The sequence below is a fragment of the Delphinus delphis genome, chromosome 8 (assembly GCF_949987515.2).
Source record: "Delphinus delphis chromosome 8, mDelDel1.2, whole genome shotgun sequence".
Taxonomy (NCBI): Eukaryota; Metazoa; Chordata; class Mammalia; order Artiodactyla; family Delphinidae; genus Delphinus; species Delphinus delphis.
In genome coordinates this window covers 33,463,227-33,535,315 of record NC_082690.1, presented here as the reverse complement: position 1 = coordinate 33,535,315, position 72,089 = coordinate 33,463,227, and positions in this window count along the sequence as shown.

Genomic DNA, 72,089 nt, shown 5'->3' with positions numbered 1-72,089 from the left:
TTCTAAAGCCACAAGATAGTAAAGCTGATTTCTAGTCCATTTGTGTGTGGAACAAAGTCAGGGCTCTTTCCAGTGCCTAACACTGCCTCCATCAATGTCTGAGCCCCCATTGCTCTGGGCATGTATGTGAAGTTTTCCTCTACTGCCTTAGCAGTGGACCTATATCCTTCCAGGGTGAGTTATGTTGGGATAATCATAACTGCCCACAGCTCCTGTTAATTCAGAGGTAAGAAGCTTCAGTATGAATTCTTGAGAAAATTCCCAAATACTTGCTGAGAGTATTAAACATTCTGTCACATGATACAATTAACTTCTACTGCCATGTCATGTCTCTACTGGCAAACTACTTTGTAAAGTGCCTTTACGTCCCAAGTTACTCTACCACTTAATAGCTCTGTTACCTTGAGAAAGTGATTTAAACTCGCTAAGCTTTAATTTCTTCATCTGTAAATACTGGATAATAAAGGTCATTATATCAAAGGTTTTGTGAGCTTTAAATGAAATCATGTGGAGAAAGCTCTTGGCATGGTTATAGAAATATGAGTACTAGGTATAGAAGGAGTGGTAGAAGTTATGGTAATATTAGTGGAAAACACTAAAATATTATTATTGCAAATACTCTTATACAAGTCATCTCATTGTATCTTTATAATAGCTACATTATCTCCATCTTACAACTAAGGAAGCAGAAACTTGCAGAACTTAAATGACCTGCTCAAGACCAGGTTAATAAGTGCCAGAGATATTTGATTTTCCTGCAATAGATACATACAGAAGTTATACTGTAAATAATTTAACATAATAATATATATCTGTGTAGTAATACCTATGATCCTAGCACTGTGCTAAGTGCTTTATATGTTACCTTAACTCTCAAAATCATGCTCTAAGAGAGATATTTATTATCATTATTTACATGTTAAAAAACTGAGGATTGGAGAGAGTAAATAGTTTGCCTCAGATAATATCTGAGAAATGGTTAAGACCAATGCTTGAACTCAAAGCTTGTGCCCTTTTCAGGGTGTCTCACTATTTCTAATTAATGTAGGTAGCCCCCATTTTCCATGTCTATAAATTTTAGGGAATGCCTACATTGTAGTACTATGTGAGGATGAGATGAGATGAGATAACATAAAATAAATTAGAAGAAGGTCAGGTACATAATAGACAACAAAATGTTAGTTCTCTTCCCCTTTATTTGAGAGAACAGTTGTCCAGAGAGAGGAGAGTAAGACAGGTGCAGAGCCATTGGTCTTATCTCTGAGTGACATCTGCAGGCAGCTCAGTGACATTAGAATCAGATTGTTCTTTTGTCAAAAGGACCACCACCCTGTGAGCTCTGTACCTAGATTAGTTATGGAGCAAGGCAGTGACGTATCAGGTGAGAACTGCAACATAAACTTCCAGATTTAAATGATGCAATTCTAAACTTCTTCAAACTTTTGTACTACGTTGTTACTCCTATACTCTTACTTATTCTTAAAAATGCTAAACAACTCTTCAATAGGTGAAACTTAACTTTTAAAGACCAACTATTTATCACCATTTCTAAATAGCAAAATGCTCTATCAATGGTGAAAACAATGTTTCATCTCCATTGAGGATAGATGTGAGAGCAACACCAAGAGAGAAGAAATGCAGAGAGTGAGGCTGAGCCCTGTTGGATTTCACAGATAATTTCTCTGTAATTGCAAAACTTAGCACAAAGCTTTGGAATTTAAAGATAATTCCCTTTTAAAAAACTCTTTCCAAGCTTCCAGGTTGGTGAACCAGTGGAGGTGCTGGGAGAGTGGCATATTAGGGAAAGGCATGGAAGCTCCACACACTTTCCCCATACCTTGTCCTAATGCATCTCTTCCACATGGCTGTTCCTGAGTTATATTTGTTTATAATGGACCCGTAATCTAGTTTCTGTATATGGTACTCCACACAAGGTAAATCAGGCAGACTATGCACTGGATACCCAGTGCGTAAAACAAAACAAAACAAAAACAAAAACAAAATAAAACTTTCCTTGAAGTATAATAACTTTGTCAGTCCAGTGCTATCATCACTGATGTTAATATTGAGATACTTTCTCAGGAATTGCATGTGATGTATCACTGTTTAAGAAATCACAAATAAAAGGATTAACACAGCATCAAGAGTCTGAATACTGGTATAGGTTACTAAAAATTGGTATATTAATCAGTTTTATTAAATTCTTACAAAAAGAATGGGTGTCTGGGGCTTCCCTGGTGGTGCAGTGGTTGAGAGTCCGCCTGCCGATGCAGGGGACACGGGTTCGTGCCCTGGTCTGGGAGGATCCCACATGCCACAGAGAGACTAGGCCCATGAGCCATGGCCGCTGAGCCTGTGCATCCGGAGCCTGTGCTCCGCAACGGGAGAGGCCACAACAGTGAGAAGCCCGCATACCGCAAAAAAAAAAAAAAAAAAAAAAGAAAAGAAAAAGAAACTGATTATATCTTTCAAGTGTTTATTAAGGAATTACTTAATAAACTATAAGTCACTATGCAAGGTTACATGCATACAGACATTAAACAAAAATACAATCCCAGGCTTCAAGAGCCTGATCATTTAGTTGTATGGGAGACCAGAAAATAAACTAATCATCACTTTGCAGGATGTGAGGAGTTGTGCAGAGCTGGGAAGGAGCACAGGGGGAGACACATAATTAAAAAATAAACTTAGGGATGAGGGGACTTGGAGGGCTTCCTGGAAAAGCTGATATGGAACAGCTTTTGTCAGGCAAAAAAATATATATAGAAAAAAGTATATACTAGACAGAGGGAGGAGCATGTGCAAGGAGGTAGGAGGCAGTAGCTTGGAAGGGCATCAATGAATTAATAAAATGATTAAACCTGGGAACAGAATGAGATAAGAAGAATCATATAGCTTGGGGGAAGATAGGGAATTTAAGTTATTGGAAGTAATGAGGTGCCAGTAGATATATTGTGTGAATAAGCTTCATAATAAACTTCATGAAACGTCCATGGGGTGCGTGGATGAAATGAAGTGGCCAGGAATGCAATTGGAATAGAGAGGGTCAAGGAACGTTGATGATGGAGTATTCTATGGGCTAGCATGTGCACACTGATGTCCTCCACGATGTTACAAGTTCTTAGTGGTGCAGATAAAGACTGTGATCCTGGTGTCAATGCTAAATGTTCACCTCCTCGGCTTCTAGGAGCCAATGTTTCACAGCTAAATTAATTGCAAATAGTGAAAATCTGTGATCTTGAACCTCAGCTATTTCTGCTCAGGGAGCTTCCTGTGATTTCTAGGTAGAGCTCACTCTCAGCCCCTTCACAACTATTTCCAACCTTCAAAATCCAACTCCAGTCTTTTACTGTGTAAGCTTCCTCCTCATTCTCAGCAGATTTCCTTGGCTTCTGCTTTCTAGGACCAAAGTGAGGTCTACAAGCAATAAATACCTTGATATCTTTCGCCCAACTAAAAACTCATCTGCATCTACACTCTCCTCTTTGTGTCTCACTTTCCTCAGCTATAAAAATGGAGTAATAATTATACACATCTGACAATGCTTTGAGGGAAAGAGTAAATAATATGTAATACTGAGGCAGGTGTGTCATGCAGTGATCGATACTTAATAGTCACCATCATTGTTATTATTACCGTTGTTGTCCAAACCTGATCCCAACACTTGTCCTCAAAGTCCTATCCCAGGTGGCCTCCTGGGGGATCTCACTTCATCATTTATCTTGTCTCTCTCCTGTATTTTCCAAATTTTCCTCTCTAATAGCTCTTTCCTCTCAGCATAGATCAGTTCTCTCACATCTGAAAAAATCTTCTTCCTCTACATTGATTCCTCTCCCCAAGTCACCCCCAGCATTTTCCTTTGCTTTACACCAAGTTCTCTGAAAGCTATTCAGAACCTGCTATGTTCACTTTCTTCCTTAATATGAAACCACTACACTCTGGCCTCTTCACTGCAGAAACCAATTTTCAAAAGTTACTTATAATGAGCCAGGTATCAAATCTAATGGGTGCTTTTTGGTTCTTACTGTATTTGAACCCTCAGAAACATTGAAACTGTCAAAAATTACTTCTTTTTAGACATTCTCTCTTTTTTCCTCCTTCCTCATCTCCTTCCTCCTCCCTCTCTTCTTAGCTTATTTTATTCTTTCATAAACTTAAATCCCCCTGTTTAGCATGGTATTTGGTACATGTTTAGTATTCAGTAAATATTTTTGAAATTAATAAACATGGCCTTGATGATAACATCTTGAGCAAAAATGAATTTCTTTTGGGTATTAAGTATATTTTAAGAACTATTATGTCTGAGGTATGGACATACTCAGGGTAGAAAGCTGCCTCTACCAGTGTAGAAATTATGCTATCCTCTGAACTATCTTTCCTTAATAGGATAAAAAGCCAGTTAGCTGGTGCCCAACTAAAATATTTAAAATTAGTCAGGTTTTATTTACTCTCGACCTTTAGTAGGAAGAAACACATTACAACAGAACAAGCTCATTTACTGTAAATTCTGTTTATCATCTTGCTTTATTTTTAACTAGATCATAAAATAAAAGTGTTGATTTAAAAAAAAAAATCCTGGATGCTTCACACTTACAAATATTTGGATCTGGTTAGGTGATGCTTCAGTGTACCTTTTTATAAAGCTTGTGACTTAATTGGGAAAAAAGGCCATTTCAGGTTTCCCAGCTGGCAGTGGACTGTGATAAGATGCACCTATTTAGGGTATCTCAAATCCCTGATTAGTATTCATGGGACTTGCAATTGTAGCATAGTAAATATCTCATTGAAAATGTTCTGCACTGCTTTACTCATCACAGTTTTTGTATATACAAGTACAGCAGGATCAGATTCGAGAACAAAGACAGCCAGTCAGCTTCTCTGTGTCTTAGTACTATAGCCCTCCAAACAGTAGAATCTGTATTTCTGGTCCCACTCTATCCATGGAACTATAAATGAACTTGCCACATCTGTTTCACATGTTGATTTATTCACTCATTATGTTTTTACATATACTTTGGATGGACTAGGCTGAATCATTTTTGCAGTCACATATATTTGGTCCTAGTGAATCCTAATTACAGAATCCCCAGTGATGTCTACATGATAGCAAAACCATTCAATGGATGAGCTGACTTCTTTATGTCTGACCTTTCTATTCCAAATGACACTAATTTATGTCTTTATTGCCTGTCATCTAGACTAGTAGTGTAATCATATCCTGAGTAATGTCACAGATTGTTTTCCCTGGACAACAGGCTCTGAGATGGAGTTTAGGATACAGGATATTTATTAAGAATTTTCCTTGGGATCAATACCTGTGGAAGGGACAAGAAGGAAGCAGGAGTGGACAGAGAGAGAAGTAAAGCAACAGTCAGGTCCAAGAACAGCCTGAGCTCAGCACCTACCCCTTGGGAAGCTCAGAAGCCAAGATGACTCTTCTGAGTTGTACCAAGTTGGGACAAGATATGCAAGCCTTTATAGTCCTGCATAAGTAGTTATTGGATAGGAGTTGATCCTGCTAGCGGCCTGACCTTGGCCAAGGTAGCTGAGCCAATCCATGGCAAGCTGGACAACTGAAGGCTGTCTATGAACAACACTCCCAGCAGCATTTCCCCAATTTTGGGGCACATCCCATTGTTTACCATGACTAGCTTCCCCCTTCACCCTCTCCACATTGTAGTTCACCACACATATTATCCCAGATTCCCCAGATTAATCTCCGGACAGGCCAGGCTTAGTCATGACACTCCACTGTTCAAAAAAACCTTCATCTAGCTAACAAATACAATAAAATTAAATTTGGCTAGTTCTCCTTTATTTTCCCCCAAACTACCTTGCCCAAGTTTCATCCACAGTATTCATACATGCATCCTCAATTTAGCCAAACCACTATGCCTAAGCCAGTGAAAACCTCTTTTGTGGCCAGATTAAGAGCGTATGTGAAGGAATAGTGGTGGACAATCCGGAAAGGTGTTTTCATGAAAGATCATTTTTCATGTCCCACTCCCTATTCTTACCTTTGTTTCTAGCATTTCCTCTAGAGAAGGGAATGCCCTTCTCCCCAGTTTTTAAATGTATAAATCCTATTGTTCTTCAAGTACTAGCTCATTACACTATTTTTTCCACATGATTCCTCACATAGGGAATGCCCGAGTGACTTTTATGAACCATAATGTTAAATATTAAATTTTATGTGATTTGGTATGCTGCAGTGTGCCACTCCCTTACACTCAAAACTGCTGACAACCTTGTGTGGGTGATGCTTCAGAAACATCAAAGACGAGGAACTATGCTCCATCTCTTGAACATCTCAGAGACAGAGGACTGAATGATTGCAGAAAGAAAGACTTGAATAAGACCAAGCATTCTTAAAAACATAGGAGTGGAATGGACCCATAAAAATTTAAATCCCTGACAAATTGTATACATTTGGCAAGACACACTAGTCCTTCAATACAAGGAATGAGGACTTGTAGCCATTTAAATTTTAACATTAAACTAAAGAGCCCATGAATTCAGAAGACATGGGAACTGCAGACATCATTTAGAGTTGGGTTTAATGTATAAAATGAGCAGGATGGACTAGGTGGTTTCCAAGGGTCCTTCAGGAGCTACAGTTGACCTAGCTCATGTGAATAACACTTCATATTCACATGGTCACTTTGTTGCTATTCACATTTGTGAACTCTTTGAGGGCTTGGCCTTGTTCATCTTTCTATCACTGAAAGAACAGTATCTGACACATAGAGGATATTCAGTGAATGTTCAGTAAATGTTAATTGAAAGCAAACCCTCATCACAAGTCAGTTCACTGTGAAGAAAATTCAACTAGGGATACTGTTTCAGGGATGAATTTAATTAGAGAAATAAAATATTTCCAGTGAGTAAGCTTTAGAGACATCTTGGGATATCTCAGTATGTACCTTTTCATATTCTTAACCTCTTGACAGTTGTCAACTGAAAGGGCCAAACATTACAGCATAGAGTTATATACTCATATTCAGTAAAATCCCCACAGTCTGGAGTGAGCTTTCTTTACTTTTTTTGTTCAGAGGGTGTGTGGGGGGGGGAAATGTAGTCATAATTAAATGGCATAATGAATGTAAAGCAGTTATCCCAATATATGGTAATCATTAGATAATCCTAGATATTATTTACTATTTCCATGATATTTGTGTTCAGGGATTTGACCTTAAATGACATATTTCAAACCCAACTACTTATAAAAGCTCAAGCTGCAAGACAGACAAAAGGGGAGCTGCTCATGCAAATTTCAACATTGCAAGGGATGTTGAAATCTTATATGCTCAGCTCCTCCATTAGTTCCACAGCCTAGGATCTGACCTGCTTCCAATTAATATAGTTGAAAAATCGTATTTTATTAGATGATAGCTGAAGTCCCTTCTGGTTCTGATTTCATGGCTCTGTGATTCAAATCTCCAGTGAACCTGGAGCCCAAAGCTGCAAGCTAGGTAAATCTCATTTTTAAAAAAAGGCTAGGGCTTCCCTGGTGGCTCAGTGGTTGAGAGTCCGCCTGCCGATGCAGGGGATGCAGGTTCGTGCCCCTGTCCGGATCCCACATGCCGCAGAGCCATGGCCGCTGAGCCTGTGCGTCCGGAGCCTGTGCTCCGCAACGGGGGAAAAAAAAAAAAAAGGCTAGACAGAGTTCCATGAGGCTGCCAGGCTGCTGCTGCACTCTATACACATCTTCTAGAAATGCAATAGAGATAAATTATTTTAAAACTTAGGAAAACAACTCATGTTTTCTGAGATGGTCACATATTCAAGTCTCATTTTCTTTTGTTTTACATTAAACAGATTAATCACGGTCTTGGGAGATAGCACACCAAAAGAAAGGAAAGAGACTTTTATGAAAAAATGATTTAAGAGTCTTAGGCAAGTCCTGGAACTCATAAGGAGTGGTGAAGAATCCTGGGACTAGAAATCACAGGATGCTTCTACCCTCCTTTGGCTTGAAGGGGTAAGGAGAGGTAGCTTTTAAAAGAACTCAGCAAAATTTATAGTTGTGGGAGAGGCGTCATATGACAATAACCATGGCCTTAGATAAAGGAATGCAGTCACTATAATACCCCCAGAACAAATACCCCCATTTCTCTCTATTCCTGTTTACTAATATATGGCCAAAAAAAGTCACCTGCAAAATCCAACCAGAATCTAGAGAGTTGAAGGAATATGAGTGATACAGTTAAAGTAGTCAGTCTCCTAAGGCACAGAGCCCAGTGGCAAAGCTGGAGAGCAGACATGGAAAAGCAAACAGAAATATCCAGAACATTAGGTAACCCTGTATTTATACCATATCTTAAGACAGTAGGTACATATTAAACACAGAATACTATACAAATCCAGAAAGGCTGAGTGAAAGACACCAGTAAAAAATGCAGTAGGAAGTTATTATCTTGAATTGTAAAGGGGATTATGAGAAAAATGATGGAGAAAAGAGTTGGGACAAAAATATTATGAAGGCTTAAAGGAGGACACCTGATGAAGATGGAGAATAAAGTGGGAAATTGGTTTAAATATCATGGGTCATAATATGCTTAGTTGGGCCCGGCAGAAACCCCTGAATCTGTGGATGCCATTATTAAAAGTAAAATCAAATAATAATTGGAGAAAGTGTCATCATGCTTCTTTATTATATCATCTTCACTCTCCCTGAGAAATGTTCAAGGTCTTGAATGATGGTGTAACTCTTAAGAATTAAAAAGTAGGGTGTCAGTATGAGAGGTACAGAGAGAAGGAAAATGACAGAATTTGAAAACCATAAAAGGAAATATGTGAAATGTACAAAACATGGTTTATAAATATATCCCATTTTTGCTGCTAAGTATTTGTGTAACTTATTAGGATGTTAAGCTGTTTATCTCATAGAACCAGAGGGAAGGTCACCTTGCTGTTATTATAGGTTCATAACTGCTGTCCACAGTATGGTGTAGTCTATTTGCAACAGTCTGACATTAGGACAATTTCTGTTGTTTGTAGGGTAGAAATCATGGCTTCCTTCAGTTAAAAAGAGTTTAAAATTTTGGCTCAAAATTCTGAATATAAATGATGTTGCTTTAGCATATGTCATTACTTTAAAGCAACATGCAGCAATAATAAGTGCTTAAAATCAACTGAGATGTGGTTCCAAAGGAAAAATATATTACAGCCTTTGTTGAGCACTTTTTATGTAGTAAACAATTTCCTTTTTCTCAATTCAATACATATTTTCTCTTTTTTATTTAGTCTAATTATTAATGAACTATAATTTACATGCAGTAAAACGCACAACTCTTAATTGTATAGTTCAATGAATTTTTCTTATGTAGGCATTCATGTAACCACCACTCCAATTTAAAAATATATATATATATGTAGAACATTTTCATCACTGCCTATGTACCTTCCCAATCAATCCTAACAGATCATTTTTGTCTGTTCTTGACTCTCGTACAAAAGAAATCACATACTATGTACTCTTTTGACTTCTTTCACTCAACAAAATGTTTTAACATTCTTCTATGATGTGGCATATGTCAACTGTTTATAGTGTATTCACACCATTATCCATTCTCCATTTCGGATTGTTTCCAGTTTGGGCTATTATTTTTTTAAAAAGCTTTCTATCTGCTCAAAATTCTTGGAAGTACACTTGGTATTGTCAGCCATTTAAATTTTAGTCCTTTGGGAGAATGTGTGGTGGTATATTACAGTTTTAATTTACATTTCCCTGATGATGAGTTATGCTGATCACCTTTTTATACATTTACCAGCTTTGGAGATATTTTATTTTGCTTGTGTTTAAAAAATAGGGTTGTCTTTATTTTTCCTTATATAGTCTTGATACAAGATCTTGTCAGATTTATGAATTATGAATATCTACTCCCAGCCTATGTCTTGCCTTTTCACTTTCTTTCTTTTTTTTTTAATTAATTAATTTATTTATGGCTGCATTGGGTCTTCGTTGCTGTGCATGGGCTTTCTCTAGTTGCAGCGAGTGGGGGCTGCTCTTCAAGGCAGTGTGTAGGTTTCTCATTCCAGTGGCTTCTCTTGTTGCTGTGCATGGGCTCTAGGCATGCAGGCTTCAGTAGTTGTGGCGCATGGGCTTAGTTGCTCCGCGGCATGTGCAATCTTCCCGGACCAGTGCTTGAACACGTGTCCCCAGAATTGGCAGGCGGATTCTTAACCACTGTGCCACCAGGGAAGTACGCCTTTTCACTTTCTTAATGATGTTTTTTGATTAGCAGATTTTTAATTTTGATAGTGTCTAATTTATTATTTTTCTCTTATGCCTAGTGTCTTAGTTTTCTGTTTAGGAAATCTTTGTATACCCCAAGTCTTAAAGCTATTCTCTTGTTTTCCTCAAGGAATTCTACAGCTTGTTTTCACATTAAAGTTTATGTCCCATCTAAAATAAATTTTTATGTATGGTGTAAGTTAGAGGGTAAAGGATCACTTTTTTCCATATGAATTTACCATTTCTCCAGTACCATTAATTGACAAAACATTCATTTTGTTTCTCATTACATAAAAATTTTTGAAATTGTCTGCATTCTTGTGCTCTATATTTCTGTTTACCTATCCTTGCATGAATACTATACCATCTTAATTAATGAATCTTTAAAATAATTTTATTCAAAAAATATGTATTAAGCACCTAGCATCTGTTATAAGAAACCAGTGTAAGCCACTGAGCCCCTATAGGAGCAGAACAAACGAGACCTGGGGGACAAGATCTATAACCTATGATCAGCATGAAGACACTCCTACCACCTGTATTCATTACACAAATATATATGAAGTGCCAAACCACGTTCCAGGTTTAAACTCAGTGAATATAGCAGTGAAAAATAAGGCAAGGACGCTGCCTTCTTGGGATAAGAGTGGCAGCATGCAACTACACATTCTATAAAGTAAATGAATAAATAACATTATTTCAGGTAATGATAAAATTCTGTGCTCAAGCATGGTAGAGAGCAATTTTAGACAGGGTGATTCATGATGGATGTACAACGCTGCACCAGCCTGTGCACTGCTCAACTCCAGTGCCATTGCGCAGACCATGATGTGAATAATGTCCCCTTGAACTGTACTGTATAGCCCTGGCTGGTCAAGGAAGGGACTTTTTGATGAGATGACATTTGAGTGGAGTCCTGGATAACAGGAGGTATCATCCGTGTGACCCTCTTGAGTAGAAGTGTTCAGGCAAAAAGAACAAAAGACGCAGGAGGGAAGAGATATGGGAACATATGTATATGTATAACTGATTCACTTTGTTATAAAGCAGAAACTAACACACCATTGTAGAGCAATTATACCCCAATAAAGATGTTAAAAAAAAAAAAGAACAAAAAATTCCAAGACAGGTAGGAGTTTGGTGTGTTTGAGAACAGAAAGATGACCATGATAGGTGGGACACAGTAAAAGATGAAGACAGTGTTAGAAGAGAATACATGGTATGTAGGGGCCAGATCATGTGAGGCCTTGTTGATTACGGTAAGGTGTTTGAGTTTTATTCTAAGTGCCCTGAAAAGCTTTCAAAAGGCTTTAATTAGAAAAGTGATCTGATCTGATCCATGATTTGAAAACATTATTTTGGCTGTTCTGCAGAAGACTGGTAGAGAATCCTGCTTTGGCATATGGTAGATTATCAGACTAATCTTAAAGATAAGAACAACTAACAAAGGTGGATAAAATATATGTTTGAGGGCATAAGAATGCTAATAAAACAATCAACACTGAGTGGCCGAGGTATCAAAGACCAATGTAGCAAGGAGAGGTAAACCAAACCTTCATACTGATGGTCTCCTCTAGGTATTTTGCCAGTTCTCAAGTGGCAGCATAGAGATAAACAAGCATTGCTTAAGCTCTCAATGGTCTGACTGTGAAGGGAAAAAAAATCAATGGAGTTCAGGGCTTGTCAAGGTAGGGAGTTGCTGCTGAACACTTTTGGCTTAGAGGAGACACATAAAGAACTATGTACCACAGGAGTAAGAGTACACTGGATATAATCTGAGCCTTCACGGAGCCAAAATTCTAGCCTCAAATCAGCTTAATCCCTGATTGAATTAAAGTGGTCTGCCATTAATGTAACAGACTGCTAGAAGAAAAAGTAAATCCTTTCTGGGTGAATACACCATTACCAGAGCCGCAAATGTTTTCTTGATATTTTTACACACAGAGGCTGTCATTCAATCAAAACCATACAGGCGTTAAAAGATAAGAATGGACTGACATTCGAGAAAAACATAGATAATAAGAAAAACTCATGACTTAAGCTACAGCTGTGCTTAGAGGAAATTTTATAGCCTTAAGTGCAACTTATCAGACAAGAAGAAACTCTTAGCATGCATGATCTAAATATTCATCTCATGAAGATAGAAGGAAAACTATAACATTCAAAGAAATTAGAAAGAAGAAAATGATAAAATAAGAATTGAATGAAATAGAAGACAAATGAACATCAATAAAGCCAAAAGTTTTTTCCTTTAAGAAGACTAGTAAAATTTATAAAGCCCTAAGGGACAAAAAAGAATGTTTTTATGACCTTGGGGATAGGCAAATATTTCTTAGAGATGACAGAAAAAGAATTAACTTTAAAAGAAATTTTGATATATTCTATTAAGTTAAATTTTAATAGCTTGAGCTCATGAAAAGACAATATTAAGAAAGTGAAGATACATATATAGTCAAGAGTGATCTTATTTGTGCAAGGGATGATCATCCCTCACCCAACATCACTGAAGACCAACCCAGGAACACACAGATTCCCCATGTTAATCAGAGGCTAGAGAGAACACAGCCCTGAAGCATTACAGTTGTGTTTAAGCCAAAGAGAAGGGGCCAGCAAATAAGTCTGAGAAAGATTCATTACAGAAGGTATAGGACACCAAGGCTAGACCTTGTCTATTCTCACTCACTGGTCTCCTCCACTGAATGACCCAACTTGCTATCTGGCAATGACATGTGCAGTACTCCACACATACTTCTAATGCCATAACTTGCCCCATTCAGCACCCCAGGCTTGGATGTCCATGACCAATCAAGAAATAAGTTGAATTTGTGATGACTTATTTGAGCTTGATTTCTTTCTTTCTTTTTTTTTTAAAAACATCTTTATTGGAGTATAATTTCTTTACAATGGTGTGTTAGTTTCTGCTGTATAACAAAGTGAATCAACTATACATATATCCCCATATTCCCTCCCTCTTGTGTCTCCCTCCTACCCTCCTTATCCCACCGCACCAGGTGGACACAAATGGGCTTGATTTCTGATTGTTCCCGCCCTGTCGACTTCTCCTTATTTACTCCAAATTTTATCATTGTACTGTGAACTTCTAGCATATCTCATTGCTTATGTAATCTAATCCTTCACTAAAAGTATTCCCAGACATTGAATATGAAATTAATAGGACATGAGTATTTATTTTAGTGGCTTTATTTAAGACCTAAGATGCTGACACTGAATATCTATTAAGTACTGACTAAGCTGATACTAGCTTAGAAAGTTGATTTCTTTGAGAAAAAAATTGAATTAGCATTTTCTTTATTAATATCTAATATTAGGATAAGGAATGTGAGTTATGTACATATTCAAAATATTCTACTTTAATTTGTTTATTTTCCAAGAAGTATTTTCACAGCTCCTGTTTGTAAACATATAGTCAGGCGATTTTTAAAAATAATCCCTGTATGCATTCTAAAGCCTTTGAAGATCTATTTCAGTATAAGAATTTAGATAGTACAAGTTAGTTTTGGGCTCAAATTTGATTATGCCCATGATTTAAATGTGTTTCCAAATTTATAATAACACTTGAACTGTAATGACTCTATAGTGATGTATATTATAAGGTTTGTTTCAGAGGTGGCACTTAATCAGCATTACTGACATCTTTAACGACGACACAAATTTGTGTGCATTATTCGCCTCACTGCCCAGAACTCAGGGCTACCTGCCACCTAAAGATTAAGGCCGACTACTGAGTGAAATGATGAGTATTGTGGGCAACTTCTAAAATGGCCTCTAATTATCCCCACCTCTTGGTATTCATGCCCTTGTGTGATCCCCTCCCCTTATGTTTGGGCAGGGCTTTGTGAATTGTTTCTAATGAATAGAATATAACAGAAGTGATGGTATATCAGTTCTGGGATTCGGTTACAAAAAGCCTCTGACTCTCATCTTGGGAATTCTTTTGTGCACTCTTGCTGTCTCTTGGATTGCTCGCTCTGGGGGAAGCTAGGTAACACTTGTGAGGACACTCAAGCAGCCTGAGAGGTTCATGTGACAAGGAACTTGCCAACAGCCGATGAGGAACTGAGGCTTATCAACAACCCCATCAGTGATTTAGAGGTGAATCCTTCAGCTCCAGTCAAGTCCTGAAATGACTGTAACCCTGGTCAACAGCCTAACTATAACTTCATGACAGAACTTGAGCCAGAGACATCCAGTTAAGTCATACCAATATTTCTGCCAACAGAAACTATGAGATAACCTAATATCTATCTGATGCTGAATGTTTTTTAATCAAAATTCCCAACAAAGAAAAAAACTATAGGCCTAGATGTTTCAAATGTATCAAACACCTAAGAAAGAGTATTAATATTATACAAATTATTTCAGACAACAGGATGAGGCCACATTGTTCAACTGGTTTTAGGGTGCTAGTATGACACTGATAACAAAACTTGCCAGATACATGACAACAGAAGAAAAGTACAGAACAATATCTACCATGAACAATGAATACGGATGCAAAAATCCTTAACCAAACATTATCAAATAAAACCCATTAATATTTAAAAAAAAAGCCATTGTGACTGAGTATGGTTATTCCCTAGGAATGCAAGTTGGCTTAACATTAAAATCTTAATAAATGTTATTAACCACATGAAACAATACAAAGGAGAATTATTTTGATGATCTTGTCAATAGATTCAGAAAAGGCATTAAACAAAATTCAGCACTATCCTCTCCTTGTTTTTATGATTTTATACTCTAGGTTTTCTTCATATCTGCTGATTATTTTTTCTTTATCTCTTTTATAGACTCCTCCCCTGTTATCTCTAAGCGTTGTTCACAGGTCTCCAGCCTAAGCCATCTTCTCTATTCCACTACCTCTTTAGGTAATATATTGTTTCCGTGGCTTTAATTTCCACTCATGTTTACAATTCTCACTCAACCCTCTCCTCTGTATTCCAAACTTATATATACAATTGCCTATTTGTATATTTTTTGGGAAATCTCACACTTAATATGTTCAAAGCTGAACTCATATCATACATGCTCCTACTTCCCTAGAAAATCAATTTCTCCTCTAGTCTCTTCCTTCACAATAAATGTCATTATAATCTACACAACTGCTTGAGTCAATGGCTCTGGTATCCTGTTTGATTCCTCCTTCTTACTCACTACTCTCTCCTTCCAATTTGTCAAGTACCATAATTTATACCTCCACAATATAGTTCATATTTTCTGTTTCATATTGTGTCTATTTTGAAAAGTTTTTTTTCCCAAGAAATTCTTCTAATTCAATAAAGTATCCAATTTATTGTCAAAGTTATAGTGATTTATGCTAGTCTCTCCATTACCTTTTTAGGTCTGTGACATTGGTAGTTAAGTTGTTAATACCAGGAATTAAAGAGGAGATATATGTTTTTCTCTCTCTTTTCTTTCTTTCTTGATATAACTAAACTAGGTTTTTAAAATATGTATTAATCCCTTCAAAGAATGGACATTAGGTTTTGCTAATTTTATGTATGTGTGTATCTGTTTTCTACTGATTGATTGGTTTTTAATTTGCACATCTTTTGAAGCTTTTCAATTTGGAAGGCTAAAAAAGCAAGTTTAAAATGACTGATATAAGCATTTAAAGTTATAAAATTCACTCAATGCAATTTTAGCTGCATCTAACAATTTTTATATATTGCTTTTATTATCTTTAAGTTGGAATATTTTTAATTTCTCCTAGTGTTTCTTTTTCTTTGACCCATAGGATATTTCAAAATTTATTGCTAATTTCTCCATAATTGACCTTTTCCATAATTTAATTTTTATTGATTTCTAATTTAATTTTACTTTTCTCAAAGAACATCCTCTGTAAGATTCAATAAATTTTAGCTAATTGAGAACTTTTTTATGGTCCAACATATAATCTATCCTGATGTACATTTTATGTGTACCTGAAAGTATGTGTATTGTTCAGTTATTCTATAACTATCAGTTGGTCTAAAAATGTCAGTTGGTCAAGATGGTTGATTATGTTGTTAAATACATTCTACATTCTTACTGTTCTATTATCCAGTTCTCTTATTAATTAGAGGGGGGTGGTACAATACCCCACTTTGATTTTGGATTTGTCTATACCCCCTTTTAGTTCTGTCAGTTTTGCTTCATGTATTTTGAAACTCTTCTTTTTATATGTGTGTTTCTGTGTGTGTTTATGTATATGATGTCTGCCTGTTGACATCATATATGTAATCATATATGTTTTTCTTTTATAATTATGAAATGCACTTTGTTAATATTCCTTGTGTTAAAGTCTGCTTTGCTGATATTTAGATAGTCACACCAGCTTTCATATACTTACTTTTTGAATGGTATATTTTCCCAACCCATTTAGTCTACATGCTTGTGTCTTTACATTTACTACAAGTCAGATATTACTTTTTTTTGAAGATAAGCAACCTGCAGTCTGATAACTTCTGCCTTTTAACTGGAGTGCTTAGTTAATTTACAGTTAATATAATTGTTTACATGGTTGTGCTTGTCTACCTTTTTACAATATTTGCCTCTCTGCTTTCTCCCCTTCCATTCCTTATTTAAGATTAATTTACTAGTTGTATTATTGCATTTTAATTCCTTCTGACTATTTAGGTATACCTCTCTCTTCTTTTAAAATTGTACCTCTAGGGATTACACTAGGCAATTTTAACTTGTCACATTAACTTAGAATTAAAATTGTACTGCTTTTTTTTAAATGTAAGAATGTTGAAACATTGTAATTCTGTTCACTATCTCCTTTGTGTTATTGTTTTCATATATCTTATATCTGCATGTATTATAAATTTTGTTTTATTTTACTTGATTGTATGTACTTTACAAAAATTAAGAGAAAAATCAGTTTCTATTGCATTTACCCACATATTTAAAATTTCTAGTGCTCTTCATTCCCAACTGTAAACATGATTTTCCATGCAGCATAACTTTCTTCTAAAGAAATTTCTTTAGTACTCCTTGTAGTGCTGGGCTGCTGGTGAAGAATTTTCAGTTTTGTTTTGTTTTTTTCCTAAGAAAATTCTTATCTGTTTCGACTTATCTTTATATATTTTTGAAGTATATTTTACTGAAGGAATTCAGAGCTGACTTTTTTTTCTTCTTTCAGTACTTTAAAGATGTTTCCTGTGTTCTGGTCTTCATTAGTTCTGATGAGAGGACAGCAGCCATTCACATTACTGGTACTCTTTATATAATTATCATTTTTCTTTGTCTGATTTCAAGAGCTTCTATAATTAAATTTCAGCAATTTGACAATGATATGCTTAAGAATGATATCATATATATTTAACTACTTTAGAGTTTGCTGAACTCCTTGAATCTATAGATTTATATGCTTTCCCAAATTGGGAACTTTTCAGCCATTATTTTTTTTTAATATTTTTCTGTCCAATTTTCCCTTTCTCCTCTCTTTCTGAGACTACAATTATATGTATATTATATTTTTGTGACAGTATTCCACAGGTCCCTAAAGCTCTGTCACTTTTTTTTTCATTCTCTGTTTTTTAAGTACATCAGAGAAATATATAGACATTATTCAATTTTTAAATTCAGACATTATTTTGTCATGTTCAATCTGTTAATAAGTCCATGCCATAAATTTTTATTATAGATATTTTATACATTAATTATTTATTATAGCTATTTTATATTTTAGTCAGTTAATTTTTTTAGTTCTAGAAACTCTACTGAGATATCCTATTCATTTTGAACATATTTTTAGGCAATTTTGTGTGGACTTTGAATATATTTTGTAGTTCAGGGTCCAGTCGGGAGGTAGAAAACACACCAATAATTTGAATAGGAAAAATATAATAAAAAGAATTATTAACTAGTTCCAGGGAATTAACTACTGAGAGATAAAGAGAATTCTAAAGAATATATAAATAACCTACATAGGGAGCAGCCACTGCCGCTAAGGCTGAGGCACAAATAGGGAATAAGTCACTTTCATCTACAAAACCGAGATTCATACATCATTAGATTGAGTGTGTCTTTGGACCACTGAATGGTAGGAAAGTTCATGATGTATTTCAGGCAAGCAAGAAATTACCTGCTGGGATGCCGGCCCAGTGGAGAGACAAGTGGGAAGCTCCCTGCTGAGGTGCTGCTAAAACTCATGGGAAAGCCACCTTCTGGGTGTCACACATTCTACTGGCTGCCTCATGCAGCAGGAACCAGAATTTTAAAAAAGTTAAAAGCATACCATAACCAGGAAAAGAAGCCTCTACCTCCTGCAGTGACCCATTCAGTACCTTTTCTTAACAAAGCTTTTCATTGTGCCAGCTGGCAAAAGAGAAATGTTTACAGACTCTAGCTCCAATATCACAAAGCAGGGCAAAGAAAGGTAGAATTGGGACTGAGAAACAATAAATAGATAACTTCTAGTTTGCATAGTTATAAGAGCCACTTTAAAATTCTTGTCTGCTAGTTTAAACATCTATGTCATCGGGTTGGTTTCTTTTGGCTCATTTTCCTCTTGACCAATGCATCACATTTTCCTGTTTCTTTGCATACCTACTAATTTTTAATATGTACTAGGCATTGTGGGTGATACAGACTCTAGATTCTGTTATCATCCTCTGGATGGTGTTTATTTTTGTTCTAACAGGCAGTTACATTACTGGCTGATTACATCAAGCTTGTGGAGGCTTTGTTTTATACTTTTGGGAGTGGGTCTCATGGTTTATGCTCAGACCTAGGGTGAACTCTTTAGATCTGGCACATAGTCTTTACTCCAATGTCATGAAACTTGTGGGGTTTCCATGAATAGCCTGAGTTTACCAAGCCCTCCAACATGGCCAGACTCAAATTCTAAACTCTGTTTCCACAGTGGAGGGCAGCAACTGACATTTCTTTCAACCTTTCCACTGTTGCTTTTTGTAGGGCACCTGAGCATCTCCCCTATGTTAGGGGATTTGAGGGGAATTTATACACAGATTTTGAGGCTCTTCCTTCTGTGGTTTGTTTCTTACCAGGATTCCCTCACTCAGTTCCCAGCCCCTCTGTCAGCCCTCAACTCTATCCTCGGGTATCTCTAGTCAGTAACAAAATAGCCTTCTGCTTATTTCCAGCTGCTTTGTGCCTTTCAGACTAGAGACTTCGCTCAGAGAAAAAGCCTTATTAAAGTACATCCCATCCAGTGAAGTTTTCCTGCTTTAAGAATTATATACTTTACAGGGTTTTTTTCCTGCTTTTTGATATTCTCAAATTCCCGAGATAAGCGCCTCTGTCACTACTGGAACAAGATGATTTCTAAGGTACATTCTTACTCTAAGGGCTTTGGATCCAACTTCAAGAAGTAAGTAGCTTGTAACACATATAGAAATGAATCTCTCTGTTTATTGAAAAAATTATAAATTGTTATTTTAGTACAATGTGTATTGTATTTCAGTACATACTGACTGCAGTTCTAGGAAGAATATTAATTATCCAGAAGTATAATAAAATGGAAAAATGTGATAAATGTACTCATATAATAATTTGCCTGGTTCCCTCTTTCAGAATCAGCAAGGAGTATTATGTCTTCATAATAAATAACTATTTAGTAAATTGAGCATACTTATAATATATGCATGTATATAAAAAAGAGATCAGCACAATATAAGAATTCATTTTTCTCTTGAACTTGCATAATCCTCCTTTTTGGAAACATACAACTGCTTTTTGCATGGGTGAATTGTTGTTCCACCACAATCCATTGAACATGGAAAGTCTCATGAGCAAAGCACTGGGTCACCTAGCACAGCTGGCAAAAGAGAAGTAACTGGGGAAGGAATTTTTATCTCAGTGACAAGCAGACATCTTCAGTGGCCTGTTACTTTCTTCTCACATTAGCTGGTCTGAAGTGTCTTTTTCCTGAAACTATAAACTGCACATGGCTCCATCTTGTTCAGATGGACTGCTAATAAATCTAGTCTTAGGTAGTACTTAATCTAGATGCCTCAAAATAAGTGTAAGAGCAGCTCCTCCCTGTGATGGTGAAGGTCATCAGAATTTATCTGCAGAAAGGAAATGCTTAGAAGCAGCCTGTCTGTATTCCTTTTTCTCTATTTTATGATGTACTTGTATTGCTTTTATTTTCTTATTGTAGGAAACATCTTACACAGTGCAAGAAAAAAGCCAGAAAACACATGAAGAGCAAATTTTTAAAGATGACCCTTAACCTCACCACCTAGAGGCTGTGATTATAAACATTTTGCTGTATAAACTTGTACGTACATTCAAACACACATACAGTTTTCTCTTTGTCTTAAAATCTTATAATTTATTCATTTTATAAATGAAAGTTTATAAACTGTGACCAGCCTCTCCCTATTTCAACCACACCCTCAAACCCTAGCAACCTCCATTCTGTTCTGTTTCTATGAGTTTGACTTTTTTAAAAGATAAATTCCACATATACATGAAACCATACAGTATTTGTCTTTCTCTGTCTGCTCATTTCACTTAGCATAATGCCCTCCAGTTTCTTCCATGTTGTTAAAATGGGCAAGATTTCTTTCTTTTTAAGCCTGAATATTATTTCATTGTATATATACCACATTTTTTTAATCCATTCATCTGTTAACAGACAGATTGTTTCTATATCTTCTCTATTGTAAATAATTACTGGTATATATTTTATTTTCTTTTACATCTTTATTGGAGTATAATTACTTTACAATGGTGTGTTAGTTTCTGATTTATAACAAAGTGAATCAACTATACATATTATATCCCCATATCTCCTCCCTATTGTTTCTCCCTCCGAACCTCCCTAAACCACCCCTCTAAGTGGTCACAAATCACCGAGCTGATCTCCCTGGGCAATGTGGCTGCTTCCCACTAGCTATCTATTTTATATTTGGTAGTGTATATATGTCCATGCCACTCTCACTTCATCTCAGCTTCCCCTTCCCCTTCCCCATGTCCTCAAGTCCATTCTCTACGTCTGCATCTTTATTCCTGTCCAGCCCCTACGTTCTTCAGAACGATTTTTTTTTTTTAGATTCCATATATATGTGTTAGCATACAGTATTTGTTTTTCTCTTTCTGACTTACTTCACTCTGTATGACAGACTCTAGATCCATCCACCTCACTACAAAAAACTCAATTTCATTTCTTTTTATGGCTGAGTAATATTCCATTGTATATATGTGCCACATCTTCTTTATCCATTCATCTGTTGATGGACACTTAGGTTGCTTCCATGTCCTGGCTATTGTAAATACTGCTGCAATGAACATTGTGGTACATGACTCTTTTTGAATTATGGTTTTCTCAGGATATATGCCCAGTAGTGGGATTGCTGGGTTGTATGGTAGTTCTATTGTAAATTTTTTAAGGAAACTCCATATTGTTCTCCAGAGTGGCTGTATCAATTTATATTCCCACCAACGGTGCAAGAGGGTTTCCTTTTCTCCACACCCTCTCCAGCATTTATTGTTTGTAGAATTTTTGATGATGACCATTCTGACTGGTGTGAGGTGACACCTTGTTGCAGTTTTGAGTTGCATTTCTCTAATGATTAGTGATGTTGTGCATCCTTTCATGTGTTTGTTGGGAATCTGTGTATCTTCTTTGGAGAAATGTCAATTTAGGTCTTCTGCCCATTTTTGGATTGGGTTGTTTGTTTTTTTGATATTGAGCTGCTTGTATATTTTGGAGATTAATCCTTTGTCAGTTGTTTCACTTGCAGATATTTTCTCCCATTCTGAGGGTTGTCTTTTCATCTTGTTTATGGTTTCCTTTACTGTGCAAAAGCTTTGAAGTTTCATTAGGTCCATGTCATAGGGTGTTCTGCTTATGTTTTCCTCTAAGAGTTTTATAGTGTCTGGCCTTACATTTAGGTCTTTAATCCATTTTGAGTTTCTTTTTGTATATGATGTTAGGGAATGTTCTAACTTCATTCTTTTACATGTAGTTGTCTAATTTTCCCAGCCCCACTTATTGAAGAAGCTGTCTTTTCCCCATTGTATATTCTTGCCTCCTTTATCAAAAATAAGGTGACCATATGTGCATGGATTTATCTCTGGGCTTTCTATCCTGTTCCATTCATCTATATTTCTGTTTTTGTGCCAGTACCATACTGTCTTGATTACTACAGCTTTGTAGTATAGCCTGATGTCCAGGAGCCTGATTCCTCCAGCTCCATTTTCCATTCTCAAGATTTTTTTAGCTCTTCAGGATCTTTTGTGTTTCCATACAAATTATGAAATATTTTGTTCTAGCTCTGTGGAAAATGCCATTGGTAGTTTGATAGAGATGGCACTGAATCAGTAGATTGCTTTGGGTAGTATAGTCATTTTCACAATGTTGATTCTTCCAATCCAAGAACATGGTATATCTCTCCATCTATTTGTATCATCTTTAATTTCTTTCATCAGTGTCTTATAATTTTCTGCATACAGGTCATTTGTCACCTTAGGTAGGTTTATTCCTAGATATTATATTCTTTTTCTTGCAATGATAAATGGGAGTATTTCCTTAATTTCTCTTTCAGATTTTTCATCCTTAGTGTATAGGAATGCAAGAGATTTCTGTGCATTAATTTTGTATCCTGCTACTTTAACAAATTCATTGATTAGCTCTAGTAGTTTTCTGGTAGCACCTTAAGGATTCTCTATGTATAGTATCATATCATCTGCAAAAAGTGACAGCTTTACTTCTTCTTTTCTGATTCGGATTCCTTTTATTTTTTTTTCTTCTCTGATTGCTGTGGCTAAAACTTCCAAAACTATGTTGAATAAGAGTGGTGAGAGTGGGCAACCTTGTCTTGTTACTAATCTTGGAGGAAATGGTTTCAGTTTTTAACCATTGAAAACGATGTTGGCTGTAGGTTTGTCATATATGGCCTTTATCATGTTGAGGAAAGTTCCTTCTATGCCTATTTGTGGAGGGTTTTTATCATAAATGGGTTTTGAATGTTCTCAAAAGCTTTTCTGCATCTATTGAGATAATCATATGGATTTTCTCCTTCAATTTGTTAATATGATTTATCACATTGATTGATTTGTGTACATTGAAGAATCCTTGCATTCCTGGGATAAACCTCACTTGATCATGGTGTATGATCCTTTTAATGTGCTGTTGGATTCTGTTTGTTAGCATTTTGTTGAGGAACTTTGCATCTATGTTCATCAGTGATATTGGCCTATAGATTTATTTCTTTGTGACATCTTTGTCTGTTTTGGTATCAAGGTGATGGTGGCCTCATAGAATGAGTTTGGGAGTGTCCCTCCCTCTGCTATATTTTGGAATAGTTTGAGAAGGTTACGTGTTAACTCTTCTCTAAACGTTTGATAGAATTTGCCTGTGAAGCCATCTGGTCCTGGGATTTTGTTTGTTGGAAGATTTTTAATCACAGTTTCAATTTCAGTGCTTCTGATTGGTCTGTTTATATTTTCTATTTCTTCCTGGTTCAGTCTTGGAAGATTGTGCTTTTCTAAGAATTTGTGCATTTCTTCCAGGTTGTCCATTTTACTGGCATATAGTTGCTTGTGGTAATCTCTCCTGATCCTCTGTATTTCTGCCTTGTCAGTTGTTACTTCTCCTTTTTCATTTCTAAATCTATTAATTTGATGAGTCTAGCTAATTCTTTTTTCTTGATGAGTCTGGCTAATGGTTTATGAATTTTATTTATCTTCTCAAAGAACCAGCTTTTTGTTTTATTGAACTTTGCTATCGTTTCCTTCATTTCTTTTTCATTTATTTCTGATCTGATCTTTATTATTTCTTTCCTTCTGCTAACTTTTGGGGGTCTTTTTGTTGTTCTTCTTTCTCTAATTGCTTTAGGTGTAAGGTTAGGTTGCTTTTCCGAGGTGTTTCTTGAGGTAGGATTATTTTGCTATAATCTTCTCTCTTAGAAATGCTTTTGCTGCATCCCATAGGTTTTGGGTTGTCATGTTGTCATTGTCGTTTGTTTCTAGGCATTTTTTGATTTCCTCTTTCATTTCTTCAGTGACCTCTTTGTTATTTAGTAGTGTATTGTTTAGCCTCCATGTGTTTGTATTTTTTACAGATTTTTTTCCTGTAATTGATATCTAGTCTCACAGCATTGTGATCGGAAAAGAGACTTGATACAATTTCAGTTTTCTTAAATTTACCAAGGCTTGATTTGTGACTCAAGGTGTGATCTATCCAGCAGAATGTTCCATGAGCACTTGTGAAGAAATTGTATTCTGTTGTTTTTTGATGGAATGTCCTATAAATATCAATTAACTCCATCTTGTTTAATGTATCACTTAAAGCTTGTGTTTCCTTATTTTTTCTCATTCTGGATGATCTCTCCATTGGTGAAAGTGGGGTGTTAAAGTCCCCAACTATGTTAGTAATACTGTTGATTTCCCCTTTTATGGATGTTAGCATTTGCCTTATGAATTGAGGTGTTCCTATGTGGGATGCATAAATATTTACAACTGTTATATCTTCTTGGATTGATCCCTTGATCATTATGTAGCGTACTTCTTTGTCTCTTGTAATAGTCTTTATTTTAAAGTCTTTTTTGTCTGATATGAGAATTGCTACTCCAGTTTTCTTTTGATTTCCATTTGCATGGAGTATCTTTTTCCATCCCCTCACTTTCAGTCTGTATGCGTCCCTAGGTCTGAAGTGGGTCTCTTGTAGACCACATATATACAGTCTTATTTTTGTATCCATTTAGCCAGTCTATGTCTTTTGGTGGGAGCATTTAATCCATTTACATTTAAGGTAGTTATCAATATGTATGTTCCTATTACCATTTTCTTAATTGTTTTGGGTTTGTTATTGGAAGTCTTTTCCTTTTCTTGTGTTTCCTTTCTAGAGAAGTTCCTTTAGCATTTGTTGTAAAGCTGGTTTGGTAGTGCTGTATTCTCTTAGCTTTTGCTTGCCTGTAAATCTTTTAATTTCTCTGTCTAATCTGAATGAGATCCTTGCTGGGTAGTGTAATGTTGATTGTAGGTTTTTCCCTTTCATCACTTTAAATATGTCCTGCCAGTCCCTTCTGGCTTGCAGAGTTTCTGCTGAAAGATCAGCTGTTGACCTTATGGGGATTCCCTTGTATGTTATTTGTTGCTTTTCCCTTGCTGCTTTTAATATTTTTTTCTTTGTGATTAATTGTTGATGGTTTGATTGAAATGTGTCTTGGCTTATTTCTCCTTGGATTTATCCTGTGTGGAACTCTCTGCTCTTCCTGGACTTGATTGACTATTTCCTTTCCCATATTTGGGAAGTTTTCAACTATAATCTCTTCAAAGTATTTCTCAGTCACTTTCTTTTTCTCTTCTTCTTCTGGGACCCCTTTAATTCGAATGTTGGTGCATTTAATGTTGTCCCAGAGGTCTCTGAGACTGTCCTCAGTTCATTCTTTTTTCTTTATTCTCCTCTACAGTAATTATTTCCACTATTTTATCTTCCAGGTCACTTATACATTCTTTTTCCTCAGTTATTCTGCTATTGATTCCTTCTAGAGAATTTTTAACTTCATTTATTGTGTTGTTTATCATAGTTTGTTTGCTCTTTAGTTCTTCTAGGTCCTTGTTAAATGTTTTTTTTATATTTTCTCCATTCTATTTCCAAGATTTTGGATCATCTTTACTTTCATTACTCTGAATTCTTTTTCAGGTAGACTGCCTATTTCCTCCTCATTTGTTTGGTCTGGTGGGTTTTTACCTTGCTTCTTCATCTGCTGTCTGTTTCTCTTTCTTCTCATTTTGCTTAACATACTGTGTTTGTGGTCTCCTTTTTGCAGGCTGCATGTTTGTAGTTCTCGTTGTTTTTGGTGTCTGCCCCCAGTGGCTAAGTTTGATTCAGTGGGTTGTGTAGGCTTCCTGGTAGAGGGGACTGGTGCCTGTGTTGTGTTGGATTAGGCTGGATCTAGTCTTTCTGGTGGGCAGAACTGCGTCCAGTGGTGTGTTTTGGGGTGTCTGTGACCTTATTAAGATTATAGGCAGCCTCTCTGCTAATGGGTGGGGTTGTGTTCCTGTCTTGTTAGCTGTTTGGCATGGGGTGTCCAGCACTGTAGCTTGCTGGTCGTTGAGTGGGGCTGGGTCTTAGCATTGAGATGGAGATCTCTGGGAGAGCTTTTGCCTTTCTATATTACATGGAGCCAGGAGGTCTCTGGTGGACCAATGTCCCTAACTCAGCTCTCCCACCTCAGAGGCACAGGTCTGACACCCGGCCTGAGCACCAAGATCCTGTCAGCCAGATGGCTCAGAAGAAAAGGGAGAAAGAAAAAGAAAGAAAGAAAGAAAGAAAGAAAGAAAGAAAAAAGAAAGTTATTAAAGTAAGAAAAAATTATTAAAAATTAAAAAGTTATTAAAAAAAAAAGGAAAATAAAGGGCTTCCCTGGTGGCGCAGTGGTTGAGAGTCCGCCTGCTGATGCAGAGGACACGGGTTCGTGCCCTGATCTGGGAAGATGCCACATGCTGCGGAGTGGCTGGGTCCGTGAGCCATGGCCGCTGAGCCTGCACGTCCAGAACCTGTACTCCACAACAGCAGAGGCCACAAAAGTGAGAGGTCTGTGTACTGCAAAAAAAAAAAAAAAAGGAAAAAAATAAGACAGAAAGAAAGAAGAGAGCAACAAAACCAAAAAACAAATCCACCAATGATAACAAGCACTAAAAACTATACTATAAAAAAAAAAAGACAGACAGAATCCTAGGACAAATGGTAAAAGCAAAGCTATACAGGCAAAATCACCCAAAGAAGCACACACTCACAAAAAGAGCAAAAGGAAAAAAATATATATATATTTTGGGAAGTCTGAGGTCTTCTGCCAGTGTTCAGTAGGTGTTCTGTAGGAGTTGTTCCTCATGTAGATGTATTTCTGATTTATTTGTGGGGAGGAAGGTGATCTCCCCATCTTACTCCTCTGTCATCTTGAAGGTCTCTCCCAACATACATTTTAATTTTTCAGAGGTCTTTCTTAACTATTTAAACCTAAGTCACTCACAAATACAATAGCTTATTTTAATTCCCTGCAATGCATTTATCATTACGTGATGTTTTCCTGTCTGTCCATTCATTTCCCTGTTCATTGTTTCTGTCTTTCTCTAGATCATAAATGACTTGAGATTAAGACATTCTTTCATTCAGCCTTGTCTCCCAAACCCCAAGAACCGTGTCCTATACAAGGCAAGGTTTCATAAATATTTGTAGTGTGAATTAAAACTGAGACTGTGATGTCCTAACTGTTTTGAGTGGAGAGGGTGAGATTTTTTGCCACTATACTTGCAATTTCATACTAGAAACCTATGGGTCAATGTGGGTCAGACATTGGGGCAGGGAGATGAACTTGGAGAGTGGGATAAACTAAGGCAATCATATAACAGAGTGAAATTCGACGGGAGTAAAACATTTGTAGGATCTCCAGTAACAGTGGTAGAAGAGTAAGAAGAAAGGAGATTTGAGGCGACAATGGGAAATGAAAAGGTTGGGCAGCAGACCCAGGCAGCTCAACAGAATTCTGATTTCCCTTCCCTTTGTCCTGACAATCACAACCTCAGCAGCCATATTCCTGGGGACTCAAAGCGCTAAACACTACCACCTCCAATACTTCACCACTCATTGAGATTCCCACCCAAATTATTTGGGGAATTGACAAAGTTAGGTCCCAAGACCATTGACTGAGACCTAAATGGTTTTAGACTTGTACTGGAATATTCTTGGAGAAGAAAAAAGCATAACCTGAGTTTGTGAGGGAAGCTGGCATTAGTAAGATCAAAGAATCTTCTCCTAAAATGTAGTACTCATTAAACCCATTTCAAATATTTACCAAGTACCTACCGCACACCTAGGCTAGTACTGCCAGCTGTTCAACCTCTGGCATGGCATGGATTATTGCTGTAGGAGTGGCAGGCTGAGGCTGCAGGTAGATAAACTGTGAACTATACCCAGACAATGAGACATGGCAGACACTCGGGTGAGTCCCAGCTGTAGCTGACAGAATAGCATGGTAACCAAGAGCATGGGAATGGAGAACATGACTCACCCAAACAAGGACCTGGCACAAAAGGAAGTGATCTGTGTCCTGAAATGAAGCCAGTGCACAGTGATGCAGATTCCAGAGCAGACAATAAATCACACAGTAGAAAGGAGGCAGGCAGTAGGCCAGGATTCCAACTCAAGAGCTTTGGGATCCAAGGGTTGAAGATGAAGGATGGAATTAGTCAAAACAAAGCACAGCCCAAGCACTATTGATTGATTCACTGCACATGCTACCAATGCAGGAACTCTGGCAAGGATGGGAGAGTCAATGTATGGAACATTCCATGGTGAAGACACCTGGACTAGCACAGGAAGAGATCAACATAGTTTCTCTGCCTAGTGGCGGCTGAATGCAGACCCAGGTGCATGGTTTCCATAACAGGTTAGTACTGGACAGTGAGGTTCAACATTTTGTCAGGGCAAGCTTATAAGGAGCTTTCAATGCCAGCATGGCAGAAATAGCAAGTTACTACCTGATAACTATGCTTATTTTATTCTTTAGTAAAAGAACCCTGATTTAATTGGGGCAACAGTAGCTTCATTTAAAGACTACATTTTTCAACCTCCCTTTCGGCTTTGTGTAACTAAGCTATATGTAACCCTCAGCTATATGTAAGGTTTGTCCAAATTGATGAACTATTTTGTGGACTATACAGGAAGGCTATGGGAATTGTTTCAGCTGGTTGAACATTTTTTCCATCTACTTTTACTCCTTTATGCTGGTGATGACTATAAGTATCAATAACCATACTGAACCATGAGGTGACCTTAAGACTAGAAGCTGTGACTGAAAGATATATTAAAAATTGTACAGGACAAAGAGAGAGTATAGGCCCGAGATGAACAGGAGGGACTGCCATATCAGTCATGACATGCCTTCTTCTGGATTTATCTTCCTCTTTTTACACATGAGAGAAAAATAAAGTTCTATTTTGCTTTAGTAACTATTAACTTAGCTTTCCCACTATCTGCAGCTTTCCCTAATCTCAGTCAATATAGGCAGGTTAAAGAGTAGTGTGAGCAGACTCTACAGTGGTCCTTATAATCCCCACCTCCTCATGCTCATGGCCTTGTGCAATTGTCTTCCATTGAGTGTGAGAAAAGCCTTTCACTTGCTTCTACCTAGTAGAAAATGACAAAGGTGAAGGGATGTCACTCCTATGTTTGTATTACATTTATAAGACTGTGCCTTGTTAGTAGATTCACTCCAGAGTCTGTTTCCTAGCTAACTTTGAAGAAGTGGCCATATTGGAAGGCCCACCTGGCAAGGAGCTGAGAGTGGTCTCTAGGTTCTGGAAGTGATCTCCATCCAACAGCCAGCAACTAGCCAGGGTCCTCAGTCCTACAACCAAAAGGAAATGAAATCTTTTGACAACATGAGTAAGCTTGGAAGTGAATTTATCCCCCGTCAGCCTCCAGATGTGAACATAGCCCAGCTAACACTTTGGTTGAAGTTTTTTGAGATACTAAGCAGAGAACTCAGTTAAGTTGTCCCAAAACTTTGTACCCACAGATGTTATAAGATAATAAATGTGTGTTGTTTGAAGCCTCTGCATTTGTGGTAATTTTTTATGCAACAATAGGTTGCTAACACAAGGAATCTAGCCTTAATCTGTAGTTCTCAAAGTTCTGCATGACTGTAGTTCATCTTAGCCTACAAATTTATCATTCCATTATCCTGTAGAATGTGTATATTTGGAGTTCACAGTGACTTTGGTTATACCTATGATGTGAAAAATAAAAGAAGGTAAAAGCATGATCTTTACCTCCAAGAAGCCTATGAAATGCTTTTGCATGCTTACTAATGACTCCAGTTGCACCTTCACCAAATACAAGCAGGATAGTAATTAGGGCCCATTCAGGCTCCCTGAGAACAACAGCTGAGTGAGATCCTCTTTTTATTTGCACAATGTACCACACAAATGAATTACTGGACAAAATGTGGGGACTTTGAATTAATGCACTATTTGTATTTAAAAAGAAAAAAGTAGAAAAGAAAACATCACAGAATCACATCTCCCCAAAGATATGATGAACATTAAGTAAACACTGAGATTCTCAGACAAAAAGGTGCCACAGAACTGCAAAACATTGTTATTAATTAACATAGTTGTAAAATTTCAGCTTCCAAAGAGAGAAAAATCTTGGAAGCAATTATGAAAGTCATTGGATAACATTTAGATTAAATAAACATGTCTCTTAAGAAAAATTAAACATTAAATATATCCTTTGATTCTCCAAATATGAGTAATCCAATTTGCTAGCCCTCACCTATCACTTAGTGGTATTGAAAAAATTGCAGATGACTTAATAAACATAGATAGCACCTAACAATGTCACCCCAATCAAATGCATTATATAATATGAACATAGTTGCTTTTTATGTCATAATAACTAGATAACATAAATGTCATAGAAAAAGTCAGAGGCAATGGGGATGCACTCACTTCCTTTTGAGTTAATAAACAGTGAGTAAATTCTAGATAATAAAGCAGCTTGTGAGTCAATGTTTTCCCACAAGTTATATTTGGGGGGGGCATGAATGATAACAATGAGCATTATGTCTCTAATTTTTTAAGAAGTACAAGTTCTAAGTATATCAATTACCCCCACTATGTCCCAGACGAAGACAAAATATGTGAACTAGTTGTCATTTTAATATTTACAACTAAAATAAACTTTTTGACATGAAACTTAATTATCTGAATTTAAAATATTTTTTTCAACTAGAAATTGTGTCAACTACAAGCTTGTCTCAAACACATTGTAACGTGGCAGTCTTTGCCTCTTCCTCCATCTTTCCACCCTACCAAAAGCAACAAATAACTAGAAAAACTGGTATGTTAATCCTTAAATATTCTGTATGTGATTCTTTGGAAATAAACTATTTGAAAGGAAAAATACTTTGGTCAGCAATCGTAACTCTTAATTCTGACCTCTAAGCCTTGTGGTTAGTAGGAAATTGCTCCATATTTTGGAACTGGGTTAACCATCAATCTTAGTTGTAAGTGATGGTATGAATTGTTAATGTTTTGTGTCTTTGAAGTACATTATGTAGTGAGGAGTGGAGGGGGAATAGCTTGGCAGACTGAATCAGATATTGTTTGCCTTGTACCAACATTCCAATGGGATACAAGATTTAATATTACAAAAATTAAATCTCCACATGCTTCTGAATTTCTAACAAATTAGAATCCCATATATTTTGTGAGAGATTACTTCTATTTCCTGAGCTTAAGTATGTGATCACTTTTGAGTATGATTTTTTTATATTAAATAATTGTCTATATTAATGATAATAGTTAATTGTTAAGTCTTAATTGATAAAGGGTTTTTTTAAAAGAAGATCTTACTGACTCTTCCAGGAGAAGTAGAATGGCTCAGGAGTTCTAAAGTGGAAAAAACAAAAACAGAAGTAAAAACACCTCAGAAAAGAACCCAGGAATGTAGTTTAAAAAATGTGTCCTTATGGGCTTCCCTGGTGGCGCAGTGGTTGAGAGTCCACCTGACAATGCAGGGGACACAGGTTCGTGCCCCGGTCTGGGAAGATCCCACATGCCACGGAGCGGCTAGGCCCGTGAGCCATGGCCGCTGAGCCTGCGCGTCCAGAGCCTGTGCTCTGCAACAGGAGAGGTGCCGACAGAGGCCTGCGTACTGCAAAAAAAAAATAATGTGTCCTTATGAGAGAGAGAGAAAGTTTAGCTAAGTAGAAGCCAGGGACCAAAAGAGATATTCAGATTGCTTGCCTATTACACAGATTATCGTGAAAGTTTTGCTGAAAATACAGATAACTTTGATGTGTGTATTACTTGGTAATTTATAAAGGGTTTCACATGCATTATCTTCAATTTAACCTTATTATGAGCCTGTAAAGCTGATATTAATCATTGTCATCAGAGAGGTATTTGTGCTCACTTATAAGTGGCTCCAAAAGGACTTAAATCCAAGTGTTCTTTTTTAAAAATGGTTGCATTTTATTGTATATAAATGGTATCTTAGTAGAATTGATTTTAAAATGCAAGATCCATGGAGTATTTTTAATGTCATCTTTTTTATTGTTCCTCTAACATTGCATTTATTTATTTATTCATATGTCTGGTAGATCTTTTCTCCACAAGACTTCTTCCCTGGGTCAAGAGACTATGTTATTTACCTTTTCATCTCCCATAACATCTAATGCAAAAAACATGGTAATTATGGATACTGCATACTACTGCTTTTAGCAGTGGGCCTAAGAGCCCAGAAAAAATATATATCTCTGTGTGTGTGTATGTGCACATGCTTGCATACACATAATAAAGTCATTGTGAAAGCAAAATATAGTGTAAACAAAATTCAACAAAGCCACCCCTGCATTACTACCAACCTCTTTAGTATGTCGATACTCATGATCATTTGGAAACATGCACCCCTATGTTCATAGCAGCACTATTCACAATATCCAAGACATGGAAATAACCTAAATGTCTATCAACAGATGAATGGATAAAGAAGATGTGGTACATATATATTGTACCATGGAATACTACTCAGCTATAAAAAAGAATGAAATAATGCCATTTGCAGCAACATGGATACAACTAGAGATTATCATATTAAGGGAAGTAAGTCAGAAAGAGAAAGACAAATACCATATGATATCACTTATATGTGGAATCTAAAAAATGACACAAATGAACCTATCTATGAAACAGAAACAGACTCACAGACATATGGTTGCCAACAAGGAGGGGGTTGGGGGAGGGATGGAGTGGGAGATTGGGGTTAGCAGATGTAAACTATTATATATAGAAAGGATAAACAACAAGGTCCTATTGTGTAGCACAGGGAACTATATTCAATATCCTGTGATAAACCATAATGGAAAAGAATATTAAAAAAAGAATGTATATATAGATATAACTGAATCACTTTACTATACATCAGAAATTAACACAACATTGTAAATCAACTATACTTGAGTAAAAATTTTAAAAAATTAAAAATTAAAAAAAAGAAAATTCAGGGTTTCACAGTTTGGAAGAAAATATATTATAGACTAAACATGTAAGTAATAATCCAATTGTTCTTGAGCAGTGCTTTTCCAAGCTTAATTGAAGATTTGTTAAGATGCAGATTCTAATTTGGTAAGTATAGGTTGGGTTCTGAGAGTCTGCATTTCTAACAAGCTCCTGGTAGCACTGGCATTGCTGATCCATGTGGATCATTCTTTCATTAACAAAGTTTTAGGCTAGATAGTGTGCTCTTTCCGTTACATTACACTCTTCTCACTCATCTTCCATAGCCACTGACAAGAGTACCAAATATTTTATGACTTAAATTATGTCATATTTTGTGTTTTCTCATATAAATATATTACTCTTCAATAAAACATCTGGCAAAGTTGTGTTGAATAAATAGACAAACTACATTGTAAGAATCTGAAGGGCATAGTCCGTGTCTTAAGAGACTTTGATTTCCCAAACAGCTAGGAACATAGAATATATTGAATCTGAAAATTGAAAGAAAAAATTTTAATACAATAAAATAAAAATTGAGTCAATTGTTTTGGCTATCCAGAGAATACAACTGGTACCTGCCCTGCACCACAGTGGAAAAGTAAAATGGAATTCAGGGAAATAGGAAGAGAGTCATGGACTGAGAAGAAGCTGGGGTTTGAAGCAGAGTCAAAAAGAACCTCTAAGTCAAACTCAAGATTCAAGGAGCACATGAAGCTGAAACTCTCTACCTCTCATTACCCACCTGCTCTAGTTTGTCACCTTTATCAGTCCTGACAGCTGTGGTGAAGCAGTGAAACAGGATGTTAACATTAACGTTTTCACCAAGACACAACAGCACAAAAGAAGCTGCATGCCCATGTGAGGTGCCAGAGAATAACACACAGTTTTCTGACGCCAGAACTCTTCACCCAGGGTTACTGACACTACCTCAAGGTTCCAGAAGAGTATTGGGCCTGCCTGAGACAAAGATTTCATCCAGGCACAAGGACAAAATTTACCCGCTGTTTATTCAGCAGATTAAATTGTTTAAGATGCAAGATACACTTTATGTAGTCTGGTAGTTTGGGTTGAATTTAAGAGAGCTGTCTTGAAAGCATGTTGAACTAATCACAATGAGAACAAACAAGAGATGAAGGATGGAACTGTGAGGTCATGGTCACAGGTACAGGAAGAGGCTTCATGTCTTAGTGAAATCAGGTAACCAGGTCACACTGTCATCATGTCACACCACAGGGTGTGGAGAACAGAAGCCCATAGCTCTTACCTCTTGGTCCACTGAACTAATGCTAAACAGAAGTTTGATTTTTAAAAATGTTCTGTTAGCTAATAATTTTTAAATTTATGATCCAGTATTTCTACCTAGAGTGGAAACCTTACTGGGTTAAAATGAATGTACTCTTCAGCTTATAAGATAAATTAGCCTTAGAAAGATAGGTTGCCTAAAATGGAAAAATGCTAAAAATGTTTACATTGTATGCTTGTGTAATGTATTAGGTGCATTGTACAGAATGATGTTTTCTTTCTCTTAGGACAGAAAAAGAAACATCTTGAAAGCAAAGCAATGATAAATAATTTTGGACAAGACAATGTTGAAAAAATAAATAACTAAGTTAATTATTTCAGATGTTTTTGGACAAACGCAACTATTCCTTTCAGTGGTTCCAAGTTACACCTGAAATATGTGTCTGTTTATCAACTTGGATCTAGAATTAAATCCAAGTTGATAAATTTCCTTTTAAGCTTCTATTTTCATAAAAATATATGAAAAATGTAAATGTTCAAAGTATTGCTTTCCTACAGTGGACATTTCCCATACATTTACGGTATCAGCAAGATGATTAAATATTACTTGACTAAATTTTCTCATTTTAAGAGGAAGTATGGCCATTCAAGTCACTAGTTTCTTTATCACTATGAAGTACAATAACTATTCCGCACATTGTAACTTATTATGAAGAGAATATACCACTTTGGAGGAAAAGAACATTTTGCTTAAGTTTCTTAGCCTGACAGCAATGCTGACCATATCCAAAACATATTTCAAGAAAATATATTGATGAAAATTCAAGAAAAAATAATACAAAATTAGACTTAAGTAGATTTAAATTATCAATATTTTTATGGGGAAAAGAAATCTGAAAAAGAATGGCTATATGTATATGTATAACTGATTCACTTTGCTGTATACCTGAAACTAATACAACATTGTAAATCAACTATACTTCAATAAAATATTTTTAAAAATAGATTCATAAAAGGTATTTGATAAAGTCCAATACCTTATCATGATAAAAAAAAACTCTTAGCAGCTAGGAATAGAAGGAAACTTCCTCAATTTGATAAAAGATACCAACAAAACCCCTAGCAAACATCCCATTTAATGGTTAACTATTGAAAGCTGCCCTCTGAGATGAATGAGATAAGAATATCACTATCACCACCACTATTCATCATTTTTCTGGGGATCTTGGCCAGTGCATTGGGGTTAAATAAATAAATAGGAAAAGTATTGGAATAGAAGGAAAAAATTGTCATTGTTTGTGTATGATATAATTTAGGAAAATTAGTAAAATTAATTGGTAATTTCAGCAATGTTTGTGTACACAATATTAAAATAAACATCAAATTTATTTCTAAATATAAGCAAAATTTGGAAAATAAAAACTGTATACTTATAACTTTTAAATTGCTTTAAAATACATCAAATACCCAGAATAAATTTAACACGAGATATGCAAACTCTCTACAAACAAAACTACTAGACATGAGAGAAATTAGAGAAGACTTAATAAATGGAAAGAGGTACCATATCCAAGGTTTGTAAGATTCAGTATTGTAACAATATGAAATATACCTTCCTTGATCTATACATTTTAAAAAAATATTTTTATTAAAGAACTGTGGGGAAAATTAACTAAGAATCACACCTTTTCTAAGTTCTAATTATTTGAAATAGCAATATTAGTTTAAAGAGATTTCACTGTATGCAGCATTCTATGAAGAAGATGAGATGGTTGAAGACAACTCTTGTGGATAGCTTTATTTGAAATCATCTCCTTATATAAGAAAGAGAATAAAGTAGGAGATTTTATTTGATTTTTTCTTAAAGAAAGTTATCCGTTTGATAAAATTTTCAAGGTATTTTAATTAAAATGGGTACTTCTGAATTTCTTTATGCAATTATTCTGCTAAATACTATCAGGAATTCATTTTAAAAAGTATTTGACATGTCACTGATAGCAAGATAAATATCCAGAAGGGAAATAAGATTACCACAGTAAACTACAAGCAAAATGATGAAATCTATAAAGTAGATTCAATAATTAATATGGAAAACAAGAAAGGAGAGATACTAGTGGGGGCTGGTTTAATCAAAAATAGCTTCCTTATAGATTAGTACCCAAATCACTAAATTTTTCTACCTCTGATCTGTTCTTTTTATAGATATGAATAATATATTAAGCCTACTTTAAGTTAATTTTATCTTTCAGAACTAAAGCTGTTCTACCTTAATCAAAGATCATCAAACAGCAGAGAGGTAATCTTTTATAAAGTCTCTACTTAGCTAATCATCTGATAAATATGCCGTACTGCTTTAGAGATCTTAAACTTATGAAACTACAGATGCCTCTACAGCTGTTACTTTTCTAATTTATTAACTCAAGCTTCAATATGACAAAGGAAATTCTGTACTTAGCCAACTATTTTAACTTAGTGAATTCTCTTACTTTTGACTTGCTGCTGGGAAAAGCAATAAAAGAAGAGTCTATGGAAAAAACTTACATCCTCTTGGGTACCACACTTGACATAGGGCATCTTCAGTTGGCTGACTCAACTCCCACCTGTACCTTAATTGATATTCTTACATTATATTACCTTCTTTCCTTCCTTTTTTCTTCCTTCATTTCCCTCTCTTCTTCTTTCCTTCCTTCCTTTCTTCACTCTTTCCTTTCTTCTTTTCTCTCCTTCCTCCCTTCACTCTTCTTTTCACTCCTTCCCTACCTTACTTTCTTTCTTTCTTCCTTCCTTCCTTTCACTCAAGTCAAATACTAGCACTTTCAGAAACCTGGCCTTTGGAATTGGAGAAGCAGTAAAAATCTTGGAAAAAGCACTAGATTTGAAAATTGCAAGTAGATGTGGTTGAAATTCTATTATTTACTAGCTGTGTGACTCTGGCCTGGTCCTTTGTTTCCTCATCTATAAATTATAATGAATTAGTTTTTATAAGCTTGATATAAATATCAAATGATAAATCATACCTGAAAACATTCATGAAACTTCAAAATCTTATATAAGTTAAGAAATTATTATAAATTGTATATTCCCCCAAAGCAGATATTAATTGGCCCTAGATGACTATGATTTTTTTTAGGGTGTCACATTTGCCTAGTAAAATATCTGGAGTTGTCACTCAAAGTTTATTTTTAAGTGAAAGTTGGAGAAGAAAATACCTCTTTAGAATCATAACTAAACTTAAAATTTTTAGCAATGTTGTGTAAGAAGGGCAGCCTATTCATTTACTCACATATTAGGAATAGTTTGTTATCAATTAAGAATAAATATGGAAACAGGTAAGTGTAGATGGAAGGGTGGTAAGGATGGAAAATATAAGAGAAAGAAAGTAAACCAAGGAGAGAAGTCTGAGCACCATGAAGAGACTTAAGATTAAGAAAAGCTAGGAAGGAAAGGAAGGATCCCAAAGTCTCAGGCTTTGATTACATTCTACCTCCCACAATATGTGGGCATTTCTTGTCCATTTATCTGTCTCTCTAATTAAAATGTAAGCAGCTTGCTTGCAAAAATTATATTTTCTAACCTTGTGTTACTGTATATAATTGGTAAGGAACAATAGAGTAGATCAATGAAAAGTCTGATTCAATTTTCTTGAGACCAGGTCCAGATCAAGGTGGCACAGTAAGAAGATCCTGAGCTCACTTCTTCCCGTGGACACATCAAAACTACAACTACATATAGATCAAATATCTCTGAGAATGACTTGAAGATTAGCAGAACAGATTTTATACAACTAAAGATATAAAGAGAAGGCCAGATCAAGAGATGTAAGAGGGGCAAAGATGTGGTCTAGTCAGAACCCACACCCTTGATGCAGCAACTCACAAGTGGGAATGATTTCACAACCATGGAGGTCCCCCCAGAGGAGTTAATGGTTCAAGTCCCACATTGGGTTCCCAAGACAAGGGAATTTATACTAGGAAAATGAACTCCTGTAATGTCTGGCTCTGAAAACCAGCAGACTTACATCCAGGAGACCCAGAAGGCTGTGGGAAACCAAGATTCCCACTCTTGAAGGGAGTGAGTCTGTACAAACTCACTCACTCTGAGTCCCAGAAAAGAGGCAGCAGCTTGAAAAGCACCTGGGCCATTCAAAAAGAAGATTCATTGACTAATATTAGGGCATGAGCCAGAGAGACAGGGATCTGTTGGAATTTTTCTCCAGGGTAGGAAATGCTGGTGGGCACCAATTTTCTTAAATTTTCCTTCCACCTAGCTGGCCCAGTGCAGATACTATTTCTGTCACTCTCAATCAACCTACCTAACACCATGTGACCTGCCCAGCCAGCTCTTCCAAAATAGTTTCCACCCCACCCTACCCAGCAGGCAAATCCAGCTGACACTGGCACCGCTCTGGAGCTCCTAGGGGTCCAACTCGGCCTCACATGGCAAGTGGTGTTTGCCAGCACTACTCGCCTCCAAAGTGGTTCCCACTCCAAGGGGCCAGCCCCACACACCAGCACACCCACAGCAACCATGGCTGACCTCATACACAGCTGGACCAGGAACCAGCCCCACCCAGCAGAGTGTTCATAGCAGTTGCAATTGGGCCTTGCAGCCAGCCAGCCTGGGAGCCAATGTTTCCCAAAAGCACACTCACAGCAATTGCAACACAACTACAATAGGAGTGTGCATGCAGCCCACACTGGGGATACCCCTGGAGCACCTGACGCTGGTGAACAGGGTGGGAATTTTGCCTCTGGGCTTCACAGACACCTTCTACCTGAGGCCACTCTTTTAAAACTGGGAGACATAGCTGATATACTCATTACATAGAAACAAACACAGTTACACAATATTAGGAGACAAAGGGATACCTTCCAAATGAAAGAAAAGGACAAACATCCTAAAAAGAACTAAATGTAACAAATATAAGCAAGTTATTAGAAAAAAATTCAAATTAATAGTCTTAAATATGCTCGCCAAACTCAGAAGAATGGATGAACCCAGTAAGAACTTCAACAAAGAGAGAGAAAATATAAAAAGTCAATCATAAATGAAAATACAATAACTGAAATAAAAAAATACACCAGAGAGGAGGCAGATTAACAGTTCAGCTATCTAGAAGAGAGAGTAGTGAAAACTGCACAATCAGAACAGCAAAAGAGAAAAACAGTCAAGAAAATCATGGAAGTTTCAGTGCCCTCTGGAACATCAAGCATACTAACATTTGAATTATAGGGGCATCCCAGAAGAAGAGAGAGAGAAGAGACAGAGAATCTATTTGAAGAAATAATGACTAAAAATTCTCCAGTCTGCCAAGGGAAACAGATATTCAAGTACAGGAAGCACAGAGAGTCCCAAACAAGATGAAAACAAAGAGACACACAACAAGACACATTGTAATTAATATGTCAAAAGTTAAAGAGACAGACTTCAAAGCAGCAAGAAAAAAAATTTAGTTACATATGAAGAAACCCCTATAAGCCTATCAGCTGATGTTTCAGTAGAAACTTTATAGGCCATAAGGAATTGCACAATACTTTCAAAGTGCTGAATGAAAAAAAAATTACAAACAATAATACTCTGTCTGGCAAGGCTATCATTCAGAATTGAAAGAGAGATAAAAAGCAAAAGTTGAAAGAAATTTGGCACCTTACAAGGCATGTTAAAGAGATTTCTTTAAACAGAGGTTTTTTAAAACAAGAAAATTATGAAAGAAAAAAATCTCACTGGTTAAGGCAAACATATAGTAAAGATCAACTACCTATAAAGCTAGTATGAAGGTCAAAAGACAAAAGTAGTAAAATTATGTATATGTAAAATAATTAAGTGATACAAAAAGTAAAAAGACATAAAATATGATGTCAAAACATAAAACATGGTGCAGGGAAATAAAAATGTAGTGTTTTTAGAATGCATTTGAATGTAAGTGAACTTTAACTTAAAATAGACTGCTATATAAATAGGTTTTTATATATTAACCCATGGTAACCACAACACATTAGATCAGATAAGTTTAATAGATATATATAGAACATTCAATCCAAAAGCAGCAGAATACACATTATTTTCAAGTGCACATGAAACATTCTCCAGGATAAATCACATGCTAAGCCACAAAACAAGTCTCAATAAATTTTACAAGATAGAAATCTTGTCAAGCATCTTTTCCCACCACAACAGTATGAGACTAGAAATAACTACATGAAAAATTTTGGAAAAAGCAAAACATGAGGAGTATTGGAAGTCATAACCACAGCAATTAGACAAGAAAAAGAGATAAAGGCATGTATATAAATTGGAAAGGAAGAAGTAAAACTGTCATTATTTGCAGATGACATGATACTATTTATAGAAAACCCTAAAGAGTTCAAAATCTATTAGAACACATTAATAAATGTATTCAAGTCACAGCGTACAAAATCAATATAACAGAAATCTGATGCATATCTACACATTAATAAACTATCAGAAAAAGAAACTAACAACTCCATTTACAATTGCATTAAAAGAATAAAATACTATGAATAAATTTAACCAAGGAGATGAAAGACCTATACACTGAAAACTATTCATCGTTGATGAAATAAATTGAAGATGACCAAACAAATGGAAAGATATATAATGCTCATGGATTAGAAGAATTAATACTGTTAAAGTGACCATACTAACCAAGGTAATCTATGGAACAACGCAATCCATATCAAAATGCCAATGGCATTTTCACAGGACTAGAACAAATAATTCTAAAATTTGTGTGGAAAAACAAAATACCCCAAACAGCTAAAGCAATTTTGAGAAAGAAGAACAAAGCTGGAGGTACCACACTCCTTGATTTAAAATTACACTGCTGAGCAACAGTAATCAAAACTGTAAAGTATTGACACAAAAACATAGATCAATAGAACAGAATAGAGAGCCCAAAAATAAACTTATACTTACATGGTCAATTAATTTACAACAAAGGAGTCAAGAATATACAATGGGGAAAATATAGTCTCTTCAATAAATGGGGTTAGGAAAACTGGACAGCTACATGCAAAAGAATGAAACTGGACTTTCTTACACCATATACAAAAGTAAACTCAAAATGGATTAAAGATGCAAATGTAAGACCTGAAAGCATAAGAATTCTAGTATAGGTGGTATACTCTTTGACAACAGACTTAGCTATGTGTTTTTGGTTCTGTCTTCCCCAGGCAAGGGTAACAAATGAGTCTACATCAAACTAAAAAGTTTTTGCCAAAAAAGGAAACTCTCAACAAAACAAAAAGGCAGCCTACTGAATGGGAGAGAAGATATTTTCAAATGATAAATCTAATAAGGGGTTAATATCCAATATATATAAAGAATTCACACAACTCAAATTCAAAAAAAAAAACAAAACTTGATTTAAAAATAGGCAGAGGGCTTCCCTGGTGACACAGTGGCTGAGAGTCCGCCTGCCGATGCAGGGGACATGGATTCGTGCCCCCGTCTGGGAAGAACCCACATGCCATGGAGTGGCTGGGCCTGTGAGCCATGGCCGCTGAGCCTGCGCGTCCGGAGCCTGTGCTCCGCAACAGGAGAGGCCGCAGCAGTGAGAGGCCCATGTACCGCAAAACAAACAAACAAAACAAAACAAACAAACAAAAAAAAATAGGCAGAGAAAATTAATAAATATTTTTCTGAAGGAGACATACAGATGGCCAACCAGCACATGAAAAGATGCTCGACATTACTAATCATCAGGGAAATGTAAAACAAACCCTCATGAGCTATCACCTCACACCTCTCAGAATGGCTATAATCAAAAAGGCCACAAATAAAAAGTGTTGGCAAGGATGTGGAGAAAAGGGAAACTTTATGCACTGTTGGTGGGAATGTAAATTGGTGCAGCTACTATGGAAAGCATATGGAGATTCCTCAAAAAAAAGAGAACTATCATATGATCAAGCAATTCCACTCCTGTGTTTTTAGCTGAAGAAAATTAAAATCACTAATTCAAAAGCATATATGCACCCCTATGTTTATTGCAGCATTATTTACAATAGTCATGAAATGGAAGCACCCCTATATTTATTGCAGCATTATTTAGAATAGCCAAGAAATGGAAGCAACCTAAGTGTTCATTGATAGATTAATGGATAAAGAAGATGTGGTATATGTATAAAATGGAACATTACTCAGGCATTAAAAAATAGAATTAAATCTTGCCATTTGCAACATCAATGGATCTGAAGGGTATTGTGTTAAGTGAAATAAGTCAGACAGAAAAAGATAAATACCATATAATTTTACTTTTATGTGGAATCTAAAAATCCAAACAAACACACAAAACAAAATAGAAACAGATTCATAGATACAGAGAACAAACTGGTGCTTGCCAGAGGGAAGCATGGAAGTGGGTTGGGCGAAATAGATAGGAAGATCAAGAGTACAAACTTCCAGTTATGAAATAAATAAGTCATGAGGATGCAATGCACTGTATAGACAATATAGTCAACAATACTATACTTTGTAATAATTTTGTATGGTGACAGATGGTTACTAGACTTGTCATGATGATCAATTTGTAATTTATGTAATCCTCAAATCACTTTTATGCTACTGAAACATGTAATATTGTATGTCAACTATACTTCAATTAAAAAATTTAAAGGAAACAATTAATAAGAGTAAAGTGTTTTTTAAAATTATCCTGACACCTGTCCTTCCATCCATCTGTCCACTGTTTCATCCGTCTGCCCTTGTCACCTGCAAACCTTCAGGAACTAATTGAATAAATACCTAGGGGAAGCATTGTAATGCTGTCAATTTAAGGGGAAAGAAAAGGAAGTCCTGTATAAATTGGAAACTTACAAATATAAGATGGCACCATTTTATTTAAATTTTATAAATTACTAATATGGAGTTCATTGAAGAATTATCCCTGGGCAAAACTGAAGCTGTTATACAAAAGATGATTTGCTCCAATAAGTAAAATAATTGTAAATAAGTATTAAAGATGGTTTGAAAGACTGGCAGTTTTTCTTTTCCAGTTAATAGTTTCAATAGCATTCATCTCAGGGATTTCTGAAAACTTCCAGTCTATAATGGTCAAGGTTAGATTGCTTTATGAGGCCTTTACTTACTTGGTAGAAGGGAGAGTTGATAGGTTTGGCTGCTTAGTGTAAGCTCTTTGGATGGTTATTTGTTAAGTGTGGTCATCAGGCCTTCACAGTGAAATTTATTTCCAGTGACTATGATGCATAGGGGGAAAAAAAAAATGCCTGAATCTTGGACAAATGCCAACAGTATGTCTTTCCTGAGGACAGCAATCAATGACTCTGGCCCTGAGTCAGATTAACTGGTATGCCTGGGAAGATGCTAGAGCAAATCCTGATAAAAGTCAATTTGCAAATGCTTCTAAAAGACCATGGCTCTGTGAAGAACAAAGCCTGGAAAATTAATCTCATATACCAGAGTTCAGAGTGACATGAGCTTGATAGATTAAGAAGATATGTTGGAGTTTAATTTTATAAGATTTTGATCCTTCCTGCATGAAACCACCAACCCAATGGAAAAATAATGATGGTGAGCCGAGGAAGCATAGGTGTGTTTTCCTATGCAGGGATCCATGAAATCATGCTGTAAACTCAGCTAAAACCACATGTGGGACATCTGGCAATAGGGACAATCATTCCTGATCAGCCCTAACTCTGTTGTTACATAGGATGCACCAAACTAGAAAGCAGCCATCTTAAGTTTAAAAATTCTCCCTTGACTCCACTTGCTCCTCTGGCTCCATTTTTCTGACCTCATTTCCATAAAATTCCTTGACAGATTTACCTATAACCACTGTTTCCAATTCTTTTTCATCCATTGCAGGATCAGCTACATAATTTGCTGTGTTCAGTGCAAAATGAAAATGTGAGGACCCCTTTTTCAAAATTAAGAATTACCAGACAGTGACAGTAGAACATTAATCCAAATGTGAGACTCATCTAAGAGTGGGACCTTAAGGGACTGTACAGATCTTATACCCACGAAGCTGGGCCTGCTCCATCTTCTGATTCTACTCCAGTCAGGCTTTCGTCCTCCACATTTCCACTAATGTAGTTCTTGTCAGTGTCAGCAATGATTTCCATTAGGTTAAATCTAAAAGTCGATTCTCATCTGCATTTTCCTGGATCAATGAGTGCATATAACAGAGTGATCATTCCTTTCTCCTTGAAGAACTGTCTTCACCTCATTCCAGAACACATTTCTCTGTTCTCTGTCTACCTCACAAGATGATGCTTCCTTTGACTTTATCTTCTGGTTCCTACTTGTGGGAAGTTGAATATTGGTTCCTCAAAGGTAACCATGTCCTAATAGTGGGAACCTATGACTATGTTACCATACATGGTTAAAAGGGTTTTGTTGATGTGATTGAGTTAAGGATCTTAAGGCAGAGAGATTATCCTGGATTATCCAAGTGGGTCCAATGTAATCACAAGTGTTCTTATAAGAGAAACAGGAGGATCAGAGTCAGTAGTAAGTGATGTGATGATGGAAGCAAAAGGTTGGAGTAATGCAAGGAAGGGGCATGAGCCAAGAAAAGCAGATGACCTTTAGAAAATAAAAAAAAAAAGCCAAGGAAACAGACTCTCCCCTGCAGCCTCCAAAAGGAATGCCATTTGAAGCCCTGATGAAACCTTGATTTTACATTTCAGATCTCCAGAACTATAAAAGAATAAATTAGTGTTTTTTAAGCCACTAAATTTGTGGTAATTTGTTTCATCAGTAATAGTAAAACAGTATACTCATCAATCCAACCTTTATGTATTGACCTGGCCCAGGGCTCATCCCTAGGGCCTCTTGACTTCTCTACCTATACCCATCCCCTTATAGTTTTAAAATAACCAGTTTAAAGGCTTTTAAAATACCAACTATCAAAAATGAAAATCAAAACCACAATGAGATACCACCTCACACCTGTTAGAATGACTGTAATCAACACTTAAGAGGTAAGTGTTGAGAAAGTTGTGGGGAAAAGGGAACCCTTGTACACTGCTGTTGGAAATGTAAATATCAGCCACTATGGAAAACAGAATGGAGGTTCCTCAAAAAATCAAAAATGGAACTACCATAAGATCTAACAATCCCACTTCTGGGTGTTTAGCTAAAGAAAACAAAATCCCTATCTCAAAGAGATATCTGCACTCCCATGTTCATTGCAGCATTATTAACAATAACCAAGACATGGAAACAACCTAAGTGCCTACTGATGGATGAATAAGGATGTAGTATATACACACAACAGAATATTGTTCAGGCATTAAAAAAGTAAATATTGTAATATTTGACAACATGTATAGACATTGAGGGCATTATTCTAAGTGAAATAATTCAGACAAATACTGTATGCTCTCATGTATATGTGGAACCTATAAAAACCAAACTCATAGGAACAGAGAACAGATTAGCTGTTGCCAGAGATGGGAGTTGGGGTGGTGATGATGGGAGAAATGAGTGAAGGTAGTCAAAATGTACAAACTTCCAGTTGTAAGATAAGTTCTGGACATGTAATATACAGCATGATGACTTTAATTAACAATCCTGTATTGTACATTTGAAAGTTGCTAAGAGAGTAGATTTTTAAAGTTGTCATCATAAGAAAAAAAATGTAACTATGGGGCTTCCCTGGTGGCACAGTGGTTGAGAGTCTGCCTGCCGATGCAGGGGACATGGGTTCGTGCCCAGGTCTGGAAGATCCCACATGCCACGGAGCAGCTAGGCCCGTGAGCCATGGCCACTGAGCCTGTGCGTCTGGAGCCTGTGCTCCACAACGGAAGAGGCCACAAGAGTGAGAGGTCCGCGTACTGCAAAAAAAAAAAAAAAAGTAACTATGTGAGGTGATAGATGTTAACTAAACTTATTGTGGTGATCATTTTGCAATATATGTATATATCAAATAATTACGTTATACACAAACGAATACATTTTATGTCAATTATAACTCAATAAAACTGGAAAATAAATAATAAAATATCAGCTAAACATTGATGACTCTCAAATTTACCTCTCTGGATCAGACTTCTTTTCTAAATTCCAAATTATTGTAACCAGTGGCTCATGACATTTTCACATAAATTCCTAAAAGGCATCTCAAATTTAACCTGTCTCCAAATGCATGATCATTCTGCCATCTTCCCTACATCAGTAAATGATAGCTCCAGCTCAATTCTTCCCATTTCACAGGCTAAAATTCTCAGTTATCCTTGACTCCTCTCCTTTTTTCATACCCCACATCTTGACAAGAAATCCTTTTTGCTGGGTTTCTAAAAAAACTCCAAAATCCAACACTTCTTACCATCCTCCTTGCTTCCACTGTGGTCAGAGTCACCATCATGACTCACCTGGAATATTACAACAGTCTCCTAACTGGTCTTTCAGCTTCTCACCTTGTTCCCATACAGTCTAGGCTCAACCTAGCCAACGAAATGATTCTTTTACAATATTTGTAGTGTCTCACTGAAAACTTTCAAATGGCTTTCCACTTCACTCAAAGGAAAAATCCTTACAGTGACCTAGAGGCTGTTTGAGATCTAGCCCCTCTGCTACTCCTCTAACCACCTTTGCCACTCTCTGACTCATTTTGCTTCTTCTACACCAATCTCATTGCTCTTCCTAGAATACACTCAAGCAAGCTTTGCCTCAAGGTCTTTGCAATTATTTGTCCTTCTACTTGAAATGGAAACACATTACATTACTCATTTTCTTATTTCTTTCAGGTCCTCTGCTCAGCTGTCATTTTACTATTCTCACTATCCCTGAACACTTTCCCTACTCCTTGTCTTTCTTATCCTGTTTTATCTCCATAGTTCTATGACCATCTAACACACTGTATGTTTGTTTGCTTGTCTATTTATTGCTTTATTCCTCTACCAGAATGTGAGCTCTATTAAGGCAAGAGCATTAATTTGTTCTTTAATACATTCCCAATGCTAGAACAGTGACTAGCTGATAGAAGTTACTTTTATTAACACTTGTTAAATTATATGGATGAATAATGGCACAAAACTAGGAGTGCTGATTCTCCATTTGCCAATTTCTAACTAACATATTAATGAAGATTCATGAATAAACCAAAGCCCAAGCCCACATTTTGAAATGAAAATGAGAAGACTGCTAATAAATTCTTGAATCCCCACTAATTTTATCAAGACAGTGTGTGAAAACTGTGATCCAGGAGCTGCCTTCATCAGAAAACTAGCTAGCCATTTTTTCCCCTAAATATACATTTCATGATAGAACTAACTCCTAAATCAGGAACTTTCAACTGGAGGTGATTTTGCCCCCGAGAGAATATTTGACAAAGCCTGGAGACATTTTTGCTTGTTATAACTGAGGGAAATGTACTGTTAGCATTCAGTGGGTAAAGGGCAAGGATGCTGAGAAACATACTACAATTCATAAGACAGCCATCCACAAGTAATTATCCAGTATACTGGATACTATTCAGTATCCTGCTGTTACTGGTTAGCATGTTTCTAAAATGTCAATTAGGTCACACTGATCAGTAGTGTTGTTCAAAGCTTCTGTTCATTTACTGAATTTCTTTTTATTTGTACTATTTGTTGAGATATGGGTGTTGATTCTTCAGCTACATTTGGAATCTATTTCTCCTTTCAGTTAGAACATTGTTGCTTTATGTATTTTGAAAGTTTGTTATTAACATAGAAACAATTAAGACTGCTATGTCCCCTGGATGAAGTTACCCTTTAATCATTTTCAATAGACCTTATTTATTGTTAGTAAGATTCTGAAATTGACTTTGTTATAAATATAGCCAGTCCAGCTTTCCTTTTGCTTAGTGTTAGGATGGTTTATCTTTTTCTATTCTTTTACTTTTGATCTATTCGTGTGTTTATATTTTAAATGGGTTTGTTATAGACAGCACATAGCCTGCCAGTTTCTTTATCCAACCTAAAAGTCTCTGCCATTTAATTTTGGTGTTTAGACCATTTAAATTTAATATGATTATTAAATCATATTATTCAATTTAAATCTACCATCTTGCTCTTTGCTTTACATTTGTCCCAACTCTTCTGTGTTCACTTTTTCCTTTTTCTGCCCTCTTTAATATTTGTTGAGTCTTCTTTTTTTTTTTTTTTTTTTTTTTGTGGTGCATGGACCTCTCACTGTTGTGGCTTCTCCCATTGCAGAGCACAGGCTCCAGACGCACAGGCTCAGCGGCCATGGCTCACGGGCCCAGCCACTCCGCAGCATGTGGGATCTTCACAGACCGGGTCACGAACCCATGTCCCCTGCATCAGCAGGCAGACTCTCAACCACTGCACCACCAGGGAAGCCCAAAAGTTAACCATGTACTTTTTTTTTTGAGTCTTCTTTATTGTTCCATGTGGCAGGCACAATTCTAAGATGTCTTCCAAGATTGTTATCCCTGGTTTATACACCCTGTCTATTCCTCTACCCTTGAATTGGACAGGACTTGTGAATATGATGGAATTTTACTCCCATTATTAGGTTACATTATATGGCAAAGATGAAGAAATTTTTCTGTAATTAAGTCCCCTGATCAGTTGACTTTGAGCTAGTCTAAAAGGATATTATCCTTGGTGAACCTTTTAAAAAGAGTCCAGTCCTTCCTTGAAAAGGGAGATTAGAAGTCAGAGATTCTCCTGCTGACCTTGATGACTTAAGTTCCCATGATATGGGATGGCTAGTGAGGACAACATAGCAAAGACCTGAGGGCAGCCCTAGGAGTTGAGAGTAGTCCCTGACTGATTACTAGCAACAACAACAATTAAAAAAGACCTCAGTCATGCAAACACAATAAAATTAATTCTGCTTATAGCCTGCATGAGCTTGGAAACAGATCTTCCCTACTCATACCTCCAGACTAGAATGAATCCAAGACAAACCCTTGAATTTCAGCCACATGAGATCCTCAGCAAAGGACCAAGCTAAGCCATTCCTGGAGTCCTGACCCACAGAAGCTGAGATAATAAATACATGTTGTTTAACCTGTTGAATTTGTGATAATTGTTACACATAATAGAAAATTAATATATTACATTTTAGTTTCTTTATTACCTTGTTAGATACTCCTCTTTTTTTTTAAGTGGTCTCTGTAGGGGTAATAGTATACACCTTCAAATTATCAGTCTACTATCAAGTGATATTATTCTACTTTAACTATAGTATAGATATCTTGTAGCAGTTTACTTCCATTTCACCAGTTCTGACCTTTGTGCTACTGTCATTCTACTTCTATATGTGTTATAAATCTACAATATGTTGTTACAATTTTGCTTTAAATAGTTAAAATATCTTTAAAGTTATTTTTTAAATAATGAAAAGTCTCTTTTATTTACTCATATATTTACCATTATCAGCACTCTGCAGTTCTGTGTGTAGATTCAGATTACCATCTGGCATCATTTCACTTTGCCTGAAGGATATTCTTATAGTGCAGGTCTGCTGGTGTTAAATTGTTGTACTTTTTGTATTTCTGAAAAAGGCTTTATTTCACCCTCATTTTTTAAAGGTTATTTTTGCTGAGGATAGAATACTAAGTTGACAGATTAATTCTCCTCACATCTTTAAAGATATTGATCCAATGTGTGACAGTTTAATTCCCCTCACACCTTTAAAGATATTGATCAAATGTGTTCTTGATGGCCTGGTTTCTGATGAGAAGTCAGCTGTCTTTTTATCTTTTTTCGTTCTTTTATAATGTGTCTTTTTTCTTCTGGCTGTTTTTAAGAGTTTCTTTTTATTACCAGCTTTAATCAATTTATTATGATGTATCTTGGTGTTTTTTCTTCATGTTTCCTATGTTTGTGGTTTGCTGAGTTTTGAGGATCTATGTGTTTATAGTTTACACAAATTTTGAAAAATTTCAGCCACTATCTCTTCTGTTGTTTTTTATTGTCGCTCCCCAAATTCTTCTCTCCTGGAATTCCCTAGTTACACATATCTTAGGCAGCTTAATGTTATCCCACAGTTTCCTGTTGCTCTTCTTCATTTATTTTTAGTCTTTTTTCTTTCTCTGTTTAATCTGAGATGATTTCTATCACTATGACTTGAAATTCACTAGCTTTTTCTTCTGAATTGTCTAATCTGCTATTAATATTGCCCAGTATATTTTTCTTCTTAGCTATTGTATGTGTCTTGCCAGAAGGGATATTTTTTTGTCATTTGGAGGGGTGTATCTTCTATGCCTTTCATTAACATGCTATGCTTTGCTCTACCTTTTTTGATATAGTGTTTTGTAATAGGTGCTTTAATGTCATTATCTAATAATTCTACTGTCTGTATCATTTCTGGGTCTATTTTTATTGAGCTCATTTTCTTCTCATTATGAATTCTATTTTCCTGCTTCTCTGCATAACAAATATTTGTTTTTACTGAATGGCAGACCCTATGAGTTGTATATTTTTAGGTGTGAAATTTTTTTATTTCTTGAAATATTTTTAGTATTCTTCTGGAACCCAGTAAAATTATTTGGAAACAAACAAATGTCAACGTTGCTATTAAGGTTTGTTAGGTGGAACCAAAGGAATCTTAAGTCTAAGGACTATTTGGATCTTACTGAGGTAAAAATGCTTAATGAGCATTTAACCCAATGCCAGATACATTATGAGTTTTCTTCAGTCTGGCTATTGGGAACATGAATTTATTCTGTGTAAACTTCAGAAATTCTTCACCTTCTTTTTTACAGTCATTCTTATCCTGGCCTTAGATAATTTCTGAATTCAGAATTCAGAGTAATGATGATAAAGATGATCCAAAATCTTGCAAATAGAATGGAAAATATAAGAAATGTTAAACAAGGACCTAGAAGAATGAAAGAGCAAACAATGATGAAAAACACAATAAATAAAATTAAAATTTTTCTAGAAGGAATCAATAGCAGAATAACAGAGACAGAAGAACGGATAAGTGACCTGGAAGATAAAATAGTGGAAATAACTACTGCAGAGCAGAATAAAGAAAAAAGAATGAAAAGAACTGAGGACAGTCTCAGAGATCTCTGGAACAACATTAAATGTACCAATGTTCAAACTATAGGGGTCCCAGAAGAGGAAGAGAAAAAAAAAAAAAACAACTGAGAAATATTTTTAAGGGATTATAGTTGAAAATTTCCCTAATATAGGAAAGGAAACAGTCAATCAAGTCCAGAAAGCACAGAGAGTCCCATACAGGATAAATCCATGGAGAAACATGCCAAGATACATATTAATCAAACTATCAAAAATTAAATACAAAGAAAGCATATTAAAAGCAACAAGGGAAAAGCAACAAATATACAAGGGAATCTCCATAAGGTTAACAGCTGACCTTTCAGCAGAAACTCTGCAAGCCAGAAGGGAGTGGCAGGACATATTGAAAGTGAAGAAAGGCAAAAACCTACAACCGAGATTACTCTATCCAGCAAGGATCTCATTCAGATTAGACAGAAAATTAAAATCTTTCCAAACAAACAAAAGCTAAGAGAATACAGCACCACCAAACCAGCTTTACAACAAATGCTAAAGGAACTACTCTAGGCAGGAAACAAGAGAAGGAAAAGACTTATGATAATAAACCCCAAACAATTAAGAAAATGGTAATAGGAATATACCTATTGATAACTATATTAAATGTAAATGGACTAAATGCTCCCACCAAAAGACATTGATTGGCTGAATGGATACAAAAACAAGACCTGTATATATGTGGTCTACAAGAGACCCACTTCAGACATAGGGACACATACAGACTGAAAGTGAGGGGATGGAAAAATATACTCCATGCAAATTGGAAATCAAAAGAAAGCTGGAGTAGCAATTCTCATATCAGACAAAAAAGACTTTAAAATAAAGACTAATACAAGAGACAAAGAAGGACACTACATAATGATCAAGGGATCAATCCAAGAAGAAGATATAAAAATTGTAAATATTTATGCACCCAACATAGGAGCACCTCAATTCATAAAGCAAATGCTAACAGCCATAAAAGGGAAAATTGACAGTAACACAATCATAGTAGGGGACTTTAACACCCCACATTCACCAATGGAGATATCATCCAGAATGAGAATAAATAAGGAAACAGAAGCTTTAAGTGGTACATTAAACAAGATGGACTTAATTGATATTTATAGGACATTCCATCAAAAACAACAGAATACATTTTCTTCTCAAGTGCTCATGGAACATTCTCCAGGATAGATCAAACCTTGGGTCACAAATCAAGGTTTGGTAAATATAAGAAAACTGAAATCGTATCAAGTCTCTTTTCTGAGCACTACAGTATGAGACTAGATAACAATTACAGGAAAAAAGTCTGTAAAAAATACAAACACATGGAGGCTAAACAATACACTACTAAATAACCAAGAGGTCACTGAAGAAATGAAAGAGGAAATCAAAAAATGCCTAGAAACAAACGACAATGACAACATGACAACCCAAAACCTATGGGATGCAGCAAAAGCAGTTCTAAGAGAGAAGATTATAGCAAAACAATCCTACCTCAAGAAACAAGAAACACCTCGAATAAACAACCTAAACTTACACCTAAAGCAATTAGAGAAAGAAGAACAAAAAAACCCCCAAAAGTTAGCAGAAGGAAAGAAATAATAAAGATCAGATCAGAAATAAATGAAAAAGAAATGAAGGAAACGATAGCAAAGTTCAATAAAACAAAAAGCTGGTTCTTTGAGAAGATAAATAAAATTCATAAACCGTTAGCCAGACTCATCAAGAAAAAAAGAATTAGCCAGACTCATCAAATCAATAGAATTAGAGATGAAAAAGAAGTAACAACTGACAAGGCAGAAATACAAAGGATCAGGAGAAATTACTACAAGCAACTATATGCCGATGAAACGGACAACCTGGAAGAAATGGACAAATTCTTAGAAAAGCACAATCTTCCAAGACTGAACCAGGAAGAAATAGAAAATATAAACAGACCAATCAGAAGCACTGAAATTGAAACTGTGATTAAAAATCTTCCAACAAACAAAATCCCAGGACCAGATGGCTTCACAGCCTTCTTCACATTTTAAATCTTCAAACATTTAGAGAAGAGCTAACACCTAAACTTCTCAAACTCTTCCAAAATATAGCAGAGGGAGAAACAGCTTTTTCTTCATCTATTGTGATGATCATATGGTTTTTATTCTTCAGTTTGTTAATATGATGTATCACATTGATTGATATGCAAATATTGAAGGATCCTTGCATCCCTGGGATAAATCCCACTTGATCCATTTAATGGTGTATGATCCATTTAATGTGTTGTTGCATTTGGTTTGCTAGTATTTTGTGGAGACTTTCTTTGGTTTCTCTGGTTTTGGTATCAGAGTGATGGTGTCCTCATAAAATGAGTTTAGGTGTGTTCCTTCCTATGCAATCTTTGGAAGAGTTTGAGAAGGATGGGAGTTAGCTCTTCTCTAAATGTTTGATAGAATTCACATGTGAAGCCATCTGGTCCTGGACCTTTGTTTGTTGGAAGATTTTGAATCACAGTTTCAATTTCAGTGTTTGTGATTGGTCTGTTCATATTTTCTATTTCTTTCTTGTTCAGTCTGGGAAGGTTGTACCTTTCTAAGAATTTGTCCATTTCTTCCAGGTTGTCCGTTTCATTGGCATATAGTTGCTTGTAGTAGTCTCTTATGACCCTTTCTATTTCTGTGGCATCTGTTGTAACTTCTCCTTCTTCATTCCTAATTTCATGGATTTGAGTGCTCTCCCTCCTTTTCTTGATGAGTCTGGCTAAAGATTTATCAATTTTGTTTATCTTCTCAAAGAACCAGCTATGAGTTTTATTGATCTTTGCTATTGTTTTCTTTGTTTCTATTTCATTTATTTCTGCTCTGATCTTTATGATTTTTTTTCTTCTACTAACTTTTTGGGGGTTTTGTTGTTGTTGTTTTTGGTCTTCTTTCTCTAGTTCCTTTAGGTATAAGTTTAGATTGTTTATTTGAGATGTTTCTTGAGGTAGAATTGTATTGCTATAAACTTCCCTTTTAGAACTGCTTTTGCTGCATCCCATAGGTTTTGGGTCATCGTGTATTCATTTTCACTTATCTCTAGGTATTTTTAGATTTCCTCTTTCATTTCTTTAGTGATCTCTTGGGTACTTAGTAGCATATTGTTTAGCCTCCCTGTGTTTGTGGTTTTTACAGTTTTTTTTTCATGTAATTTATTTCTAATCTCATATCATTGTGGTTGGAAAAATGCTTGATATAATTTCAATTTTCTTAAATTTACCAAGGCTTGATTTGTGACCCAAGAAGTGATCTATCCTGCAGAATGTTCCATGTGCACTTGAGAAGAAATTGTAATCTGTTGTTTTTGGATTGAATGTCCTATAAATATCAATTAAATCTATCTGGCCTATTGTGTCATTTAAAGCTTGTGTTTCCTTATTAATTTTCTGTCTGGATAATCTGTCCATTGGTGTAAGTGAGGTGTTAAAGTTTCCCACTATTATTGTGTTACTGTTGATTTCCCATTTTATAGCTCTTAGCATCTGCCTTATGCATTGAAGTTGTCCTATGTTGGGTGCATATATGTTTATAATTTTTCTATCTTCTTCTTGGATTGATCTCTTCACCATTGCATAGCATCCTTCTTTGTCTCTTGTCATATTCTTTATTTTAAAGTCTATTTTATCTGATATGAGTATTGCTACTCCAGCTTTCTTCTGATTTCCATTTGCATGGAATATCTTTTTCCATTCCCAAACTTTCAGTCTGTATGTGTCTCTAGGTCTGAAGTGGGTCTCTTGTAGATCGCATATGTACAGGTCTTTTTTATCCATTCAGCCAGTCCGTGTCTTTGGTTGGAGCATTTAATCCATTCACATTGAAGGTAATTATCTCTATGTATGTTCCTACTACCATTTTCTTAATTGTTTTGTGTTTGTTTTTGTACGTCTTTTTCTTCTCTTGTGTTTCCTGCTTAAAGAAGTTCATTTCTCATTGGTTGTAGAGCTGGTTTGGTGGTGCTGAATTGTCTTAGCTTTTGCTTATCTGTAAAGCTTTGATTTCTCCAGCAAATCTGAATGACGTCCTTGCTAGGTAGAGTAACCTTGTTTGTAGGTTTTTCCCTTTCATCAGTTTAAATATATCCTGCCATTCCCTTCTGGCCTGCAAAATTTCTTCAGAAAAGTCAGCTAATAACCTTATGGGGATTCCCTTGTATGTTATTTGTTGCTTTTAATATTTTTCTTTGTATTTAGTTTTTGATAGTTTGATTAATATGTGTTTTGGCATGTTTTTCCTTGGGTTTATCCTGTATGGGACTCTGTGTGCTTCCTGGACTTGATTGACTATTTCCTTTCCCATGTTAGGGAAGTTTTCAACTATAATCTCTTCAAATATTTTATGTCACTTTTTTTTCTCTTCTTCTGGGACCCCTATAATTCGAACAGTGTGTTTAATGTTGTCCCAGAAGTCTCTGAGACTGTCCTCAATTCTTTTCATTCTTTTGTCTTTATTCTGCTCTACGGCAGTTTTTTCCACCATTCTATCTTCCAGGTCACTTATCCATTCTTCTCCCTCAGTTATTCTGCTATTGATTCCTTATAGAGTATTTTTAATTTGATATATTGTGTTGTTCATCACTGCTTGTTTTCTCTTTAGTTCTTCCAGGTCCTTGTTTAATGTTTCTTGTGTTTCTTCATTCTATTTCCAAGATTTTTGATCATCTTTACTATCATTACTCTGAATTCCTTTTCTGGTAGACTGCCTATTTCCTCTTCATTTTTCAGTCTTGTGGGTTTTACCTTGCTTCTTCATCTGCAGCATATTTCACTGTCTGTTCACTTTGTTTAACTTATTATGTTTGGGGTCTCCTTTCCACAGGCTGCAGGGTCATAGTTCCTCTTGCTTTTGGTGTCTGCCCCCAGTGAGTGAGATTGGTCCAGTTACTTGTGTAATCTTCCTGGTGTGATGGACTGGTGCCTGCATTCTGGTGGGTGGAGCTGGACCTGTCCCTCTGATGGGCAGGGTCTGCATCCAGTTATGTGTTTTAGGGTGTCTGTGAGCTTAGTATGACTTTAGACAGCATGTCTTCTAATGAATGAGGTTGTGCTCCTGTCTTGTTAGTTTTTTGGCATGAGGCATCCATCAGTGGATCTTGCTGGCCAGTGGGGGGAGCCAGGCCTTAGGGTTGAGATGGAGATCTATGGGAGAGCTCTCACTGATTAATATTCACAAAGGCTGGGCGTCCTCTGGTGGTACAATGTCCTGGACTGGGCTTTTCCACCTCAGGGTCTCAGGCCCGACCCCTCTCTGAGCCCCAAGACCCTGCAAGCCACACGGCATGGAAGAAAAGAAAAAAAAAGAACAGTTAAACAAAAACCCTAGAGAAATGGTAAAAGCAAAACCAAATAGACAAGAACAAACAAAGAAACACACACACAAACAGAAAAAGAAAAAAAAAGAGAAAACATAAAAGAAGAGTTCAACCAAACAAATAAATGAACCCCAAAATGAAAACAAACACTAAATCTAAAAACTAACATGAACAAAAAACCAAAGACAAATCAAAATCAGAAAACCAACTAAAAAGGCAAAAAAAGCATAAAACAAACACACAAAAATGATTTTTTAAAAAAGTATAAACTTTTTTATATAGTATAAGTATATAAAAGTATAAAAGTATAAAAGAAAGATTAAAACAAAAGGGAAAAACCCAAAACAACAAAAAAGTAAAGTAGAAAACATAAAATAAAAAATATAGTAAAATAAAATCATAAAAAGAAAAAGTAAATAAAAAATAAAAGTTAAAAGAATAATAAAAAATAATAAAAAATAATATAAATAAATAATAAAAATAATAATAAAAAAGTAATAAAAAAACAACAGAACAAAATGAAAACAATAATAGTAATAATAATATTTTCCTGTGGCCTCAGCTGTCGGTGTCCCTGCCCCCACAGTGAGCCAAAGCCAATCCCTGCCTACCCAGGAAGTCCTCCAATACTTCTAGGTAGGTCTCTTGACCTGCTGTGGGCACTGTGGGGCCAGCTTAGACTCTGATCTGGCCTTATTCCCATGTGTACTTGCCCCCAAAGTCCACAGCCTCAATTGTGGGGATACTCATTGTCTATTCAGACATTCCACAGATGCAGGGTTTACCAAGCTGATTGCAGGGATTTAATTTGCTGCTCCTGTGGCTGCTCTGAGAGATACCCTTTCTTTTCTTTTTTCCCACTGCCCCTGAAGTTCAGCTTTGGTTTTGGCCCTGACTCTGCATGTGGGCCACCCTCAGGCATCTGTTCCATGCCCAGGCAATTGGGGGCAAAATTAGTGGCTGATTAGGGCTCACTTGCTCACTCAGGCCAGGTAGACGGAGGGATACAGCTGTCACAGTTGGGATGTGCGGGGAGTGCTGGTGGCAGCAGAGGCCATCAGGAAGTTTCAACAGCCTGAGGTACACCGTGTACTCTCCCGGGGAAGTTGGCCCTGGATAGCAGGACTCTCAGCAGTGGCGGGCTGCTCAAGCTCCCAGGAAGTTGTGGACAGTGATCTGCACTTGCTCACTGGACCCTTGGTGGCAGCAGTGGCAGTGGTAGCCATTGCACCCACCTGTGGCATCACAGATAACAACCGTGGCTCACTCCTGCCCCTGGAGCTCATGTAGGTGGCACCCTGCCATCTGTGAGAGCATGGAGCAAGAAGATCCTATGGAGGGCCTCGTGCACCTCACTACAATGATCCCTTGCCTCTCTGGTGGGTCCAGGCTACTTCCCAGACTCCCTCAGTTCTTGCACACTAGCCCCCTCAGGCTGTCTTCATGCAGCCAACCCCAGTCCTCTTCCTGGGGTCTGAACTTTGAAGCCTGAACGTCAGCACCCAGCCCCCACCAGCCCCAGCATACAGATAAGTGTCTCAGGCTGAGGAGTGCCTGTTGGCACCACTCCTCTGTGTGGGATTCTCTCTGCTTTGCCCTCCATACACCTGTTGCTGCACTGTCCTCTGAGAATCTGAATCTGCCTCCCATCCCCACCAGTGAAGGGGTTTCCTAGTGTGTGGAAACTTTTCCTCATTCACAGCTCCTTCCCAGAAGTGCAGGGCCCTTCCCTATTCCTTTGTCTCTCTTTTTTTTCTTTTGCCCTACCCAGTTATGTGGAGATTTTCTTGCCTTTTTGGAAGTCTGAGGTCTTCTGCCAGCATTCAGTAGGTGTTCTGTAGGAGTTGTTCCACATGTAGATGTATTTTTGATGTATTTGTAGGGAGGAAGGTGATCGCCACATCTTACTCCTCTACCACCTTGAAGGTTCCCCTTTTCTGCCTATTTTTTGATTGGGTTATTTGGGTTGTTTTGATATTAAGCCGTGTGAGCTGTTTGTTGTATATTTTGGAAATTAAGCCCTTATTGGTTGTTCAGTTGCAAATATCTTCTCCCAGTCCATAGGTTATCTTTTCATTTCATTGATGGTTTCTTTTGATGTGCAAATGCTTGTAAGTTTGATTAGGTCCAATTTGTTTATTTTTGCTTTTACTTCTTTTGCCTTGGGAAACTGACCTAAGAAAATAAGAAAACATTTGTATGATTTATGTCAGAGAATATTTTGCCTATGTTCTCATTTAGGAGTTTTATGTTGTCATGTCTTATATTAAATTCTTTAAGCCATTTTGAGTTTATTTTTGTGTATGTTGTGAGGGAGTGTTCTAAATTCATTGTTTTACATGCAGCTGTCCAGCTTTCCCAACATCACTTGCTGAAAACTGTCTTTTCCATTGAATGTTCTTGACTCCTTTGTTGAAGATTAACTGACTGTAGGTGTGTGGGTTTATTTCTGGGCTCTCTATTCTGCTCCATTGATCCATATGTCTGTTTCTATGCCAATATCATGTTGTTTTGATTACTGTAGCTTTGTAGTATTGTCTGAAATCTGTAAGGATTATGCCTCCAACTTTGTTCTTTTTCCTCAGGATTGCTTTGGCAATTCTGGGTCTTTTTTTGTTTCCATATAAATTTTAAGATTATTTGTTCTAGTTCTGTTAAAAATGTCTGGGTAATTTGATAGGGATTGCATTAAATCTAGGTTGCTTTCAATAGTACGGCCATAACAATATTAATTCTTCCAATCCAAAAGTGCAAAAAGATATATGCACCCCAATGTTCATAGCAGCACAATTTACACTAGCTAAGACATGGAAGCAACCCAAGTATTCACCAGCAGATGAATAGATTAAGAAGATATGATATATATATACAATGGGATATTACTCAGCCATACAAAAGAATGAAATTCTACCATTTGCATCAAATAGACCTAAAGAATATTATGCTTAATGAAATAACTCAGACAAATATTGTATGATATCACTTATATGTGGAATCTAAAAAGTAATACAAATGAATGCATATGAAAAACACAAACAGACTCACAGATATAGAAAACAAACTTGTGGTTACCAAAGCGGAGTGGGAAAGGGAGAGGGACAAACTAAGTGTATGAGATTAACAGATACAAACTCCTATGTATAAAATAGATAAGCAACAGAGATATACTGTATAACACAGGGAATTATAATCATTATCTTGTAATAACCTATAATGGAGTGTAATCTGCAAAAATACTGAATCATTATGCTGTACACCTGAAACTCGTATGATATTGTTAATCAACTACACTTCAATAAGAAAAATTAATAAGAAGAAAAATAAAAAAGAGAATATAAATACACAAATAGTCATGCTTAAATATTTAAGACCACTCCCTCAAAAGAAAGCTAACTGATACTACCCTAACACAAGAAGCCAAATATCTTGTTAAATACATCAATATGAAATTGAGTAAAAGTATGAACTGATAAAAAAAAAAAATTAATTAAACAACGGGCAGAGGACCTGAATAGACATTTTTCCGAAGAAGACATACATATGGCCAACAGGCACATGAAAAGATGCTCAACATCACCAATCATCAGGGAAATGCAAATCAAAACCAACCATATTGAGATATCACCTTACACCTGTCAGAATGGTTGTTATCAAAAAGACAACAAATAACCAGTGTTGGCAAGGATGTGGAGAAAATGAAACCCTTGCTCACTGTTGGTGGTGATGTGAATTGTTGTAGTCACTATAGAAAATACTATAAAGGTTTCTCAAAAAATTAAAAGTAGAACTTCCATACAGTCCAGAAATTCCACCTCTGGGTATTTATCTGAAGAAAACAAAAACATTAATTTGAGAGACATTAAGAGGTACAAGCTTCGAGTTACAAAATAAATGAGTCATGGGGAAGAAATATTCAGCATGGGAAATATAGTCAATAATATTTTAGTAAGTTTGTATGGTGGCAGGTGGTGACTAGACTTATCAGTGTGATCATTTTGTAATGTACAGAAATATCAAATCATTATGTTGTGCACTTGGAACCAATGTAGTGTTGTAGATCAATTATACTTCAACTAAAAATAGATAATAGGCAATGGAGCTAGGTCATGGTTTTAGGGCTGTCCTCTGGGCAATCTGGTGGAACATGGTGAGGCGGTATCTTTGCACTCCAGCTCAAAGTTAAGGCAGTACCTGAGATCTGAGATTGAATTGGGATGATCATTAAGAGAAGCTGAGATAGAAATTCAGGCGCAAAAGCTGGAGAAATCAGACAAGAGTGGAGGTTCTAATCACAGCTTGTAAGGCCAAGGCAGGAGGACATGTAAGGCCTTGAGAACATGGCTTTTTATCACAGGCAGTGAGGAGGTAGTTGTCAAGGACCAGCTAGAGCTCAGATAAGCTGCTCCCCCACACAGGAGCCCTTAAGGAAAATAATTTCTCTTCAGAGTCTTGAGACTCTCACATTCCCAAGCAGGAAAAGTAGAAAGTCAGATTTTTTTTTCTGTGTTTGGCTATCCTAGAGTGAAAAAGTAAAAATTATAGCCTGAGAAAGGATGGGACGTATTACTATCAAGATACGTTTACTAGAAGGGTTTAAGTGAATAGTTAGTGAGCTCACCAACACAAGTTATACAGCTCTTAAACTTGGGTTTCCTGGCTGAAATCTACCTTAATAACTTGTCACATATCCTTTCATCTAAAGAACCTTAGCTCATAAGAATGAATTCAAATATTTTAAAGAGAACCATCAAATTTATTTTCAATTTGAAATTAGAATGGGATTTTATTGCATGGCTACCACTCAATTCCAATTTGGGTATTATTGGCCTAAGTCTAACTTTAATTCAAAACACTATTTGAAACTAGCTCAGATGAGACTTCATGGTGGTGGAGTTGGTCTCTACCTATCTTTTTCAGGTTTTGTGACAAATTGGCACACATTTTATGTCTAATGTATCTGACTGTCACCCTTCTGCATAATTTACAGTTTCCCAAGTCAGAAAAACATGGCACTGTCTTTGTGCTAGACAGGTTATATAAACATTAACATTTCATTTTATAAATAAAAATTTTGCTAATTCTCCAACACAGTAAACACTTCCATGCTCAGTAGAAAGGAAACAAAATGCCATGCTATATAATAGAATTGGAAGAGCTTTGCTACTGTTTCTCAAGCAAAATCTTTGCCAGCCAAGCAATTAATAAAATTTGTACAATTTGAAGTGATTTTGCTCACGATGGGGAGTTTATAGGTTTAAGCAAGTAGAACAGTAAAAACTAAACTGAGAACTTACAAAGGCCAGAATTCTGTAAACATTTTTTGTTTTACAGTTGTTGTAGCTATTCTTATTTAACAATTTCAATAACCCTAAAACATAGTTATACTTATATCTACATTAAAGATGAAAACAAGCCCTGAACCTCATAAAAGTTAAGTAATTTGATCAAGGCCACTTGTCCATCCAAGATTTACTCAGGGCTTGAACCCAGATCTGCCTGACTCTACAGCCCTGGCTTGGTCCATGAATAAGAAAGTGATGCATGTGACATGGCAGGCACTACTGGTTGCCTATGCAGCATCCATTCTCTCTTCTTCCTTCTTAATAAAACCCAAATGTTCTTAAGGTATCCACTCTCCCCACATCACCATGTAGGTCAGAAGGAGACTCCATCCCCCACTCAAGGGGTGCTTGATCATAGCATTTTCCTTGCAATGATTAGTGTAGTGTGGAATACACTACTGGTCAATAACATATTAGGGGAAATCTAGTGGAAGGGCAGGGGATGGGAAATGCCTTGGGGAAAAAAATTTCCTCTTTCTTTAGAGTGAACAAAACAAGAAACAATTTTCTCACCTTTGGGATATGGAATTGTCTGAAAGTGATGCCTACCAACAGCTTTATACCAGCCTGAAGAAAAGCCTCTGCCAAAGAGGGCAGAGAAGAAGAATGAAAGAACCTTGGAACTGATCAATTGAGTAACCCTAGATTCTGCTCTACCCATGGACTTCCCCTTATGAGATAACACGTTTGTGTTTTTTCTGGTTTCTGTTAATTGGAGCTGAAGGCATCCTAATGATATAAGTGGATGCCAAGACTACATGCAGCAAGACTTCACTAACTATCCTTGTCGATTTTAAGTATGACAGAAGGTACCAAACTGAAGTAAAGTCATCCAGGTAGGGCAGCTGAATGGACGAAATGGCCACGACTTGTCACCAGGACTTCTATAGCAGAAAGTTTAGGAAATCAGGGACCAGCTGGCACAAGGACAGGAGCATTTGCAGGAATGAAACCTGGGACTCATAGCAATGCAACCTGGTTGGTTTAATTAGCTGAAGTTAGGCCCTGTAACAGACACAAAGAACAGGTGGTCCAATCCTATCAAGCTGAGGTCATTTACAAGAAAATAGAAAGGAACTGCCTGGCAAGAGCCAAGTTAATTAAATTCATCTCCTAAGAATTTCTTCTGGGCCATTATTTTTTCATCTAAAAGAAAAAAATTTTAATTAATTACTCTCACTCTCAATTCATTGGCTTAAGGATTTAAATTTAAAGGGCTGGCTGGACCTTGAAGATGGCGGAAGAGTAAGACGCGGAGATCACCTTCCTCCCCACAGATACACCAGAAATACATCTACACGTGGAACAACCCCTACAGAACACCTACTGAAGGCTGGCAGAAGACCTCAGACCTCCCAAAAGGCAAGAAACTCCCCACGTACCTGGGTAGGGCAAAAGAAAAAAAGAAAAAACAGAGACAAAAGAATAGGGACGGCACCTGCACCAGTGGGAGGGAGCTGTGAAGGAGGAAAAGTTTCCACACACTAGGAAGCCCCTTCGCGGGCGGAGACTGCGGGAGGCGGAGGGGGGAGCTTCGAAGCCGCGGAGGAGTGCACAGCAACGGGTGCGGAGGGCAAAGCGAGGAGATTCCCGCAGAGGATCGGTGCCGACGGGCACTCACCAACCCAAGAGGCTTGTCTGCTCACCCGCCGGGGCGGGCGGGGCTGCGAGCTGAGGCTCGGGTTTCGGTTTCGGTGGGAGCGCAGGGAGAGGACTGGGGTTGGCGGCTTGAACATAGCCTGAAGGGGTTAGTGCACCACGGCTAGCCGGGAGGGAGTCCGGGGAAAATTCTGGACCTGCCGAAGAGGCAAGAGACTTTTTCTTCCCTCCTTGTTTCCTGGTGCGCAAGGAGAGGGGTTTAAGAGCGCTGCTTAAAGGAACTGCAGAGATGGGCGCGAGCCGCGACTAAAAGCGCGAACCCCAGAGACGGGCGCGCGAGCCGTGGCTAAAAGCACGGATCCCAGGGACGGGTGGGAGACGCTAAGGCTGCTGCTGCCATCACCAAGGGGCCTGTATGCGAGCACAGGTCACTATCCACACCCCTCTTCCGCGGAGCCTGTGCAGCCCGCCACTGCCAGGTTCCCGGGATCCAGGGACAACTTCCCCGGGAGAACGCACGGCGGGCCTCAGGCTGGTGCAAAGTCACGCCGGCCTCTGCCGCCGCAGGCCCGCCCCGCACGCAGTGCCCCACCCTTCCCCCCAGCCTGAGTGCGCCAGAGCCCCCAATCAGCGGCTCCTTTAACCCCGTCCTGTCTGAGCAAAAAACAGACGCCCTCCAGCGACCTACACGCAGAGGCAGGGCCAAATCCAAAGCTGAGCCCCTGTGAGCTGTGAGAACAAAGAAGACAAAGGGAAATCTCTCCCAGCAGCCTCAGAAACAGCGGATTAAAGCTCCACAATCAACTTGATGTACTCTGCATCTGTGGAATACATAAATAGACAGTGAGTCGTCCCAAATTGAGAAGGTGGGCTTCGAGAGCAAGATCTATGATTTTTTCCCTTTTCCTCTTTTTGTGAATGTGTATATGTATGCTTCTGTGTGAGATCTTGTCTGTATAGTTTTGCTTCCACCATTTGTCCTAGGGTTCTATCCGTCCATGTTTATTTTTAATTTTTTTCTTAATAATTAATTTTAATAACTTTATTATACTTTACCTTCGTTCTTTCTTTCTTTCCTTCCTTCCTTCCCTCCTTTAGACAACGAATCATCCCAAATTGAGGAGGTGGTCTCTGAAAGCAAGATTTATGATTTTTTCCCCTTTACCTCTTTTCGTGAGGGTGTATGTGTATGCTTCTGTGTAAGATTTTGTCTGTATAGCTTTGCTTCCAACATTTGTCCTAAGGTTCTATCCATCCCTTTTTTTTTCTTTTTCTAAATAAGTATTTTTTAATTCAATAACTTTATTATACATTATTTCATTTTACTGTATCTTCTTTCTTTCTGTCTTTCTTCCTTCTTTCCCTCCTTCCTTCCTTCCTCCCTCCCTCCCTCCCTCCTTTCTTTCCTTCTTGCCTTCTTTCGTTCTTTGCTTCTTTCTTTCTTTCTTTCTTTCTTTCTTTCTTCTTTCTTTCTTTCTTTCTTCCTTCCTTCCTTCCTTCCTTCCTTCCTTCCCTCCTTTCCTTCTTTCTTTCTTCATAATTCTACTAATTCTCTCTAATTTTTCTCCCTTTTATTCTGAGCCATGTGGATGAAAGGCTCTTGGTGCTCCAGCCAGGAGTCAGGGCTCTGCCTCTGAGGTAGGAGAGCCAACTTCAGGACACTGGTCAACAAGAGACCTCCCAGCTCCACATAATATCAAACGGTGAAAATCTCCCAGAGACCTCCATCTTAACACCAGCACCCAGCTTCACTCAACGACCAGCAAGCTACAGTGCTGGACAACCTATGCAAAACAACTAGCAAAACAGGAACACAATCCCACCCATTAGCAGAGAGGCTGCCTAAAATCATAATAAGGCCACAGACACCCCAAAACACACCACCAGACGTGAACCTGACCACTAGAGAGACAAGATCCAGCCTCATCCACCACAACACAGGCACTAGTCCTCTCCACCAGGAAGCCTACACAACCCACTGAACCAACCTTAGCCACTGGAGACAGACATCAAAAGCAGCGGGAACTACGAACCTGCAGCCTGCAAAAAGGAGACCCCAAGCACAGTAAGATAAGCAAAATGAGAAGACAGAAAAACACACAGCAGATAAAGGAGCAAGATAAAAATGCACCAAACCTAACAAATGAAGAGGAAATAGGCAGTCTACCTGAAAAAGAATTCAGAATAATGATAGTAAGGTTGATCCGAAATCGTGGAAATAGAATGGACAAAATGCAAGAAACAATTAACAAGGACCTAGAAGAAATAAAGATGAAACAAGTAACGATGAACAACACAATAAATGAAATTAAAAATACTCTAGATGGGATCAATAGCAGAATAACTGAGGCAGAAGAACAGATAAGTGACCTGGAAGATAAAATAGTGGAAATAACTACTGCAGAGCAGAATAAAGAATGAAAAGAACTGAGAACAGTCTCAGAGACCTCTGGGACAACATTAAACGCACCAACATTCGAATTATAGGGGTTCCAGAAGAAGAAGAGAAAAAGAAAGGGACTGAGAAAATATTTGAAGAGATTATAGTTGAAAACTTCCCTAATATGGGAAAGGAAATAGTTAATCAAGTCCAGGAAGCACAGAGAGTCCCATACAAGATAAATACAAGGAGAAATACGCCAAGACACATAATCAAACTGTCAAAAATTAAATACAAAGAAAGCATATTAAAAGCAGCAAGGGAAAAACAACAAATAACACACAAGGGAATCCCCATAAGGTTAACAGCTGATCTCTCAGCAGAAACACTGCAAGCCAGAAGGGAGTGGCAGGACATACTGAAAGTGATGAAGGAGAAAAACCTGCAACCAAGACTACTCTACCCAGCAAGGATCTCATTCAGATTTGATGGAGAAATTAAAACCTTTACAGACAAGCCAAAGCTGAGAGAGTTCAGCACCACCAAACCAGCTTTACAACAAATGCTAAAGGAACTTCTCTAGAAAAGAAACACAAGAGAAGGAAAAGACCTATAATAACGAACCCAAAACAATTTAGAAAATGGGAATAGGAACATACATATCGATATTTACCTTAAATGTAAATGGACTAAATGCTACCACCAAAAGACACAGATTGGCCGAATGGATACAAAAACAAGACCCTTATATATGCTGTCTACAAGAGACCCACTTCAGACCTAGAGACACATACAGACTGAAAGTAAGGGGATGGAAAAAGATATTCCATGCAAATGGAAACCAAAGAAAGCTGGAGTAGCAATTCTCATATCAGACAAAATAGACTTTAAAATAAGGACTATTAGAAGAGACAAAGAAGGACACTACATAATGATCAAGGGATCGATCCAAGAAGAAGATATAACAATTGTAAATATTTATGCACCCAACATAGGAGCACCTCAATACATAAGGCAAATACTAACAGCCATAAAAGGGGAAATCGACAGTAACACATTCATAGTAGGGGACTTTAACACCCCACTTTCACCCATGGACAGATCATCCAAAATGAAAATAAATAATGAAACACAAGCTTTAAATGATACATTAAACAAGATGGACTTAATTAATATTTACAGGACACTCCATCCAAAAACAACAGAATACACATTTTTCTCAAGTGCTCATGGAACATTCTCCAAGATAGATCATATCTTGGGTCACAAATGAAGCCTTGGTAAATTCAAGAAAATTGAAACTGTATCAAGTATCTTTTCTGACCACAAAGCCATGAGACTAGATATCCGTTACAGGAAAAGATCTGTAAAAAATACAAATACATGGAGGCTAAACAATACACTACTTAATAATGAAGTGATCACTGAAGAAATCAAAGAGGAAATCAAAAAATACCTAGAAACAAATGACAATGGAGACACAACGACCCAAAACCTATGGGATGCAGAAAAGCAGTTCTAAGGGGGAAGTTTATAGCAATACAAGCCCACCTTAAGAATCAGGAAACATCTCGAATAAACAACCTAACCTTGCACCTCAAGCAAATAGAGAAAGAAGAACGAAAAATCCCCAAAGCTACCAGAAGGAAAGAAATCATAAAAATCAGATCAGAAATACCGTATGTTAACACATATATATGGAATTTAAGAAAAAAAAAATGTCATGAAAAACCTAGGGGTGAAACAGGAATAAAGACACAGACTTACTAGAGAATGGACTTGAGGCTATGGGGAGGGGGAAGGGCAAACGGTGACAAAGCGATAAAGAGGCATGGACATATATACACTACCAAACGTAACGTAGATAGCTAGTGGGAAGCAGCTGCATAGCACAGGGAGATCAGCTCGGTGCTTTGTGACCGCCTGGAGGGGTGGGATAGGGAGGGTGGGAGGGAGGGAGACGCAAGCGGGAAGAGATATGGGAATATATGTATATATATAACTGATTCATTTTGTTGTGAAGCTGAAACTAACATACCATTGTAAAGCAATTATACGCCAATAAAGATGTTAAAAAAAAGAAAGAAAGAAATGAAAAAGAAATGAAGGAAACAATAGCAAAGATCAAGAAAACTAAAAGCTGGTTCTTTGAGAAGATAAACAAAATAGATAAACCACTAGCCAGACTCATCAAGAAAAAAAGGGAGAAGACTCAAATCAATAGAATTAGAAATGAAAAAGGAGAGGTAACAACTGACACTGCAGAAATACAAAAGATCATGACAGATTACTACAAGCAACTCTATGCCAATAAAATGGACAATCAGGAAGGAATGGACAAATTCTTAGAAATGCACAACCTGCCAAGACTGAATCAGAAAGAAATAGAAAATATGAACAGACCAATCACAAGCACTGAATTTGAAACTGTAATTAAAAATCTTCCAACAAACAATAGCTCAGGACCAGATGGCTTCACAGGCGAATTCTATCAAACATTTAGAGAAGAGCTAACACCTATCCTTCTCAAACTCTTCCAAAATATAGCAGAGGAAGGAAAACTCCCAAATTCCTTCTACGAGGCCACCATCACCTTGATACCAAAATCAGACAAGGATGTCACAAAGAAAGAAAACACAGGCCAATATCACTGATGAACATAGACGCAAAAATCCTCAACAAAATACTAGCAAACAGAATCCAACAGCACATTAAAAGGATCATACTCCATGATCAAGTAGGGTTTATTCCAGGAATGCAAGGATTCTTCAATATACGCAAATCTATCAGTGTGATAAACCATATTAACAAATTGAAGGAGAAAAACCATATGATCATCTCAATAGATGCAGAGAAAGCTTTTGACAAAATTCAACACCCATTTATGATAAAAACACTGCAGAAAGTAGGCATAGAGGGAACTTTCCTCAACATAATAAGGGCCATATATGACAAGCCCACAGCAAACATCATCCTCAATGGTGAAAAATTGAAAGCATTTCCACTAAGATCAGGAACAAGACAAGGTTGCCCACTCTCACCACTGTTATTCAACATAGTTTTGGAAGTTTTAGCCACAGCAATCAGAGAAGAAAAGGAAATAAAAGGAATCCAAATCGGAAAAGAAGAAATAAAGCTGTCACTCTTTGCAGATGACATGATACTATACATAGAGAATCCTAAAGATGCTACCAGAAAACTACTAGAGCTAATCAATGAATTTGGTAAAGTAGCAGGATACAAAATCAATGCACAGAAATCTCTGGCATTCCTATATACTAATGAAGAAAAATCTGAAATTGAAATCAAGAAAACACTCGCATTTACCATTGCAACATAGAGAATAAAATATCTAGGAATAAACCTACCTAAGGTGACAAAAGACCTGTATGCAGAAAATTATAAGACACTGATGAAAGAAATTAAAGATGATACAAATAGGTTGAGAGATATACCATGTTCTTGGATTGGAAGAATCAACATTGTGAAAATGACTCTGCTACCCAAAGCAATCTACAGATTCAATGCAATCCCTATCAAACTACCACTGGCATTTTCCACAGAAGTAGAACAAAAAATTTCACAATTTGTATGGAAACACAAAAGACCCCGAATAGCCAAAGCAATCTTGAGAACGAAAAAAGGAGCTGGAGGAATCAGGCTCCCTGACTTCAGACTATACTACAAAGCTACAGTTATCAAGACGGTATGGTACTGGCACAAAAACAGAAAGATAGATCAATGGAACAGGATAGAAAGCCCAGAGGTAAACCCACGCACATATGGACACCTTATCTTTGATAAAGGTGGCAGGAATGTACAGTGGAGAAAGGACAGCCTCTTCAATAGGTGGTGCTGGGAAAACTGGACAGACACATGTAATAGTATGAGATTAGATCACTCCCTAACACCATACACAAAAATAAGCTCAAAATGGATTAAAGACCTAAATGTAAGACCAGAAACTATCAAACTCTTAGGGGAAAACATAGGTAGAACACTATGACATAAATCACAGCAAGATCCTTTTGACCCACCTCCTAGAGTAATGGAAATAAAACCAAAAATAAACAAATGGGACCTAATGAAACTTCAAAGCTTTTGCACAGCAAAGGAAACCATAAACAAGACCAAAAGACAACCCTCAGAATGGGAGAAAATATTTGCAAATGAAGCAACTGACAAAGGATTAATCTCCAAAATTTACAAGCAGCTCATGCAGCTCAATAACAAAAAAACAAACAACCCAATCCAAAAATGGGCAGAAGACCTAAATAGACATTTCTCCAAAGAAGATATACAGACTGCCAACAAACACATGAAAGAATGCTCAACATCATTAATCATTAGAGAAATGCAAATCAAAACTACAATGAGATATCATCTCACACCAGTCAGAATGGCCATCGTCAAAAAATCTAGAAACAATAAATGCTGGAGAGGGTGTGGAGAAAAGGGAACACTCTTGCACTGCTGGTGGGAATGTGAATTGGTTCAGCCACTTTGGAGAACAGTATGGAGGTTCCTTAAAAAACTACAAATAGAACTACCATATGACCCAGCAATCCCACTGCTGGGCATATACCCTGAGAAAACCAAAATTCAAAAAGAGTCATGTACCAAAATGTTCATTGCAGCTCTATTTACAATAGCCCGGAGATGGAAACAACCTAAGTGCCCATCATTGGATGAATGGATAAAGAAGATGTGGCACATATATACAATGGAATATTACTCAGCCATAAAAAGAAACGAAATTGAGCTATTTGTAATGAGGTGGATAGACCTAGAGTCTGTAATACAGAGTAAAGTAAGTCAGAAAGAAAAAGACAAATACCGTATGCTAACACATATATATGGAATTTAAGAAGAAAAAAAAGTGTCATGAAGAACCTAGGGTAAGACAGGAATAAAGACACAGTCCTACCGGAGAACGGACTTGAGGATATGTGGAGGGGGAAAGGTGAGCTGTGACAGGGCGAGAGAGATTCATGGACATGCACATACTAACAAACGTAAGGTAGATAGCTAGTGGGAAGCAGACGCATGGCCCAGGGATATCGGCTCGGTGCTTTGTGACTGCCTGGAGAGGTGGGATAGGGAGGGTGGGAGGGCGGGAGACGCAAGAGGGAAGAGATATGGGAACATATGTATATGTATAACTGATTCACTTTGTTATAAAGCAGAAACTAACACACCATTGTAAAGCAATTATACACCAATAATGATGTTAAAAAAATAAAAATAAATTTAAAGGACTAAAATGTTTATGTTTAATATTTAAAACTTAATTAATTAGCAACAGTTTTAATATATATAATATCTCAATGAAGATTTTACATATATAAGCTATTTAAGTTATTAACACAATATTTGTATTTATCAGAGAAAGGAGGGAGAGAGAGAGATTGAAAGAAGAGAGAAAAATGGTAAGAAATTCCATATCTCAGTCATAGTTCTTGCCGTTTGTCATATTCCTTGTTTTCTCCTATTACACAGGACAGTGAAACACATTTGCAGCATCTTATGATTCATTGCATATTATTTGTTAGAAATAATGATAATGCCGCCAAAGAACCATATGTACAAAAGTACTAAAATAGCTTCCCTGATAAATTGAAGAAAGTCGCCACTTAAATGTAGAATTACACAAACAAATGAATACCAAATTACCAATTATCTTCTTCTACATTGTGAGTTTTTTTCCAGTGAGGTTAACTATGAAAACAAGCCACCTTCAAAGTAGACCTAAGAGGAATGGGAGGAGGTTGCACCCTGACTTCAGAAAGTCATCTGACCAAATGTGATTCTTTTTTTTTTAAAGACATAAAAGGCATATGAATAAGCATATTTTACTTAAACATTATATTTATATTTCATCAGGTAGTAGAAACTGCAGAGGTAGTGGGTGTGTCATCTGATAATGAAGATACAATAAGGAAGTTTTACCTATGCTCTTCTAGTAATCACTGATGAAATCA